The sequence below is a fragment of the Sminthopsis crassicaudata genome, chromosome 3, assembly GCF_048593235.1.
Source record: "Sminthopsis crassicaudata isolate SCR6 chromosome 3, ASM4859323v1, whole genome shotgun sequence".
NCBI classification, from domain to species: Eukaryota; Metazoa; Chordata; class Mammalia; order Dasyuromorphia; family Dasyuridae; genus Sminthopsis; species Sminthopsis crassicaudata.
Window position 1 is genome coordinate 578,967,826 of NC_133619.1, and position 62,825 is coordinate 579,030,650.

At 35.4% G+C, this 62,825-nt stretch overlaps 1 protein-coding gene across 2 annotated transcripts; it reads left to right on the top strand.

Annotated features, from left to right (window-relative positions):
• The first annotated feature begins 11,715 nt into the window (after positions 1–11,715).
• On the top strand, positions 11,716–47,365 carry LOC141563592 (ecto-ADP-ribosyltransferase 5-like). 2 transcript variants are annotated; one of them, XM_074304911.1, is made up of 5 exons: positions 11,716–11,883; positions 16,629–16,735; positions 26,947–27,073; positions 43,111–43,810; positions 46,794–47,352. In XM_074304911.1, exons 3-5 carry the CDS (start codon positions 27,011–27,013, stop codon positions 46,898–46,900), a joined length of 870 nt encoding a protein of 289 aa, XP_074161012.1. In that variant the 5' UTR covers positions 11,716–11,883; positions 16,629–16,735; positions 26,947–27,010; the 3' UTR covers positions 46,901–47,352. The 2 variants fall into 2 exon arrangements, with proteins under 2 accessions (XP_074161012.1, XP_074161013.1); XM_074304912.1 differs by lacking the exon at positions 16,629–16,735 and having other exon boundaries at positions 46,794–47,365.
• Positions 47,366–62,825: the final 15,460 nt, after the last annotated feature.

Below are 62,825 nucleotides of genomic sequence, written 5' to 3' on the forward strand. Positions count from 1 at the left end.
TTGGGTTTGCCTCGGAAAGATCAGACTGGAGGTTATAACATGTGTGCTGCCATATTGTTGGTCTTGGATCAAAGATAATTATGTTTCAATTTCCACTTCCAGCACTTAGTAGTTTTCTAAGCAAGAGTTGAATTAGAGAGTCAAGGTTGAACTGAATAGTCACTAGAGTCCCTTCCAAACTGATTCCATTTGAGAAAGAAAATAAGGAGAAAGAAGAGAAAAAGGAGGAGGACACATAGGTGGTAAGTAGAAGAGCCAGGACTGAAATCCAGCACTTCTGGGCTCCAATCCAGTGGTCTTGGTACTACAACACTCTGGACTATGGTGAGATAGTCCCAACAAGTAAACCATGTGAGGACTGGGACATTCAGAACTTCTGCTAACTAAAAATTAGTCTCTGAACCTGTTGCTAGAAGCAATTATTCTTGGAGCCCAGCCAGTGATATTGGTCCAGGAAGATATTCTTATAGACTTGAGTGTGAAGAAGGGAAGGAGACTGGGTAGCCTCCATTCCTAGGAATCTCTTTAGAAAAACACAGACCATTTCTGTCTAGAAGACATGGGTATGATCCAGTCTGGAGATACAAAGACTTGAGGAAACATTTAGTCATATCCTCCAATCAAATAGACTTGCTCAGGAAAAAATTATCCCCATGATTCCAGATCTTAAGTTGGTGGTTGTTATCTGTTCTTGAAGAGGACATCACTATGTCAGAGTCAAGTTTACAATGCGTCCAACTGTGGCTGATCAGACCAATGTGACTTTGAAATGCTCTGCCACAGCTCAGAATCAAATGGTCCCTATGAACATTTCAGGTGGCTTCACCTACTATGCACATGTTGTGCTTCTTCTAAACTACTTCAGTTCTGCTTTGTTCATAGAGCAGAGCACCTTTCTATTGAGGGCAATCCATGCTGGGTGGTCCTATGCCAGTGTCTCCCAGGTCACAGGACAATTCTAAAGTTCTTAAGAGAGACCTTGAGAGTGTCCTTGTGTCACTTTTTCTGACTACTTTGTGAACAATTGTCCTGTGTGAATTTTCCACAAAGTAGTCTTTTTAGCATTTGGCATTTGAATAGGGTGGCCAGTCCACCAGAACTGTGCTTTATGCAGTAGAATTTGAATACTTGGCAGTCTAGTTTGAGAAAGAATCTGTGTCTGATATCTTATCCTGCTGGATGATCTTCAGAATTTTCCTATGGCAACTTAAACTCAAGAGATCCAGTTTCCTGTCATGGCATTGGTATACCCTCCAGGCTTCACAAACATAAAAAAAAAAAAAAAAAAGAAGAAGAATATGTAGTTTGGGATTTTTCTGTGTATTGGGTACTTTAAAAGCAAAATGATTCGTATAATATTCAACTTATTCAAGATTCAACATCTACTTGGGTATGTAAGATTTGTGTGAATTTTCTGGGATAAATTTCTTACTATTTCTGATATAAGATCATGGTAAATAACTGTTTGGGATTTATCTGAAACTTTGAGGGTAAAATCTCTTGTACTTATAATTAATACTATTTGGGAGTTTTAAAGCACCACTCTCTGATGTGCTGAAGGCTGAGTTTTAACCGCTTATGTCATGTTATAGTTATGTTCTTGCATTTTTTTCTTCCTGTGACTGATTTCTATGATTAGAACAATAGTTAATAAGAACTGTTAGTGCAATTCAAATATGTCATACCTTGTTGTATCCAATCTTTATATTCTAAATACTTAGGCAAACAAGTATTTAGCCTGGTCATCTATCTGTTACTAGATATTTGCGATTTGTTTTTTAAAGGTTTCTAAATGATATTTGTTTTGATTGTATCTTACATCTATTTGTGTATAGATATTGATATCTGTTCATATAGTATATTTGTCAGGTCATCTTGAATAAATATTAAAATATAAATTTACAAATATTAAAGTATACAGAGTATAAATATGTCTTGAATATATCTTATATCTATCTAAATATCTATGTACATATGTACATAAACTGGAAAGCATTCCAACTCTTTTGCAGAAAGCACAACTCCATTGGGCTGGCCACATTTTTTAAATGCCAAATATATACTTTCCAAAAAGATTATTTTATGGAGAATTCACACAAGACAAGTGCTCACAAGGTAGTCAGAAAAAGCAATACAAAGACATTTTCAAGGTCTCTCTTTAAAACTTTAGAATTAACTTGTGACGTGGGAGACACTGGTCCAGAAATACTTAGAATGGTGTCCCCTCATCAGAGAAAGTACACTATGAGCAAAGAAGAATAAAATTGGCTCAAAAGAAACGTGATATGCACAAAAGTTAGAGAAGCCATCCCAACTATTAATGGGACTATTTGTGTTTGACCTATAGTAAAGTATTTCATGTTCATATTGGTTTGATCAGCCACAGTCAGACACACAGACACTCAACTCTAACACAGTAATGTCATTTTTGTCCTCTTCGAGAACAGAGGACAAGCAATCAGGCAACTAGTATCTATTTATCTACTGTGTGACCTTGAACATAATCATTTAACCTTTCTTTGCCTCAATTTGTAAAATGATATAGCAATAGTACCTATTTTCCACAATGGTGGTGAAGATCAAATGAGATTTGATTTGTTTGTAAAGTACTTTACAAATCTTAAAGTGCTGTATCAATGGTATTGACGATAATGATGATGAAGATTATTCCAATGTGGGAAGGACTCATACTAAGCTGATAGGTTTGGGCACAAGCATTGACTTTGCATATTTAAATCATTTGACAAACATTTCCTGAAAGTAACTGTGGGCCTAGCAAAGTAAAGCATATCTATATCCCAGAAAGCTACAAGACTCATTAGGCAAAAATTACAAAGTCACAGACTCTTGGACTATTTGAAGGAATAAGGCATCTACCACATTCTGTGGAAACTGATTCTGTGTTTGGAAAGCCTTTGACCCTTAAGAAATGCCTCCCGAAACTAAGTTGAAAAATGTTTCTTTATAAGTTGCTCCCTGGTGCTAGGAGTCATAAAGAAATGTGATGATCTGATGATGTCATTGTCCAGTCCTTGTAACAGCAATCATGACTATACAAACATCAGCCTATATACAAAATAATAATAGATCATATTTCTATGTTCTTTTTGCCTTGTAAAGTTTTTTTTTCTTCTGTGCATTATCCTACTTAGTCACATAAAAACAATGCCAAGCAATATGTCAGAGCAAGCAGTGAATTGTTGTTCACTCTGGGCAATCACAAAATAGTAGGCCTAAAGACATCCTTCAGCAGAGAAATAAGAAAGGAGACTGATTGAAACAATCTTTTAGTCCAGGAAACTTGTAGGAACTGCAGGAAGGGTCCCTTTCACTCAAGGAATAGACAGGGGCTCAACCCAAGAGAGGAAAGTGTAGAGGTCCAGAACTCTCAAATACAGAGAGAACTAAGCCAAATGTAAAAGGATCAAGCTATACCTCATTAGATAAATGGTCAAAGAATATGAACAAGCAATTTTCAGATGAAGAAATAAAAGCTATCTATACACATATGAAGAAGTGCTCTAAATTACTTTTGATTAGAGAAATGCACATTAAAATGACTTTGAGATATTAATTAATAGCTATCAGACTGACCAATATGACCAATAAAAAAAAGGAAAGTAGAAGTACTGAAGAGAATGTGGTAAAATTGGGATATTAATGCATTGTTGGTAGAGTTGTGAACTGATCCAGCCATTCTAAAGAGCAAACTATAGATCCTTTGATTCAGCAATACTACTGCCCAGGTCTATATCCCAAAGAAATCATAAAAAAGAGAAAAGGACCTTTATGTATAAAAATATTTATAGCAGTCCTTTTCATGGTAGCAAAATATTGGAAATTGAGGGGATGCTTATCAATTTGGGAATGGTGGAACAAGCTGTGATATGTGAATATAATTGAATACTATCATGCAATAAGAAATGATGAATAAAGCAGATTTCAGAAAAATCTGAAAATACTTGTACAAACTGATGAAAAGCAACATGAACAGAACAAGGAAAACAAGGTAGCAGCAAAAGTGTGTGATGATCAACTATCATTGACTCAACTCTTCTCAGCAACATTGATCCAAGCCAAGTACAAAAGACTCAAGAAGGAAAGCGCCCACCATAACTTAAAAAAACTGATGGACTTTGAATGAAGATCAGAGCATATTTTTTTTCACTAACTTTATTCTTTCTTAAAGTTTTTTTTTCCATTTCATCTGTTTATTCATTCACAAATATGATTAATATGAAAATGTGTTTTACATGATAGCACATATATAACCTAAATCAAACTTTCTACCTTCTTTGGAAGATAAGAGGGAAGAGAGGCAAGGAGGAAGGAAACTTTGAAACTTAAAATCTTATAAAAATGAATGCTATCTATCATAAAAAAGAGGCAAGAAAAAGCTTTTACCAGGGAGGGAAAGAGCTAAAAGAAAGGGAGACTTGTGAACCTTACTCTCATCAGAACTGACTAAAAGAATAAATAACATGCAATGTATGGGAAGGGTGATAAAAGAGAGACATTGAGGTAGGAAGTGGTCAGTAGCAAAACACTTTTGAGGAAGTTCAGGGTAAAAGAAGAGAGAGAATAAATGAGGAGAAACAGAAAGCAATAGTAATTGTAAAAATAATTTTGAAACAAGTTTCTCTAATAGGGCCTCATTTCTCAAACATAGAATGGTGACAAATTGATTTTAAACAATGATCAAAAGATATGATCTGTGCTCCAAAGGCTATAAATTCATGCATATCCTTAGGGCTAACAAAACCACTACTAGGCATGAATACCAAAAGAGATTTATTTTTTTTGCTAAGGCAGTTAGGGTTAAGTGACTTGTCCAGAGTCACAGAGATAGGAAATATTAAGTGTCTGAGGCCAGATTTGAGAAAATACTCTGCCACAGTCAATATGAACATTTAGCTACGATGATCAATGACCTGATTTGAAGAACTTATGATGAAAATCCTATCCACAGCCAGAGAAGTAATGGAATGTGTCTAAATACATGTTGAAGTATTCTCTCTTTCTCTCTCTTTCTCTCTCTTTCTCTCTCTCTTTTTGCTTAAATTTGTTTCCTGAGGCAATTGGGGTTAAGTGACTTGTCTAGGATCACACTATTAGGAAGTATTAAGTGTCTAAGATCATATTTGAACTCAGGTCTTCCTGACTTCAGGGCAAGTGCTCTATCCATTATACCAACTAGCTGCCCCTTAATTTAATTTTTTCAGGGTTTTTATTTTCATTAGGATGGGAGTCCTATATTTTCTTTCACAACATGACTTTTATGGAAATGTTTTGCATAACTTCATATATGGTTTCTTAATTGCGGGTGGGAATAAGATAGATAGCTCCCCCCATCGCTCACCACCCTTATCCAATTAGTTGATAAGTCCTGTGGATTTTGCTTTCTGATACAATAATGACAATAACAATAATAATGAATGACATGGTATCTACTATGTACTATGTACCAGTCACTGTGCTAAGTGCTTTATATTTGACCTTTACAACCACTGTAGGAGGTAGGTGCTTTTATTATTCTCAGTTAACATTTGAGAAAGCTGAGGCAGAGGTTAAAAGTCACAAGAATAGTAAGTGTCTGAAGCCAGATTTGCAATCAGGAGCTCCTGATTCCAGACTTGGCACAAGATCCATTGGACCACCTACCTGCCACCTACAACCTTTTACTTCCTCTAACACTGACAGAGCAAATCCTCCTCATTTCATGCCTTGATTACTTCATGAAGCTTCTTGTGGGTCTTCCTGCTTCAAGTCTCTCCCCACTCCAGTCCATCTTCCACTCTTCTACCAAACTATTCTTCCTAAAATGCAAATCTGACTAGACCTTCCATCCTGACTGTTAGTCACTTCAGCAGTTTCCTATAATTTCCAGGATAAAATAGAAAAATCTGTTTGGTCTTTAAAGCTCTTCATAAGCAGGCTTCTTTTTTTACCTTTGCTGTTTTATTACACCTTAGTGTCCATTGTGTATTCCATGACCTAATGAACTATCCTCCATGCTGTCCCTTTTCCAAAAACATTCCATCTCCCAGCTCCCTGAATTTTCATTGACTGTGCTTCCTGTATGCAATGGTGTCTTCCTTCATCTTCATTTCCTGGATTTCTTTAAGTCCAAGCTAAACTTCATCTCTTACAACCTTGTCCAGATCCCCTTAATATTCAATCATTCAGCTAAGTAGTGACTGACAGGTTTTCTTGGCAAAAATACTGAAGTGGTTTGCCACTTCTGTCTCCAGTATGTCCTCATTTTACAGATAAGGAACTGAAGCAAATGGGGGTTAAGTGACTTGCACAGGGTCACCAGGATTTGAACTCAGGTCTTTCTGACTTCAGTCCCATACTTTAACCACTGCACCACTTAACTGCCCTACAGTGCCTTTCCTCTACTGATTATTTCCAACATATGAAAAGTCCAAAAGACATAGTTTCTGAGTAATTAGTAATTGTATTAATTGTGGCTAGCACATAGTTAATAAAAATAGCCATTTGACTTTCTTTCTTAAAGGAAAGACTCTTCCTGGAAAATATTGAATATTTAAAAAGCCTTTGAAAAAGAACATCTCCCTGAGGATGGAAATCAACTCCGATTGTTTAACAATTAATGGATGAGGGGAGAGAGGAGAGAGATATTAATGAGGAGGTAGAAAAAATATCTTCAGTCCTCCTGTAGAGAACAGGATCTAACCATGAGATTCAGCTACCTCCAGCAACCTGAGCATTCACCTCTACCCAGCCTCTCCAGTTGGTTTTCCTCTTCATAAACTGTCATCCTAAATTCTAATGAAAAGCTCCAATAGCAAACAGGCTTATTTCCTATAGGCAAGTAGAGAGAATTCCCAGAAAGCTAGAAACTTCAGTAACCAGGATGTTTCTCTCCTCCTAAGATTAATCAAGAGTGGATTTAACCTTGAAATCATGAGAAAACATAAGGTCCTGGAACAATTACTGGAGCAGTGTGAATTTTATATAAGATTAAATCCCCAGAAACTTAACAACAAGCTTCAAAGAGTTATATCGTGAAAAACAGAAACAAAGGATGGTCATAGAACAAAGCTTTCATAACATATGGTTTTAATCATATAAACAGGATAATTTCTCTTGATAAATAGCTCTGTGGAATTATCAGAAACACCATCTCCTTATTTTCAAACATCACTAGTTATTTCTATTGTGCTGTTCACAACTGACAAGATTTCATTTAAACTGGATTCTGTTTGTAAGGCCTCCTAATTGAGTGCAGTCCCACCCAAGAATGAAAGGCAGGTACCTCAAAAGTTTGGGCAATCTCAACTTTTAGAGATTGCTGAATAATCTACAGGGATTTATTTCTGATCAAGGAAATAGAAAGGGAAAACCTTAATCTCCCTCAATAATCAGTTATTAATATTAGAGAAATAATCATTTCTCTCACAATGTATCCTATATTTTTCATTTGTACATAGTTGTTTGCATGTTGTTTTCCATTGCAAGCTTCTTGTGAGCAAGGGCTGGGTTTTTTGCCATAATTTGTATGTTCTGAGAATTTAGTAGACACTTGAATGCTTGTTGACTTATGTGCAACTTATAGAGAAGTGACTCACTCAAAGATAAGACTTAAACCCAGATTATCCTGACTTGAAGAATGGTTCTATGCAATGCTGCCTCTCTTACTTGAGTAAAAATGTGATATAATAAATAGACCACACTTATTGTCAGGAAGATTTCTGTTAAAACAATTGTTTGCTGTGTGATCCTGGGCAACTTATTTAATTTCTCAATACTCCAGTTTCTTCAACTGTAAAATGAGGAAGTTGGACTCCAAATCCCTATCCAGCTCTAATTCTATGGCCCTATAATAACTGTCCATAGTAAAATATATAAATGAAAGTCACCTCAAAGTGTTTCATAATTTAGTCTCATTCCTTGTCATGCCCTCTCTGAATGTTTCTCTTATTCAAAGAACCTCTTTACCGTGTTCCTAAGAGAAGGGTTTGTGCTTTGGATGACCATTTGATCATCAGATGCCATAGCAAAAATACAGGGAAGTAGGTTCTAGGTTCATTCCTCCAAAGCTTACTAGCACTGGCTAGTCAAATCCCCAAAGCATGACTGACAAGTGCTTCTCCCGAGTATTTTAGGGGCCTCTAAGGGAGTTTGGGGTGCCTTTTTATTAATATAGCTAGTCACCATAGTCACCATTTAGTATCTCCCAACATCAATTTGAACATTTGCTTTCTCAATACAATTCACATGAACTAGCTTTTAAAGAGGGATATTTACTAAGAAAATATCACCATACACCACAATTTGTTCAATCATTCCCCAGTTGATGGGAATTTTCAGGTTTTTGACACCATAAAGGGAACTGCTATAAACATCCCATTTGCATTCAGAATTATAATTACAATTTGTAAATTTCCCTCCATCTTATTTTCTTTCTTGGACTCTCTTTTTAGCCTATCCCTTTTACCTACTTTCTCCCTCCATCCTCCCACTTCACCCATCCCTCCAAGAATTTTCCCATCCCTTTTCTCCCCCTCCCGCAATCTCAATCTACACATCTGTCCCAAAGTCTCCTCATCCTCTCACTTCCCCAAACCCGGATCTACAAACCCTTCTAAAAGTCCCTCCCCTCCATTCCCCAGTTTTCTTACTTCTCTACATGTTCAGAAGGCATGTTCTACACCCTTCCAAATGTACACATTATTTCCTCTTCATCCCAGATGAGAATAAAAATACAATACCAGCCCTCCCCCCCTAATCTGCTTCCTCTGATTTAATTCTTCATGTCCCATTTTTATACTATAATTAATCACTTCCTTGTACCTTTTCCCATTCAGTTTTTTTTTTAGAATCATTGTATCATATACAATATTGCTGACATTTCTTTCAAGCTAGCAAAGTTAAGTATTATCCCAAATATTACCTGCTTTTGCCCACTTTGCTTCTTTCTCTCATAATTTTACAATGCCTCTGGAAACCACTTCCTCTGAGACTATATTTGCTTGGTTTTTTTCACTCTTTCAGTATAGTACTATTCACCCTGACCTCATGATCTAATGGAACGAATTAGCCCAAATAAGCCTGGAGGGAAGGAAAAAGGAAGCATATTATTTATGAAGTCAGTCATAGAATCATAGACAAAGCTGCAAGGACCTCAAAGGTCAAGTGGCTAAATTTCCTTTTCTTACACATGAAGAATTTAGCGATGGGGAGTGATTTACCCAAGTTTGGACATAGAGCCAAGTTGCGACCCCAGGTGATCTGATTTCAAACTCAAAAGTTCTGTCCAAAGTATCATGCTGCTTCCTAGCAGAGTCCTTGACTTTGCTAAGGCCAAAAGGCAGACAAATCAGATAACTCCTTCTTAGTCCTTATTCCTTGTTTCTCCAATCACTACATCTCTGAAATATCTTTAAAATTTTAAATATATCCTAGCTAACTGGTGACTCACTATACCTATAATACTTAATGCCCTTTGCACGTTGGGGGAAACAACCAAAATGGTTCATATATGTAAGGAGCAGTAAGGTATATATGTATGTGTATGAGCAAGTACATGAGCACATGTGAACAGATGTAAATACAAACATATCTGCACACTTCTTTTTTTAATTATCAGAAACATTAAGAGTTAAAAGTATCCTGGTTAAAGCTGAAATTTCCTTTTTCTCCTCAGCTGAAATTTACATTTAAGAAAAGTTACAGGAGCCATGAATAGAATGCTTTCTATGACAAATATATGAGATGTGAAAAGGACATGATGAAGAGGGCAAAAGAACTCTTGGCTGACGAGAGGAAAGTATACCTCCAGTTAAGTGATGTGTGGGAGAAACAAAGAGGAGATGGAAGAGCCAGCCTCTGAATCTCAGTGAGTCTTTTGGTATCACTGCCATTGCCTACACTTACTCTAAGATTCCCTCTTGCATGAAATTTAATGATATGGTCAGAATATGCTGTACCTCCAGAGAATACTACATGAAAAAATTTCCTCTTCAAAGTCTTCCATTTTTGTTTGACATGAGCCATCCAACTTCTTAAAGGAGTATATATCCCTGTTTTCAGAGGCATACAACTAAAATTCTATATTAGTAAGACAAGAAAAATGCACTTTGGTCAATTTACCTCATCATCTTATTAAATAACAGTAGCCAGAAATTATGCAAAGGTCTCTCTATGCTTTCACCACTTGCCCTTGGGGCTCCCATTTATCATTTTTCATAAAAATGAATTATGATGAATAACTCATTTGAATTTACTTATGATATATTTATGATATATGTGTTACATATGATAAATGGATATATAATTATGATATATATTATGATATGTTTATGATATAGGATGAATTAGAAAAGGAAGTGTTGAACCCATCGTATCAAGTCTTCAGTGTCTCCACTTTCAAATCGACTTTCTTTGGCTTCAACTCTCTAAGACTAAAATATAAAACTACCAATTGAAACTTTAATTGTGTATATCTGGAAGGTAAATTTACCTGGCAAAAGGTATAAGTAGTTTGGACTCTGCAGAGTCCAAGTTGGAAGTCATAGTGATTAGGCTGGCATTAAAGAGATACATTAAATGGATAAAACTACTGGTCTCTGTAAGATGAATGTAAGACCATGTCCAAGATATCTACATAGGTTGTTTAAACCTATTGACCTTTGGCTCTTAGATGGGTTGAGGGAAGGGAATGTAATGATATGATATGAGGTGTGGAACAACCTCTTAAGAGGAGAGCCCAAGACAGTGCCAACAACAACCAGCCACTGGGGAAGGAGAAACGAGCAGGAAGGGACAGAAAGGTTCTAGAAGCCCCATGAGGCCAGGTACTCCTTTCTCCAGTCTCCAATGAAGTGATTCTGGGCTAAAATTAAACCTGTCTCTACCCTAAATATTGTTGGTTTAGGGATTTTAATAGATTCAAAAAAGAAAAAAAAAAGCATCAGTGCATTGTGTGCTTACATTTGACAGTGAGACCTCTATTCACCAGATGCTAGATAACCAAAATCCCTTCACAAATAGCAATAGAAACAAAATCCACTTATCCAAGCACAATAACAAGCAGAAATTAAGAAGGTATACAGATGAAAGCATCTCAGAACATACATAAGAGTGAATAAGTTCTTTAGATGGGAATAAGATGAGATCTCTGTTCCATCAGGAGGAAGGCTTCAATCTCACTCTAGGGAAAGGTTTTTTCATTTCCTTTTTTTCTTCAATTTTATTTTTATTTTCCCATTCAAATCCCTTCCCTCCCCAACCTATAGAAAAGGCAACAAATTAAGGGGAAGCTAGAAATCAGGGACGTGTTGAGGAGTTGGATTTCCCTACATGTCTGCAGCCTTCCAAAATAATCATTCTCATTCTCATTCTTATTCTCTCTCTCTCTATCTTTTCACTTTAATACTTATTCTTTCATTTTTTCACTACTATTGTGTTCAACAACTCCAATCAAAAATCATCTTTCTTCAATTAGAATTCATCAACTTCTCCCAAAAACTTCCTCTTATTTTCTTTTAGGACAAAAGGTGCAGAGTTTTCTGCAGAGTAAATAGTCAAAAAATTTTAAGTGTAGAAAACAAGCATGACCTAAGGACAAAAGGTAAAAAGGGAACCTTTTACTTTTTTTTACTGATTGGGAGACCCACATATTTCCTCTCTTTTTAAAGCTCTCATAACTTCATCAACATTCATTCTGAAACTAAAAGTAGATGCTTAGTTTCAATTAAAAGAATTCAAAGTCTGCCGCTCTCCTCACTCAATGTGGGATACAGGGTCAGTCTAATCTCACTTTCTTCTGGCTCCTTTTTAAAAACTGATTCCTTTCTTTGTAGTGCCCTGATCACTTCCCAATAGAAGTCTAGAGGACCTTTCCATAAAAAACAGGTAAGCTGAACCACATAATATAAATAATGTTTCCCACTGGCAGCATATGCTTACAATAGCTTTTGTTTTTTAATAGAAATGAAGAAGTATGTTTTAACCTCAAAGGTATAGAGAAAACAAGAGGCATTGCTTTTTAGAAATTTTTTTAAATCTAAAAAAATGTTCCGCTTTGCTTTGATTTTCTTAACAGCATGACTTTTTATACATGGTTTATACATGGTCTTTTGATTTACCCCATATTTGGATTGCTAACACATTTAGAATGTATAATGGTATATTTTATAAGATATTGATCCATGTTTGATTCCACCTGAACTGCTTTCCATGCTTCCAAGCAGCTTTTTTCAAAAAAAGGAGTCACTAGCTGAGGATTCTCTCTGCTTGAGTTTTCAAAAAAGAGGGATATATTTCTTTTCTTCTTGCTCACTTTGACTATCTCACTAATCAACTTTTCCATTTTTTTAAACAGAAAATTTTAACTACTACTTTGTAACATAACAGATCCTCTTCAATCTCATTACTTTATTTGATTTGCTTTTTTTTATTGTGGATTTAGTAATTGGCAAAGAAAGCATTGCAAAGTAAAAAAGACCAAGAGTCTTATATAAGAAACTATAAACTTATGCACAACTTGCTTTTATAAATGTACAAATATATATAAGCATATATATATATATTAAATTAAAGAACAAGGTAGCAACTGTCCTGTTCGATTTGAATGTGTCTATGTGTCTCCACTGCTTTGTTTTCTGTATATTTTTTAAATGTTTATTGGTGTTTCTTCTGATATTTATTAGTTCCCAGTAATTCACTAACCTGCCAACCCTATCACCACCCAGTCCAAGTAGAAATCATCATCTGTTGCAATAAGTGTTCATAATTCAGCAAAACAAATCAAAACATTAGCCATGTCTAAGAATGTAAATCTCATTCTGCATTTCTAATATATGTCAGCCAAAAAGTGAGAGGTATATTTTATTATCAGTCTTTTGAAGTCACTCTTATCTGATGATTTGAATCAATTCCTTTTAATCTTGAAGGTGAACCCTTCATTGGAGAAACTTGATAGATACCCCTCACCCAATTAACTGTTTGTACAAAATTCTTCTAAAAAATTTTATGTAATGAAAATTGTCCATTTAATCTTCTCTGAGCCTCTTTATTGATTGTTTAGCCATCAACTCTTGTTCTATACATAGATATGAAAGGAAATTTCTTCCTTGTTCTTTTGTTTATGATGAGATTTTCATGTCTAGGTTATATATCTTTTTGAAACTTATCTTGGCATATGGTTCAAAGTGTAGGTGAAAACCTAATTTCTATCAAACTACTGTCCAGTTTTCCTATTAGTTTTTCTCAAATAGTGAGTCCTTCCCTCTGGGTTTATACTTTCACAGTTTTTATTGCATATGAACATTGTATTTTGTGAAAAATTTTCTCCACATCAATATAATGATATGTTTTTGTTGCTTTCTTGATTTATGTGATTCTCTGTCTTAATTGTTTTCCTAAAGTTAAACTATCCTTATATTTTTATATAAATCTAATTTTGGCAAATTGATTTTTTAATATATTAGGATCTTCAGAATCCCATCCCAAGAGGAAAAACTAAGGAAATTCCTCAAGGTGTCTCTTCCACAATTACAAAATCTGATTGACTATCAAACAAATTAGTAAAAACTCTCACCCCACCCTTGTCCAGATAAGGCAGGTATATATTTCCAGATCTCCTTCAGTGTTCAGTGTCCTTCTTCCCATTTAAAAGAACTTCCTATAAGACTAATTCCAATAAAGTTAACAGATAAAGAAAATATTGGATTTAACATATATTTTAACATTTTAAATATATATTGAATTGCTTGCCATTTAGGAGAGAGGATGAGGAGAAAGAGAAGAAAATTTGAAACATAAGGCTATGCAACAGGCAAGGATGTCAAATTACCTGTGCATATGTTTTGAAAATAAAAGGCTTTATTTGAAAAAATAAAACACAGCATATAGTAGAGGGGGGGAAATGTAGTATAATACAGAGGACATTGAATTTGGAGTTTCAGAACCTAGGCTACATTCCACTTCTGCCCTACCCACCATTCCCAAAGCCTTCATCTGAAAAGTGAGATGGTTGTTTTAGACACTTGCATTCTAGACATTTATCAATTTAACTTTCAAAGACTTATTTCTTAGAGCTAGAAAAATCATAACAAAATAAATCTTGGAGAACAAATGGTCAAGGAAATCAAGGGAATCGATCAAAAAAATGTGGAGGAAGGTACTCTAAGCATACTAGATCTCAAACAGTATTATAAAGCAGTAATTTTCAAAAACAATCTGGAATTAGCTAAAAAGAAAAAGAGGGGTGGATTATTAGAAAAAAATAAATACAAATTACATAATAGTAAATTATCATAGTAATCTAACATATGATGAACCTAAAGATCCAAGTTTTTGGAACAACAAAAACTCAATAAATTGGAAACCAATATGACAGAAACTAGGTATAGACCAATATTTCATACTCTTTACCAAGATAAAGTCAAAATTGGCCTATGACTTATATATAAAAAAATAATATTATAAGCAGATTTGGAAAGCATGGAACAATTTCTATTGTCTATGAACAAGGGAAGAATATAGAACTAAAGAAAATATAGAGAGCATTGCAAAATTCAAGTTTCCTTTTTTTAATCTATCCATGAATCTATTAAATTCTATCCACTATCCACTCTCCAATCAATTGAGTTACTACAAATAAAAGGACTCTTGACCTCTTTTGTGTCATGAATCCCAGGGGGGAAATGTTTTTAAATGGAAATAAAACATGGAAGATTACAAAGGAAACCAATATTTTGAAATATCATAAAAAAAATTTAAAACAAGTTCAAGGCCCCAGATTAAGAAACTTATCTCTATAATAATATCTCCACTTCAGTAGGCTCCCCTTGAGTGACCTCTCCTTGTGTTTTTCATGAGTCTCAGATTAAATGAAGTTTTTAAAGAAGAAATGCTTGTTCATCAATTTTGCTCATTCCAGTTATAAGTGCATTTCTTGGTAACACTTCTTCCTCCAGGGAAGCAGGCAACAAACATTTGGCAAGCACTTATTATGGTCAGACTCTGTGCTTAGTGCTTGGGAATATAAATAAAAGTAAAAAAGAAAGACAGTCCCTGCCTTCAAGGAGCTTCCCTTCTAATAGGTAAACCCATCTTCCCATTCCATTGCTAGGATGTCCTTCATCTATGATATTCTGTTTTTAAAAGTATGGATTCAATTGCTCTCCACTCTTCTCTTTCCCTTCTCTTGTTATGTCCTGAATAAAAAAAAAATTATTATAACCACCATCACCTTCTACCATGTCATTAGGACTGAGAGAATTGAGTCAGGAAAATCCTTGAAGCTCAGACCATCTTCACATACCATAGGGACACAATGAAGGATAGAAAAGAAAAACAATATCTAGGTGCCTGCCACTCTGACTCCATCCTTGTCCAAAACTATCCTGGAAATAGAATTATGTTATGTTATCCAAAAACCTAAGTTATAAATCCTACCTATCCAAGAATGGTCCTCCTCCCTTGTCTGACAGTAATAAGGTCAAAAAGAAAAGAGATAGTTCAAGATAAAAAGAATTAACAGGAAAATTCTTATCTTGGGAGAGGTTAAAAGGAGATAATTTGAGATACAAATGATTGGGAGAAATTCCTGTCTTATTTACAAATATCTTCAGAACCACTTGGATAACATCTCTGTGCAAATGTTGTTTTATGACCCTAATTATGTATAAAAGGAAGTTCTAAAAATGGAATCCTTGTACTTGGTTTACACCTGCCTTATACCCACCAACTGGCATCCCCTTTGCCAGGCAATTTGGCCTTTCTGGAGGCCAAATGCCTGTCTATCCCTTTACTATCAATAAAGACTTTGTTTTGATACAGTATTGAGCAGTGAATTCATTAGCTACCGAACCTGCCCTTGGGTTACTTTGGGAAAAGAGAGAGAGATTAATCAGACCACGAGGAGAAGAGCTGATCCATCTTGGCTTAGAGCCCCAATTTACTCCTCATCAACAAGGCCTGAGCCAAATTCATAAGCTGTAAATACCAAGTTAACTTCTCTCTCCCTGCTTTCTGTTTGAAATAAAGATATCAAAAGCTGCAAAATGTTAGACTAATTGCATTCTTAGATTCTGTTTCCTGCTTGCAAACCCTAATTAGCTAAAAATTGACCTTAAATGTCTTCTACTTGTTCTTTCAATGGCCATCAGTTAAAGTATGAATTCTTAGTAAGTAAATATCTTTAAAAGACCTACACACATGTAAACAATGATTTGGTTTTTTTATTGATGTTTGAATCTGTTTAATTTCTTAAGCTTAATTTTTTTAAGTGAAATTCTATATCAAAGTCTTGACCATGTCACCCCACTCCCTCTCAATAAAGTCCAGTGGCTCCTAATCACCACCACAATCAAATATAAAATTCAAAATCCTTTAGAACCTGTGCTGCACCCCACCCCAACCTGTTCTGACCTTTTCAGTCTTTTTACACCTTAAATTCCCTCCTACTCTTCTGACCACAGCCCCACATATGCACCTTATGCACAAAAGATACTGGTCTACATGCTATCTCTCATCTCCTGACTTGAGGCATTTGCACTGACTATGCCTCATGCCTCATGGTTTTCTAGCCTCCTTCAAGTCTTAGATGCAATTATACCCTTTACAAGTTTTCTCATCTTTTCTCATTCTAGAGCCTTCTCTCTGTTGACTATCTCCAACTTAGCCTGTATATAACGTGTTTGTACATAGTTAATTGTACATTGTCTTCCCTGTGAAGCTGTGAACTCCACAAGAGCAGGTAGTGTCTTTTGCCTTCCTTTGTATCCTCATCACTTACTTAGCATAGTGACTAGTATAGAATAAGTGGCTTAATAAATTTTGATTTAAGTGGTTATTTTCATTGACCAAGAAGAGATTGGGGGCTGGGGACTGGGATGGAGATTGGGGAATAGCTCTGGGAGCAGGGGCTGTTGTAATGACCCAGGACTAAATTTCGGCTACTGAAGAATTGACAAGCTAAAATTCAACAGAAGTTTCTTGTGGAAATAAAATATGATTTCATCAGGATATAATGGATAGAAAAGGAAAACATACAGTGTGAGGGAAGAGCTGTGAAACTGCTATCTAGTGGTCATGAATTTATTGTAAAAAGGGAGCATCCTTTAACATCAAAAACAATGAAAAGCTATTTTAACTGGCCCAGGTTAGTTTGTTGAAAATGAAACTAAAGAGGCTAATTTTCAAATATCCTTTGATGCCTCCCCAAATATAATAAGGCTTTTACTTAACTGAATATTTAACTTGTTAAATGTTACTTTGAATTTAGGATTATGAAAGACAAATAAAAACTTCAGGATGAGTATCTCTTTCCTAAATGTGGAATCAAGAAAATTAAGGTTGAATTTTAGCTTCCGACTTTTCAAATACCACAGAATTGATTTTACAAATATAAATTTAAAGGAGCTGAAGAACTAAATGAAAAACCAGTTCAGTGGCTTTGCCAAGAAAATCCCAAATGGCGTCCCAAGGATCTGACACAACTATGTGAGACATAGTTTCTGAGTAATGAATCATTGTGTTAATCATGGTAGCAAATAATTAGTAAAATGGGTCAGTGCCACTCTCAAATGCCAAAAACTCTTCATGCAACCCATTCAATGCTTGTATGCCCTTGGAAGTGTTGGTATTTCTGAAGGTGGAAACCAACTCTAATTGGTTAATCTTCAAAGAATGAAGATTATAATGAGAAATGGACCTATTTAATGGGGGGGGGTGATTCTAATTATATGATTTATTTCCAGACCACTCCCAATCTTGGTCAATAAATGCAAAGGTTTCACGCCAACCCAAGCCTGAGGAAAAAATACGAAGACAGGAAATTACATTAAATTAAATTCTTAGATTAAATTATTTGTAAATTTCTCTGCTTAGGTGGGGACATAATTGCACTTGTACAAAATGGTCTAAGTGGAGTAAATTTGGGGGCAAGGACAAAGAATTCCTAATCCTAGCTATCCACAATAATTGATTATTTAATAATCATTTCTCTAAAGTGAAATGGCTCAACAACCACAAATTTAAATGCTGGTGACAATATTTTTTGAAAAAATAATTTACCAACAAACTTAAACATTTTATTCTTAACCTTGATTTAAAGTAGTTAAATTGGTTTATTAATAATTCCTTTAGGTAAACTCTGGTGCATAAATAGTACCAAAATATTTACTAGTGTTTGCTGATCAAATACAGGGGTTTTTGATGATAGCAAAAATAACAATTATGTACAGATATGATAATCTTATACAAGATGGTAGCAGAAACTACATTTCTAATGGGATCTGTCCTATTAGGTTAACTTTAACTCATGTCTGCATTTGAAATACTAAAATTGATGCAGTTTAATATAGCTAAAATTCAGAATAGAAGAGATTATATATTGCAAAAGTGGTACTGAATGAAAAGGGAGAAAATGTTAGCTAAAAAATTAAATATTTTATATTATATTTAGTCTGGCCTCATTTTTAAAATCATTAAATTCCTCAGTTTGTGGTTTTCATTCTCACATCAGAGATTTTCAGTCACATTCTTGTAATACCTGGAACAATTAGATAGTTCTTTATTGATTTAATTTAAAAGATTTTAATAATTTATATCACATTCAAATGTATAATTGTTTCTTAAATTGATATTAGCAAGATTCTGAAAATCTATATAAAACCCCATTCTAGTCCCTTTTCTATGTATAGCATTTACAATACCTAGGATTCTATTATATATAAAATCATTTAACAAAAGTTTATTGACTATGAAATTAAATATCAAATATCCTACTTATCTTTTTTCTTTTCTTTTTTTTTTCTTTCTGAGGCTGGGGTTAAGTGACTTGCCCACACAGCTAGGAAGTGTTAAGTGTCTGAGACCAGATTTGAGCTCTGGTCCTCCTGAATTCAAGGCTGGTGCTCTATCCACTATACCACCTAGCTGCCCTTATCTTTTTTTCTTGAAAAGACACTTTACCCCTTTTGCTGAAAGTCCATATTTTTTAATTAATGGTCAAGTTGAATTTTGCTGGACTATTTAGTCAATCATTCAATCAACAAATATTTATTAAATGACTACAGTGTTACAGGCACTGGGAATATAAAGACAAAACTAAAGTGGTGACAACTAAGAGAGAGGCAGAGTCAGAGAAATAGACAGAGACAGACAGAGACAGAAAGATAGACAAAGAATGACAAAGACAGAGACAGGGGGAGAGAGAGAGAGAGAGAGAGAGAGAGAGAGAGAGAGAGAGAGAGAGAGAGAGAGAGAGAGAGAGAGAGAGAGAGAGAGAGAGAGAGAGGGAGAGAGAGAGGGAGGGAGGGAGGGAGGGAGGGAGGGAGAGAGAGAGAGAGAGAGAGAGAGAGAGAGAGAGAGAGAGAGAGAGAGAGAGAGAGAGAGAGAGAGAGAGAGAATATTTGGAGATGAGAGCATCTACAATATATTTTTGAGAGAAAGAGCAGGAACCATTTCACTTAGAAGGTAGTACTTACCCTGAGTCTATTTTTTTTTTATTAAAGCTTTTTATTTATAAGCATATGCATGGGTAATTTTTCCCACATTGACCCTTGCAAAATCTTTTATTCCAAAATGTCCCCTCCTCCCCCCCTTCCCCAAGCTGGCAGGCAGGTCAATACATTTTAAATATGTTGAACTATATGTTAGACCCAATATATGTATACATATTTATAAAGTTATCTTGTTGCACAAGAAAAATCAGATCAAGAAGAAAGAAAAAAGAAAAACTGAGGAAAAAAAAACAAAATGCAAGCAAATAATAACAGAATGAGTGAGAATGTTATGTTGCATTCCACACTCAGTTCCCACAGTCCTCTCTCTGGTACAGATGGCTCTCTTCATCACTAAACAAGTGGAACTGGTTTGAATCATCTCATTGTTGAAGAGAGCCCTGTCCATCAGAATTGATCTGATCATCGTATAGTCTTGTTGTTGCTGTGAATAATGATCTCCTGGTTCTGCTGATTTCACTTAGCATCAGTCCATGTAATCTCTCCAAGCCTTTCTCAAATCATCCTGCTGGTTGTTTCTTACAGAACAATAGCATTTATATATCATAATTTATTCAGCCATTCTCCAATTGATGGGCATCCACTCAGTTTCCAATTTCTTCCCACTATGAAAAGGGCTGCCACAAACATTTTTGCCCATGTGGGTCCTTTTCCCTCCTTTAAGGTCTCTTTGGGATATAATCCCAGTAGGAATATTGCTAGATCAAAAGGTATGCACAGTTTAATAACTTTTTGAGCATAGTTCCAAATTGCTCTCCAAAATGGTCAGATCCATTCACCAACAACAACGTACCAGTGTCCCAGTTTTCCCACATCCCCTCCAACATTTGTCATTATCTTTTCCTCTCATCTTAGCCAATCTGACAGGTATGTAGTAGTATCTCAAAATTGTCTTAATTTGCATTTCCCTGATCGATAGTTATCTGGAGCACCTTTTCATGTGGCTATAAATAGTTTCAGTTTCTTCATCTGAAAATTATTCATATCCTTTGACCATTTATCAATTGGAGAATGGCTTGAACTATTATAAATTTGAGTCAATTCTCTATATATTTTAGAAATGAAGCCTTTATCAGATCCTTTGGGTATAAGAATGTATTCCCAGTTTATTGTTTCCCTTCTAATCTTGTCTGCATTAATTTTGTTTCTACAAAAACTTTTTAACTTAATATATTCAAAATTATCTTATGATCAATAATGATCTCTAGTTCTTTTTTGGTCACAAATTCCTTCCTCCTCCACAAATCTGAGAGATAAACTATCCAACGTTCTTCTAATTTGTTTGTAATATCATTCTTTATGTCTAGCAGGGGTTCTAAAACTACAGCCCACGGGCCAGATGTGGCCCACTGAGGACATTTATGTGGCCCGCTGGGTTATGGCAAATGGAAGGAAGGGCAGAGACAGAATGTGAGTTTTTGTTTTTACTATAGTCCGGCCCTCCAACAGTCTGAGGGACAGTGAACTGGCCCTCTATTTAAAAAGTTTGAGGACCACTGGAGCATAAATCCATTTTGGCCTTATCTGATATACAGTGTCAGGTGTGGGTCTGTGACTACTTTCTGCCATACTAGTTTCCAATTTTCCCAGCAGTTTTTTTTTTAATAGTGAATTCTTATCACAAAATATGGAGCTTTTGGGTTTATCAAATACTAGGTTGTTATAGTTATTGACCATTTTGTTCTATGAACCTAACCTATTCCATTGATCAACTTCTCTTTCTTAGCCAGTACCAAATGGTATTTTGATGATCACTGGTTTATAATATAGTTTTAGATCTGGTACAGGTAGGCCACCTTCATTTTCTTTTCTCTTCATTAATTCCTTTGAAATTCTTGCCTTTTTGTTCTTCCAGACGAATTTTGTTGTTATTTTTTCTAGTTCAGTAAAATAGTTTCTTGGGAGTTTGACTGGTATTGCACTAAATAAATAGATTAGTTTATGGAGTATTGTCATCTTTATTATATTTGCTTGGCCTATCCAAGAGTATTTGATATTTTTTCCAATTGCTTAGATCTGACTTTATTTGCGTCCAAAGTGTTTTGTAGTTTTGTTTATATCATTCCGACTTTCCTTTGGCAGATAAATTCCCAAATACTTTATGTTATCAACAGTTATTTTAAATGGAATTTATCTTTGTATCTCTTGCTGTTCGATTTTGTTAGTGATGTGTAAGAATACTGATGATTTATGTGCATTTATTTTGTATCCTACAACTTTACTAAAGTTATGGATTCTTTCTAATAGCTTTTTGGTTGATTATCTGAGATTCTCTAAGTGTATCATCATATCATCTGCAAAGACTGAAAATTAGTTTTTCTCATTACCTTCTCTAATTACTTTAATCTCTTTTTCTTCTTCTACTGCCAAAGCTAACATTTCTAATACAATATTGAATAGTGATGGTGATAGTGGACAACATTGTTTCACTCCTGAACTTGGGAATAGTTCTAGTTTATCCCCATTACATAAAATGCTTGCTAATGGTTTTAAATAGTTGCTACTGTTTTAAGGAAAAGTCCATTTATTCTCTCTGGGCAGTGGTCCTCAAACTTCTTAAATAGGGGGCCAGTTCACTGTCCCTCAGACTTTTGGAGGGCCAGACTATAGTAAAAACAAAAGCTTACATTCTGTCTCCGCCCCTCAGCCCATTTGCCATAACCCCGGCAGGCCGCATAAATGTCCTCAGCTGGCTGCATCTGGCTCATGGGCCGTAGTTTGAGAACCCCTACCTAGTGTTTTTATTAGAAATGGACATTGGATTTTATCAAATGTTTTTTCTGCATCTATCTATTAAGATAATTATATGGTTTTTGTTAATTTGGTTATTGATATAGTCAATTATGCTAATAGTTTTCTTAATGTTGAACCAGCTCTTCATTCTTGGTATAAATTCTACTTAGTCGAGATGTATTATCCTGGGAATGATTTTCTGTAATCTCTTTGTTAATATTTTATTTAAGATTTTTGCATCAATATTCATTAGGGAGATTGGTCTATAATTTTCTTTCTCTGTTTTCATACCACCTGGTTTAGGTATCAGTACACATGTCTATGTCATAAAAGGAATTGGGTAGGACTCCTTCATTACCTATTTTTTCAAATAGTTGATATAATATTGGAATTAATTCTTATTTTAATGTTTGGTAGAATTCACATGTAAATCCATCTGATACTGGGAATTTTTTCTTAGGGAGTTGATTAATAGCTTGTTCTATTTCTTTTTCTAAAATGGGACTATTATTGGTCCACCTGCAAGCTGGGGGATAGGGTGAGGGGAAAGAGGAGAAAAATTGGGACAAAAGGTTTGGCAATTGTCAATGCTGAAAAAAAATTACCCATGCATATATCTTGTAAATAGAAAGCTATATAAATAAACTTTTAAAAATAAAAAATAAAATGGAAGTACTTAATTTATTTCTTCCTCTGTTAATCTAAGCAATCTATATTTTGTAGTAATTCCTCTATTTTACTTAGGTTATCAAGTTTATTGCCATAAAGTTGGGCAAAGTAACTCCTAATAATTGCTCTACTTTCCTCTTCATTGGTGGAAAGTTCTCCCTTTTCATTTTTGAGACTAAAAATTTGATTTTCCTCTTTCTTTTTTCTAACCAAATTAACTAAAGGTTTATTTATTTTGTTAGCTTTTTCATAAAACCAACTTTTAGTTTTACTTATTAATTCAACAGTTTTTTAAGTTTCAATTTTATTGATCTCTCCCTTTAATTTTAGAATTTCAAGTTTGATATTTGATTGGGGGGTTTTAATTTGTTCTTTTTCTAGCTTTTTTAGTTGCAAGCCCAATTTATGGATCTTCTCTTTTTCTATTTTAAGCAAGTAAGCATCTAAATATATAAAAGTTCCCCTTATTACTGCTTTGGGTGCATCCCACAAATTTTGTTATGTTGTCTCATTATTGTCATTCTCTTGGATGAAATTATTAATTGTGTCTATGATTTGCTGTTTCACGCATTCATTCTTTAGGATGAGATTATTTCATTTCCAATGTATTTTTGGTCTCTTTTCCCCTCGCCCTTTATTGAATGTAATTTTTATTGCATTGTGACCTGAAAAGAATGCATTTACTATTTCTGTCTTTTTGCATTTGATTTTGAAGTCTTTATGCCCTAATATATGATCAATTTTTTAATAGTTTCTATTAACTGCTGAGAAGAAAGTGTACTTTTTCTGTCTTCATTCAATTTTCTCTAAAGATCTATCATATCTAGTTTTTCTAGTATTATATTTACCTCTTTAACTTCTTTCTTATTTATTTTGTGGTTTGATTTATCTAGTTCTGGGTGAGCAAGGTTGAGATCTCCAACTATCATAGTTTTGTTGCCTATTTCTTCTTGCAACTCTCTTAACTTCTCCTTTAGGAATTTAGATGCTGGGGGGCAGCTAGGTGGCGCAGTGAATAGAGTACCAGCCTTGAATTCAGGAGGACCCGAGTTCAAATCTGGTCTCAGACATTTAACACTTCCTCGCTGTGGGACCCTGGGCAAGTCACTTAACCCCAGCCTCAAAAAAAAGAAAAAAATGCTACACCACTTGGTACATATATGTTTAATATTGATATTGCTTCATTATCTATGGTACCCTTTAACAAGTTGCAGTTTCCTCTTATCTCTTTTAATTAGATCAATTTTTGCTTTTGCTTGATCTGCAATGGCTTTTTTTTTTTACTTCATCTGAAACAGATGATTCTGCTCCAGTCTTTTACCTTTACTCTGTATATATCAAACTTCTTTAAATGTTTTTCTTGTAAACATGTTGTAGGATACTGGCTTTTAAGCTAGTCTGCTATCTGCTTATGGTTTATGGGATAATTCACCCCATTCACATTTACAGTTAAAACTACTAATTCTGTATCTCCTGCCATCTTATTAACCCCAAATTATACTTTTCTCTTTCCTTTCCCCTTTCCCTCCTTCCCAGTATTTTACTTATGAGCACTACTTGCCTTAAGTAGTCCTCCCCATTTAAAGTCCCTCCCCCTTTCTTATACCTTTCCCCTACTATTTCTGTTTTCCCTTTTATTTAGCCTACCCCTTCCCTTTGGCCTTTGGCCTCCTTTTCAATAAGGTAAGAGAAGTTTTTCTATAAGCCAAATATATCTAATATTTTCTCTTTCAGTCAAATCTGATGAGAATAAGATTCACACAATGTTCATCCCCCTCCCTTCTTTTCCCTCAAATGTAATAGGTTTCCTTTGCCTCTTCCTGAAAATGTAATTTTCCTCATTTTACCCCTACTTTCCCTTTTTTTCTGTTACAATCCCCTTTCCATCTCTAGTCTCTTTTTTATAATATAACAGTAAAATTAGATGATGCATGTACTCTCTATGTATACCCAAAACAGAAATACAGTTCTCAAGAGGTTTTTTTTAATATATTTCTACTGTTTATGCTTGTTTCATATTTAAGAGATCAAAAAATTTGAGGTCAAAATTTTGTTTAGCTCTGGTCTTTTTATCAAAAGTAAATGTTTCATTGAATGTCCATCTTCTTCTCTGAAAGAAAATGCTTGGTTTAGCAGGGTAATTTATTCTTGGCTGCATTCTAAGTTCCTTTACCTTTCAGAATATCAGATTCCAGGCCCTTTGATCCTTTAATGGGAAGCTTCTATATCCTGAGTAATCTTTATTGTGGCTCCTCAGTATTTGGATTGTTTCTTCCTAGCTGCTTGTAATATTATTTCCTTGGTCTGATAGTTCTGAAATTTAGCCACAATATTCCTTGGGGTTTTAATTTTGAGGTCTCTTTCAGGTGTTTGGTGAATTCTTTCAATGGCTATTTTTTCATCTGATTCTATGACATCAGGGCAGTTCTCTTTGATGATTTCCTGAAAGATAGTGTCTAGGCTCTTTTTTTCATCATGTTTTTCAGGGAGTTCAATAATCCCTTCATTATCTCTCCTGGATCTATTTTTCAGGTTGGTTATTTTCCCAATTAGGTATTTTACATTTTTTCTTTTTTTTCTTTTTTTCTTTTTTTGTTTTGTTTTGCTTGACTGAATCTTGCTGTCTCATTAAGTTATTCATTTCTATTTGTTCAGTTCTGAGTTTTAGTGAATTACTTTCTTCACTTTCTTTTTTTACTTCTTTTTGTATTTGTCCAATTTGAATTTTTATATGAGTTGTTTTGTTCTGTGGTATTTTTCCATTTCACAACTTCTGGGTTTTTTTAAGGAGTTATTTTCTTTTTCCATTTCAAAAATTCTGTTTTTTTAAGGAATTATTCTCTTTTTCTGTTTCAAAACTTCTGTTTTTCTGGGAGTTGCTTTCTTTCTCCATTTTATCAAAGATATCTTTTAATGAGTTACATGCCTTTTCCAAACCCTGTGGCAAAGTTTTCATTTCCTGTAAAAGACAAAATGGAATGTGGTCACTTGCACAAAGGTTAATTTTATTTGTCAAGGAGAAGGATCATTTCTTTATCTGGGAGGAGAAAAAAGAAGTGACAAAAGGTATCGGAGTGGCAGGAGGTGAGGAGAGGAAAAGAGGATGCTTACATCAAATGTCCTCAATTTCTTGGGTAAAATATGAGGCAAAGTTCTCAACTGAGAGGGTGGAGAAAGTGGGAGCCTTGAGAGATTTGAGGAAGGATGAAAAGGTTTAGAAGAACCACTATATGAAATGGAATAGTGAGTTGATGAGGATAGCATAGTAGGATTGTTCTTCAGCAATAAGGGTCCAATTGAGGCTCTGTAACATAAAGTTGTAGTGGACACAATCAAAATGGTTTCACAATTTTCTTCATCTTTATCTAGCAATGAGTGTATAAGAGAGAAGACAAAGTAATGGTATGAGTGATCCAAGGCTAAAGATTGCCAAGGTATGAGTGATGATTTGATAATAGGAAAAGATACTCAAGAGAAAAGGACAGTGTAGAATTTTACTAGTTCGCCAACAGGTCAAGTTGAGATAAGGAGGAAGGTGTGGCTAATGCAGAGATTTCTACATGGTTGCTTAAAGTGAAGCTATATATGGACATTATTCAAGACCTAACTTCCATAGCACCAGGACATCCATGATACTCTATATAGTCCCTGTCCCTCAAGAAACCTCTATTCCTGTGGAAAGTGGAAAATAAAGCAAGCAATATTATAGACAATATATTCAAAGCATTTTAAAGGTGGCATAAACAACTTGAGTCAGAAAAAATGTTTCACTCATGAGCAGGAACTTGAAACTCTCTAAGGATTTCAAGAAATCAAGTTCATTTCAAGTATGAGACACAGCCTGCAACACAATGTAGGAAATACATCAAGTAAGTCTTTTTTGTCTAGAAGGTAAAATAATGAAAATGAGTCATGTGAAATCAGTACCAAAAGATAAGTTGGAATCAGATAGAGTAGCATTGTAAATAGAAAAGATGTATATATACCAGAAAGATAAAACAGGGGTATTTTTTCAATTTCTCTTTTTTTAATTTCAAAGGTGATATCAAGATTGAAGAAGAAACAACCAGCAATAAGATCTTGGACAGGAACCAAATACCCACATGAAGTACACAATGGTCATCTCCATTGTAGCTGTCCTGATGTTTCAGCTTATTGCATCCCGAGTGAGTAGTCCATGTTACCCACATATACTATGCATCCTTAAAGCCCAGGAGAACAAAATTGGGTGATCCTAGGGTTCAGACACAAAGAAGCCAGGATATTAATATAAGGGACAGAAAATAACACTCATAAGGGGAGGGATAAAGAATCTAGAATGCATCCATCTGGGATTGCCAAGGTTGTTTGGTAAATGAACAGAACAGATCAAGCACCTTTATGTACCTTTTTTAAAGTATCTCAGTGACAAAAAAGGGGGGGAGGGGATGAAGAGTCTCAGTTATTCTTCCTATTCCAAGGATGTGACTGATATGAACCAATTCATAGACATCTGTTAAGTACCTGCTAAGTGTCTTGCACTATGCTAGGCATCAGGATGAAAAGATTTTTTAAAAATGAAAGTAGACTCACTCAAAGTTAATATCTATGGAGGAGATCACAGGTATAGGATTAATTGAAACAAGAAAAATTTAGGTTAGAGGGAAACAAAAATTCAAAGCAGTGAGAATGATTGGATGATAATGCAATTAACCAATGGGAACAAGAGAGTTTCACGACTCACACTTTGCATTTTGTTTGTTGTTTTCTTTTAGTCATGTCAAATTCTTTGAGACCTCCATTTGGGGTTTTCTTGGTAAAGATAATAGTTTGCCATATCTTCCTTTAATTCATTTTATAAAGGAAGAAATTAAAATTAAATAGAATGGCAAATAAGTGATTTGCTCAAGGACATATAGCTAACAAAATATCTGAGGTCAAATTTGAATTCCTGGCTCCAGGTCATCACTCCATTCACCCTACCACCTGGGTGCCTGGTCTTTGCATGGGTCCTAACATAATGTCTCTTTGCTGGAACCAGGGGCAGGATTTTGTTGAATTGCCTATATTTGAATCTGGATCATTTGGATTTGGATTGAAGTCCTGAGTCTTAGTGCTAGTGAAAGAAGCAATGACAGCAGATCTTACAGCTATGAGGGAACAAGGACCCTGGTTAAAGTTCTAGGGTCAAAAAGAGTGCTTGTGGTTACTTACAAACCACTGCACAGTACAGGAGCATAATAAACACATCTCTCTTTAGATCATATCTCTTTAGAAGGGCCAAAAACTTAAAGGTCCCCTGAATTACCTCAAAAACCATGATAAAAAAAAAGTCTAGACACTATTTTTAAGGAAATCATCAAAGAGAACTGCCCTGATGTCATAGAATCAAAAGGTAAAATAGCCATTGAAAGAATTCATCAAACACCTCCTAAAAGAGACCCCAAAATTAAAACTCTAAGGAATATCATGGCTAAATTTCAGATCTATCACACTAAGAAAAAAAATTATAAGCAGCTAGGCAAAAAAAAAAAAAAAAAATTCAAATACTGAGGAGTCACAATAAGGATTACCCAGGATGTGGCAGTTTCCACCTTAAAGAATGGAAGGAGCTGGAATTTGATATTCTGAAAGGCAAAGGAACTTGGAATGTAGTCAAGAATAAAATACCCTACCCTACTGAGCATTTTCTTCCAGTGAAGAAGATAGGCATTAAATGAAACAGGGGAATTCTATTTATTTCTGATGAAAAGCCCAGAGCTAAACAAAAAAATATGACCTCCAAATATAGGATTCAAAAGAAGCATAAAAAGGTAAAAAGACCTCTTGAGCACTGTATTTCTTTTATGGGTATACCTAGAGAGTACATGTATAATTTGATTTTACTGTTATAGTATAAAAAAGGAACTAGAGGTAGAAAGGGGATTGTGCCCGAAAAGGGAAATGTGGAGGTAAAATGAGGGAAATTACACCTCATGAAGAGGGAAAGGAAACCTATTACATTTGAGGGAAAGAAGGGAGGGGGATGAACATTGTGTGAATCTTACTCTCATCAGATTTGGCTAAAAGAGAAAATGTTAGATACATTTGGTTTACAAAGAAACTTCTCTCACCTTAATGAAAAAAAAGGAGGGGAAAGGCCAAAGGAAAGGGGTAGGCTAAACAAAAGGGAAAACAGAAATAGTAGGGGAAAGGTGTAAGAAAGGGAGACGGACTCTAAATGGGGAGGGATTCAAAAGGGGGAGGGCTACTTGAGACAAGTGGTGATCATAAGCTAAATATTGGGAAGGAGGGAAAAAGAAAAAGAAAAGTATAATCCGAGGATAATAAGATCTAACGAAATACAGAATTGGTAATTTTAACTGTAAATGTGAATGGGGTAAATTCTCCCATAAAGCAGAAGCAGATAGCAGACTGGATTAAAAGCCAGAATCTGACAATATGTTGTTGAACAATAAACACATTTACACTCTTTGCAGATGATATAATGGTATACTTAGAGAACCCCAGATATTCTAATAAAAAGTTATTAGAAATAATTCACAACTTTAGCAAAGTTGCTGGATACAAAATAAATCCACATAAATCCTCAGCATTTTTATACATCACCAACAAAATGCAACAGCAAGAGATAAAAAGAGAAATTCCATTCAAAACAAGTGTCAAGAGTATAAAATATTTGTGAATCCATCTACCAAAGAAAAGTCAGGAATTATATGAGCAAAATTACAAAACACTTGCCACAAAAATAAAGTCAGATTTAAATAATTGGAAAGACATTTAGTGCTTGTGGATAGGCTAAATGAATATAATAAAAATGACAATACTCCCCAAACTAATCTATTTCTTTAGTGCTATACCAATCAGACTCCCAAGAAACTATTTTAATGGCCTAGGAAAAAATAACAACAAAATTCATATGGAAGAATAAAAGGTTGAGAATTTCAATGGAACTAATGAAAAAAAAGTCAGAGGAAGGTGGTCTAGGTGTACCTGATCTAAAGCTATATTATAAAGCAGCAGTCACCAAAACCATTTGGTGTTGGCTAAGAAATAGACCAGTGAATCAGTGGAACAGATGAGGTACAAAGGACAAAAAATGGTACAACTATACCAATCTAGTGTTTGACAAACCCAAAGATACCAACATTTGGGATAAAAATTCATTATTTGAAAAAAACTGTTGGGAAAACTGGAAATTAGTATGGCAGAAATTAGATATGGATCCACACTTAACACCATATACCAAAATAAGCTCAAAATGGGTCCATGAATTAGGCATAAAGAATGAGACCATAAATAGATTAGAGGAACAGAGGAGAGTCTACTTCTCAGATCTGTGGAGGAGGAAGGAATTTATGACTAGAGGAGAACTAGAGATCATTATTGATCACAAAATAGAAGATTTTGATTACATCAAACTAAAAAGTTTCTGTACAAACAAAACTAATGCAAACAAGATTAGAAGGGAAGTAACAAATTGGGAAAATATTTTCACAGTTAAAGGTTCTGATAAACACCTCATTTCCAAAATATATAGAGAACTGACCCTAATTTATAAGAAATCAAACCATTCTCCAATTGATAAATGGTCAAAAGATATGAACAGACAATTCTCAGATGATGAAATTGAAACTATATCCACTCATATGAAAGAGTGTTCCAAATCACTACTGATCAGAGAAATGCAAATTAAGACAACTCTGAGATACCACTACACACCTGTCAGATTGGCTAAGATGACAGGAACAAATAATGATGAATGTTGGAGGGGATGTGGGAAAACTGGGACACTAATGCATTGTTAGTGGAGTTGTGAAAGAATCCGGCCATTCTGGAGAGCAATTTGGAACTATGCCCAAAAAGTTATCAAACTGTTCAAACTCTTTGACCCAGAAGTGCTACTACTGGGCTTATATCCCAAAGAAATACTAAAGAAGGGAAAGGGACCTGTATGTGCCAAAATGTTTGTGGCAGCTCTTTTTGTAGTGGCTAGAAACTGGAAGATGAATGGATGTCCATCAATTGGAGAATGGTTGAGTAAATTATGGTATATGAAGGTTATGGAATATTATTGCTCTGTAAGAAATAACCAGCAGAATGAATACAGAGAGGTTTGGAGAGATTTACATGAACTGATGTTGAGTGAAATGAGCAGAACCAGAAGATCACTATACACTTCAACAACAATACTGTATGAAGATATATTCTGATGGAAGTGGATATCTTCAACATAAAGAAGATCCAACTCACTTCCAGTTGATCAATGATGGACAGAAACAACTACACCCAGAGAAGGAACACTGGGAATTGAATGTAAACTGTTAACACTACTGTCTTTCTACCCAGGTTACTTATACCTTCGGAATCCAATTCTTAACGTGCAACAAGAAAATTGGATTCACACACATATATTGTATCTAGGTTATACTGTAATACATGTAATATGTATGGGATTGCCTGTCATCTAGGGGAAGGAGTAGAGGGAGGGAGGGGAAAATTTGGAAAAATGAATACAAGGGATAATGTTATAAAAAAATTACTCATGCATATGTACTGTCAAAAAAAATTTATAATTATAAAATTAATTTTAAAAAAGACAATAAACACATTTAAAGCACAGTGATACATACAGAGTAAAGGTAAAAGGTTGGAGAAGAATCTATTATGTTTCAGGTGATGTTAAAAAAAAAAAAAGCAGGGGTAGCCATTCTGATCTCACATCAACCAAAAGCAAAAATCGATCTAATTCTAAAGGGTACCATAGAAGATATATCAATACTAAATATATATTCATCAAGTGGTATAGCATGGAAATTCCTAAAGGAGAAGTTAAGAGAGCTGCAAGAAGAAATAGCAAAACTATAATAGTTGGAGATCTTAACCTTGCTAGATAAATCAAACCATAAAATAAATAAGAAAGAAGTTAAAGAGATAAATAAAATTCTAGAAAAGTTAAGTATGATAGATCTTTGGAGAAAATTGAATAGAGACAAAATGGAGACTTTCTTCTTAGTAGTTCATGGAACCTATACAAAAATTGACCATATATTAGGACATAAAGACCTCAAAATCAAATGCAGAAAGGCAGAAATAGTAAATACATTTTTTCAGATCACAATGCAATAAAAATTACATTCAATAAATGACTAGAAGAAAAGAGACCAAAAATAAATTGGAAACTAAATAATCTCATCCTAAAGAATGAATGGGTGAAACAGTAAATCATAGACATAATCGATAATTTCATCCAAGAGAATGATAATAATGAGGCAATATACCAAAATTTGTGGGATGCACCCAAAGCAGTAATAATGGAAAATTTTATCTCTCTAGATGCTTACTTGCATAAAATAGAGAAAGAGAAGATAAGTAAATTGGGCTTGCAACTAAAAAAGCTAAAAAAAAAAAAGAGCAAATAAAAAACCCCCAATCAAATACCAAACTTGAAATTCTAAAAATAAAAGGAGAGATAAATAAAATTGAAAGTAAAAAAAACTATTGAATTAATAACTAAAACTAAGGCTTGGTTTTATGAAAAAAACAACAAAATAGGTAAACCTTTAATTAATTTGATTAGAAAAAGGAAAGAGAAAAATCAAATTGTTAGTCTTAAAAATGAAAAGGGACAATTTTCTACCAATGAAGAGGAAATTAGAGCAATAATTAGGAGTTACTTTGCCCAACTTAATGTCAATAAATTTGATAACCTAATTGAAATGGAGGAATACCAACAAAAAGATAGATTGCCCAGATTAACAGAGAAGGAAATAAATTACTTAAATAGTCCCATTTTAGGGGGGAAAAAATAGAACAAACTATTAATCAACTCCCTAAGAAAAACACAGACATGTATACTGATACCTAAACCAGAGAAAGAAAAGTATAGACCAATTCTCCCTAATGAATATTGATGCAAAAATCTTAAATAAAATATTAGCAAAGAGATTAAACATAATCATCCCCAGGATAATATACCCTAACCAAGTAGGATTTATACCAAGAATGCAGGGCTAATTCAATTATTAGGAAAACTATTACCATAATTGACTATATCAATAAACAAATTAACAAATCATATGATTATCTCAATATATGCAGAAAAAGCATTTCATAAAATACAAAAAATGGAGGACCATTCCCAATCAGATCGGGGTGAAACAAGGTTGCCCACTATCACCATTACTATTCAATATTGTATTAGAAATGCTAGCTTTGGCAATAAGAGATGGAAAAGAGATTAAAGGGATTAGAGTAGGTAGTGAGGAAAAGGAATTATCACTCTTTGCAGATATTATGATTGTATAGTTAGAGAACCCCAGAAAATCAACTAAAAAGCCATTAGAAATAATCCACAACTTTAGCAAAGTTGCAGGACACAAAATAAATCCACATAAATCATCAGCATTTTTTATAAAATCACTAACAAAATTCAACAGCAAGAGATACAAGAGAAATTCCATTTAAAATAACCATCACTAGTATAAAATATTTGAGAATCTATCTGCCAAGGGAAAGCCAGGAATTATATGAGCAAAACTACAAAACACTTTCCATACAATAAAGTCAAATCTAAACAATTGGAAAAATATCAGATACTCTTAGATAGGTCGAGCAAATATAATAAAGATGACAATACTATCTAATCTATTTATTTAGTGCAATACCAATGAAACTCCCAAGAAACTATTTTACTGACCTAGAAAAATAACAACAAAATTCATCTGGAAAAACAAAAGGCCAAGAATTTCAAGGGAACTAATAAAAAAAATCAAATGAAGGTGGCTGAGCTATACCAGATCTAAAACTACATTATAAAGCAGAGGTCATCAAAACCATTTGGTACTGGCTAAAAAATACACTAGTTGATCAGTGGAATAGGTTAGATCCACAGGACAAAATAGTAACTATAGCAATCTAGTGTCTGACAAACCCAAAGACCCCAGATTTTAGGATAATAATTTACTATTCAACAAAAACTGCTGGGAAAATTGGGAATTAGTATAGCAGAAACTAGGCATGGACCCACATTTAATACTATATACCAAAATAAGATCAAAATGGGCTCATAATCTAGACATAAAGAATGATATTATAAGTAAATTAGAAGAGCATTGGATAGTTTACCTCTCAGACCTGTGGAGGAGGAAGGAATTTGTGACCAAAGAAGAACTAGAAATCATTGTTGAGCACAAAATAGATAATTTTGATTATATTAAGTTTAAAAGTTTTTGTACAAACATTTCCAAAATATATAGAGAATTGACTCAAATTTATAAGAAATCAAGCCATTCTCCAATTGATAAATAAATGGCCAAAAGATATAAACAGACAATTTTCAGATGAAGAAATTGAAACTACTTGTAGTCATATGAAAAGGTGCTCCAAATCACTATTGATCAGAGAAATGCAAATTAAGACAACTCCAAAATATCACTACATACCTCTCAAATTGGCTAAGATGACAGGAAAAGATAATGATGAAAGTAAAAGGGGATGTGGAAAAACTGCACTGATACATTGTTGGTGGAACTGTGAACAAATCCAACCATTCTGGAGAGTAATTTGGAACTATGCTCAAAAAGTTATCAAAGTGTGCATAGCCTTTGACTCAGCAGTGTTATCCCAAAGAGCTCTTAAAGGAGGGAAAGGGACCCACTTGTGCAAAAATAGTGGCTAGAAACTGAAAATTGAATGGATGCCCATTAATTGGAGAATGGCTGAATAAATTTTGGTATATAAATGTTATGGAATATTATTGTTCTGTAAGAAATGACCAACAGGATGATTTCAGAGAAGCCTGGAGAAACTTACATGAACTTTTGCTAAGTGAAATGAGCAAAACCAGGAAATCATTATACATGGAAACAAGACTATATAATGATCAATTCTGATGGATGTGGCTCTCTTCAACAATGAATTGATTCAGATCAGTTCCAAATGTTCAGTAATTAAGAGAGCCATTGACATCCAGGGAGAGAACTGTGGGAACTGAGTGTAGACCATAACATAACATTTTCACACTTTCACATTTTTGTTATTTGCCTGCTTTTTTGTTTTTCTTCTCAGGTTTTTTTTCTTTCTAGATCCAATTTTTCTCGTGTAGCAAGATAACTGTATGGCTATGTATACATATATTGGAATACCTGCCATCTAAAGGAAGGAGTAGAGGAAAGGAGGGGAAAATTTGGAACAGAAGGTTTTGCAAGGGCCAGTGTTGAAAAATTACCCATGCATATGCTTTGTAAATAAAAAGCTATAATTTAAAAAGAAAAGAAAATGAACAGAAAAAATTATCACCATAAAAAAATTATTACAGGGACAAGGAAGATCAAAACACACACTCAGCAAAGGACAGCAAAGTCAAAACTCCTAGTATCAGTGGAAAATATGAATTAGTCTTAGGCCATGGAAAGGCTCAAAAAGAATTTTGAAAATCAAACAAAAAAGTAAAGGAAAAATTACTAAGAGATGCAAGAAAATCATAGAGTAAAAAAAAAAAAGAAGAAGAATCAATACCATGGTAAATGAAGCACAAAAAAATCTAAAGAAAATAATGCCTTAAAAACAGAATAAGTCAAATTGTAAAAGACACACAAAAACCCAATGAAGAAAAGAATTTAAGAATTATTATTATTCACCTGAAAGCCTTAAACAAAATAAACGAGTCTACACATCATCTTTAAAGAAATTATTAAGTAAAACTTACCTGAGATTCTAGAATCAAAGATTAAATATAGGATAAAATTGAAATTGAAAGAATCCACCCATCACCTCCTCAAAGACATCCCTAAAAGAAAACCCCCATGAATATTAATTTTCCAAATTCCAGACCTCCCAGATCAAGGGAAAAATACTGCAAGCAGTCAAAAAGAAACAATGCAAATATTGTAGAGCCACAGTCAGGATTACACAGGATTTAGTAGTTTCAACATTTAATAATTGGAAGGCTTGAAATATGAAACTCAGTAGGGCAAAAGAGCTAAGATTACAACCAAGAGTTTCCTACTGAGTATAATTCTTCTGAAGAAAAAAATAACTTTTCAATGTAGAGGAATTTCAAGCCTTCCTAATGAAAAGCCTAGAGCTGAATAGAAATTTTGATTTTCAAATATAAGTTGCAAAAGAAGTATAAAAAGGTAAAAAGTAAAGAGAAATCATAAGGGATTCAATACAGTTAAATTGTTTATATTCCTATATAAGAAAATGATATTTATAACTCCTAAAACACTTTCTCATTATTAAAGCACTTAAGAGTATACATAGAAAGCATAGGTGTGAGTTAATTGTAATGATAGGATTATCTTTTTTTTTTAATTAAAATTAAGGTGAAAAAAAGGATTATGCCCTAGGAGAAGTGGAAAGGGAGAGATAGAATGTGATAAATTATCTGACAAAAAAAGGAGGGACCTAAAAGAGATTTTATAGAGGAGATGTAAATGAGGGAAAGAAAAAGGGAAGCATTTGCATCTTATTCTCCTAGGAATTGACTGAAAGAAGGAATAATAACACACTATATTAGATTATCATATAGGAAGTCAGTTGGGAGGAGAGGATAATAGAAAAGAGAGAGCTGATAGAAGGGAAGTCAGTTTGGGGGCCATAAAAGTCAGAAGCAAAACATTTTTGAGAATGGACAGGGTAAAAGAAGAGAGAAAAAGAGGAAAATAAACAGTAGGAAAATAGGAGAGAGGAAAATATATAATTGGTAATCAATACCATAAAAAAAATTTCTTGTGAGTTTTGCTGATAGACTTTATAACTCAAATATACAGAAAACTGCATCAAATTTATAAAAATAAGAGCCATTGTTCAATTGATAAATGATCAAATATTTTTTCAGACAAAGTAATTGCTATCTATTGCAATATAAAAATGCTCTAAATTGTTATTGATTATAAAATTTCAAATTAAAACAACTCTGAGCTACTACCTCACATCTGTCAAATTAGCTAATATGACAGAAAAGGAAAATGACAAATGTTGAAGGGCATATTGGAAAACTAAAACACTAATGTACTATTGCTAAAGTTGTAAACTGATTCAACCTTTCTGAAGAGTATATGGAACTATGCCCCAAAAATGTAAAAGCCATGTATACCCCTTAGCCAAACAATACCACTACTAGTTCTATATCCCAAAAAGATAAAAAGAAAAAAAAAGAAGAAAAAGGACCTATGTGTATACCAGCTTTTTAGTGGTGTCAAAGAATTACAAATTAAGGGGATGTCTATCAATTGGTAAATGGAATGAGCTGTTGTACATGATTGTGATGGAATACTATTGGGCTTTAAGTAATGATGATCAGGATGCTCTCAGAAAAACTTGGAGAGACTTACATGAATTGATACAAAGTGAAAATAGCAAAACTAGGAGAAGATTGTAGACACTAATAGCAATCTACTATGAATAATTTAACTTCTCTTATTCAATGATCTAAGACAATTATGTAGGACTTATGATGAAAAGCATTATCTATCTCTAGAGAAAGAATTGTAGAGTCTGAATGCAGATCAAAGATCTTTTTCTTTCCTTTCTTATTTTTCTTAGGAGTTTTTTTGTATGTATTTTCTCTCACAGAATGGAGAGATAAATATGTTGTATATGACTATACATGTATAACCCATGTCAAATTGCTTTCCTCAAAGAAGGAGAGATACAAATTGTAACTCAAAATTTGAAGGAAAAAAAAGAATATCAAAATTGCTTTTGACATGCAATTGGGGAAAAAAGAAAATATTAAATAAGAAAAAAAGAGTAAGAGAACTTGAGGGGCAATATTAAAAAAGAAGAAGAAAAATGATACACCCGTGGAAACCCCTGGCTTCACTATACAGGCTGTTATTCTGTACAACACCTGGAATTCCAGAATAGATCAATGGTAGAAGAAAGGTCTCAGAACTGTTTGTCTCAATTGGCCATTTAAACGTAATAGTTAAAGACTAGTTAAGGATTATAATACATCACAAAAGTTTCAGAAGGAGAGGAATGTTTTTGTAGATATTAACTTAGTGATAGTTTTAAGTTACCAGTTTTTAAAATCAGTCATTTTTAAATGAAAATATCTTGACCAAAAATCTGTCACCAAATTTTGAGATCATTAAAATAGTCTAATACAGGAGAGAGGAGAACAATGAATAACCTTCATTGTACTATAGTGTTTCCCAATGTACACTTGTACTTATTGTCCTCAGCATTATAGAAGAAAAAAAATTAAGCAAAATAATTGCTAGATAAACCCAAATAGTCTTATTTCAACAAAGGTAAAATTGCTCTGAATAGTGTTCCAATTCTCCAAGTCAAAGTTTTATATTTTTATAGGTTTAAAGAGTAAATGAAATAAGCAATAGTGGGAAAATATCAAGAATGTTATTTTGTTTTGTACTTTCCATGTAATTATGTGATTATCTAAGTTTTATATTCTTAAGCAAGTTGCTTCTTAAAGAATGTATTGATTTCTTAAAAATATGACTGCCATATCAATCCTAATTATCAAGGTTTCTTCAAGATAAAGTTTATCTTGTTCTCTGCAGTGAGAGAAAATTTTGTGTCCAGCCTAGGACTCCTAGTCCTAAATTATTCCTGGGAAGATAGAAAGATCACAGCTCCTCACAGAATCATAAAATTCCAAAGTTGGAATTTGTCTCAGAGATCCATTCCCAGCAAACTCAATATTCCCACCAAGACTAAATGCTGACTTGCATTTAGAAGACCTATGGTGATGAGGAACTCACTGCTTTCAAGGCTCCTGATACTCTGAAAAATACAATTGTTCATCTAGATTAGATAGATGATCTTAGATAGATCAAAATCTTCTGAGACATTCATAGCTAGTTCTTCTATATATCTAGCTTGTGCCATACTATTTTGTACATTAAATATGGACATTGCAAGAAAGATTGATGAAACTATAAGTGAAACCAACAAAGTGATACAGCTGATACATCTCTTTTTTTTCTAATAGGTCTAAGATCTGTTTCCTTCTTTTCTATTAAGGTATTGAACATATGATCAGTCTTAGAACAATACCATTTCTCACTTTTGACAGAAAGCATTGCTACATCAGCTCTAGTGACCACAAATACAGTCTGATTTTCAATTTCAATGTCAAATTCCAACAAGTAACATTGTAAAAATCAAATGTTTCTTTGGTAACTGTTACAAAGTCTCCTCACATATTTCCCTCCCACATAGGATTTGGTATAGAATTGATATTCAATTCTCATGCCATTTGTCCAAGAACCAGAGCCCAAGATATTTTTCCATGTGCCAAACTGCCGGACCAATTCTTGAATGACAAGAATGTGTCCCATGGAGGTTTGTACGTTAAAGGGGCCAACCTGAAGACCCCTTTATGTAGACACACCATTACAATCTTCCCACGTGAATGAGAGTGTCATTATGACAGGGTGTCCCCTGAATGCCTAGTATATATGTCACATGATACTTTGTCCTGTTAGCACTACAAACAGTATGTTTTTCCCCCATGAGACAATCCTAGGCCATAGTGGGCCCATAATGATAGCCCACCCTTTGGCCTCTGTGGCCAATCTTGATTGTGTATAACACACACCCTCACGAGGGTCCCCTCTTATCCCTCAGGACCCTTTTTCATTATACATGGTCTCATTCTTAGGGGGCCTTCTTAATGAAGATGGGATATTTTCTTTGAGAGATTGTCTAGTTTTACTATAGAATTTCATATTCTATTTCAATATTTCGTAGCTGGGTTTAAGTCATTCAATTCAAATTTTAAATAATTTATTGTGTACACTGTTTTATCTATATCTTTCTGAGTGACTCTACTTCCATCTCCTTTTTGTTTTTTGATCAATCTGTTGAAGATCTGATTATTCCTTTTACAATGGCCTGTCCTGTGATGTTGTAAGGAATCCCAAAAATAGCATGTAATTGCTGTAAGAACGGTTTTAATATTTTTGAAGTATAGGAGGGCCCATTATCATAGTCTTGATAGTATGTGGGATACTCATAGAGGCAAAACAGTGAAATAAGTGACTTATTACTTGTGAAGCAGCTTCCCCTTGTTGAGAGGATGTAGCTACAAAGCCTAAATAAGTGTCAACTGTATCATGAATCATGAATGCATGTTTTTCCCATATGTGTAAAATCCATTTGCCATATCTCATTTGGCCTGTCACCTCTGGGGTTAGTCCTCATCCCTACGTGTCTTTGAGAATAGGGTACACATCTTTTTTTCTATGTTTTCTTCATCTTGCCGGGACATCCCCAATAATCTCCGGAGAAATCCTGGCAGACAGATGCCAATGTTCATGTGCTCTTGTTGCTTGTTCTAAAGGGCAAAGAAGGATACCTTATGTAAGCAGACTATCCACTATTTTATCCTTCAAATATAGGTCCCAGCCCATCCATATGACAACAAATGTCCTGTATGTAAAAAAGTATGTAAAATTACCTCTTGTACTTCCTAAAACAATGAGAAGATTGGTTCAGTTTGAGCCTTTATATATGCTGTCTATTCTCTGGACCACTCCAACTGCATGGTGGCTATCTGAAATGATATTGCTATGTTATATAATGGCATACAGCTCATTTTTCTGTGTAGAGGTGTATGGTGCAGTCAGTACATTAGATATGCCCAATTCTGAGGAATATATGGCTGCTTTATTTTATTTACTGGCATCATTGAGCACATTAGAGACTTTAAGTGGATGTGTTTTTGTTTTTGTGGAATTTATATCCATTGCCCCTGTTAGAATGGCAACTGGGTCAGAATTTTTCCTGCTCTTACCTTTCCTAACCCTAACAAAATGGTCCAGGTTTCCTGAGTAGCTATTAAGCAATCCAATCTATTATTGTCTGTTAACCCACATAATTCCAGTTGCTCTTACTAATTGGATAATTCTGAGCAATGTTTGCCTTGCTATTTCAGCTGTCATGTCCAAGTATGGTTCTAGTGAGCTTTTTGTCTTTGAAATATATATATATATCCATTCACAAATATCATTGTTTTGGTGTATAACTTCTGTGGGTTGGACAGGAAGTAAAATAACAGAACCTTGCAACCTTTTTGTGGAAATACTGTCTGAGTGCTTGCTTTTGCTTTTATTTATATTATCTGCTTTATGCTGACAAAAGCTTCAGGAATCCATGTGGTGCTAGAATATAACTAAGGATCGCCCTCAAGCATTTTATACAAAGGAAACATCAGTTGGGTATACAAGCTTGGGGTTTAAGCTATTGAATGTCCCCAATCAATTTTTAGACCAGCTTTAATGTATGTACTTGGTAAGTCTGGAATTCAGACGGTTTCTGATGTACACACCCTGGCTGAAGAGTAAACCTAAATAACTAAAAGGGGGTGTCTTTGAATTTTTTCTGATGATACATACTATTAAACATAACTGTTTTAATTATCTTTCTGTCATTTATAACATTTCCCCAAAATCCTCAGGCTGTGGATGACCATCCACGTAATGGAGGATGACTGCATTGGAATAGTGTTTTCTTATCTTGCTAAAGGCTTTATCAAGATACCATTGACATATGGTAGGGCAGTTTGTCATACCTTGTGGCAATACCTTCCACTGAAATCTCTTCACAGGTCCTTGAAAATTATATGTTGGTGCTGAGAAAGCAAAATTATCCCTGTCCTCAGGGTGAAGAGGGATAGAGTAAAAGCAATCCTTAATATCTGTTATCCATAAAGACCATTCTCTGTGGTTCATGTTTGGGAATAGCAAACCTGCCTGTAAAGAGCCCATATCTTCCAGGACTAAGTTTACTTGTCTCAAATATGTTAACATTCTCCATTTACCAGATTTTTTCTTTGTAACAAATATAGGGGAGTTCCATGGATTGTTAGTTTCCTCAATGTGTCCTAATTCTAATTGTTCTTATACTAATTGATATAGAGCAGCTGGTTTTTTCTTTCATCAGGGGTCATTGCTTTACTCATACTGATATGTTGTAGTCCAAGTCATTTTTTGGAGTGGTGGAAGCCACAGTAACAATGATCCCTCCCAGAAATCTGTGGTAATTTTCATCATTAATTGGTGAAATATGTCTCTACCCCATAAGTTAATATGTAAGACATCTATTATTAAGGAGGGAAATGGTACCTGTCTTTCCATCTTTTTACCAATTTATCAGGATTTGCACAGGCATGGTATCTGCCAATAGGAGGAGACCCAATCCAGTCATGTCAGCAATCAATCCTAGGTGAGAGGCCCTATCGTGGCATCTCTGCTTATGCACAACTGTACTGCGACCCTCAGGCCAACCCCTTTCCCAGTCACACATCACTGATTCTTGCTCAACAAGGGCTTTTCTGCAACTTGGCAGAGAACTTATTGTGCACCAAAGGACAAGGTGGCCTCTATACTCCCTTTCGGCAGGGAACCATGCCTTTCACTGTATTTCTGATATGAGAAGCCAGATATAGTGAGGCATGCCTATAATCCCTGTTACTATGGAGGCTGAGATTGGTGTATTGTCATGTTTGCCTGGAGGTCCTCCAGAAGGGCCTTGGTCTCAGCAGGATAGATACCATGAGAATGAGCAAGAATAGAGTCCAAAGTCTTTATTGCCTCTTACACAGTCTGTCAGTCATAGTCTGACCCAATCTCCTTCTGACTCAGTCTCCTCCAGCAGTCTCACAGTCAGTCAGTCTCAACTAGTCTCCCCCTGAGTCTGACTTTGTACCCAGTTTAAATACCCTATTACAATTACATCATTACAGTATACTGAGTAAGTGTGAACTAGAGAGCCATTACATCACCATAGTAAATACTAAGTATATATGTTAATTACAGAACAATCATCTCATCAATTCTACTGAGTTTACACCTTGTTTCAAGTATACTTCTCCAAAGCTCCATCCTCTACAGTGGATCACTTGAGGTTTAGAGTTCTGAGCTACACTTGTTCTGAAGCCAAAGAGGTGTCTAAAATAAGTACAGCACCAATGTGGTGATCTCATGGGGGAAGCAGGCAGTATCAGACTGCTAAGCTTCAGTGCCAATCAGTAATGAAGTAGTTCCCAATGCATTGCCAGCCTGTATAAGATAGGGAAATCAACTCAAAAAACGAGGGCATTCATCTAGGTCTACTTTGACTGTCATCACCAAGTAGTTCATGTCTCTGATTACTTATTCCATCAGCCATTGTTGTTGTTGAAATGATTTTAAAAATGTAGAAAGTGATAATACTCCGAATGCAATAAAGATTTATTTCTCCTTTACAGGAAACAATGGAATTGCAAAAATTTCCAATGAGCTTTGAACATAATTCTTTTGATGACCAATATATGGGCTGCGAGGAGACCATGAATATAAGGGCAATAGAGCTCTTAAATAAAGAGCGAGCAATAAACCCAAATTTCAACAAAGTTTGGGAAAAAGCAGAAAATCATTGGAAAAATATGTCTCCTGACAAAAAAAGAATGGAGAAGATGTTTGAAATTGCTGTCATTGCTTATACGATGGAAGAATATAAGATGTATCAAACCTTTAATCAAGCAGTGAAAGGATGCTGTGACTCCCTGGAGTCTTATGTGAAAAACTTTACTTTCAAAGCTTTCCATTTCTATCTCACCAGGGCTATTCAAACCCTGAAAGGATCCTGCAGAAATGTTTACAGAGGGATCTCTGTAAAAGTGTACCCTGATGGGACAGGAAAGATGCGCTTTGGCCAATTTGCTTCAACCTCTCTGTACCTAAATGTAGCCAAAGGTTTCTCAGGTAACTTAGGAACCATCTACTATGTGCACACATGTGAGGGAGTTTCCATTGAACATTTATCCAATTATCCTATACAAAAGGAAGTGCTGATCCCCCCATATGAAGAGTTTGATGTCTCCAAGTTTTCTGAAAATTCCAAAGGCATTACAACAGTTCATCTAACTCACAAAAGAAAATCTAGCAAGTATAACTGTGCCTTAATAGGTGAGTTGGGGTCTCGTACAATGTAAAACTTGGGTTGGGCTCTGGAGTAATCAGATTGGAGGTTATAATATAGGTTCTGCCATTTACTACACTGGGGGTCTTGGATCAAAGATAATTAGGTTTCGATTTCTACTCCCAGGACTTATGAGCTTTCTAAGCAGAGGTTGAACAGAATACTCACAGGAGTCAATTCCAAACTAATTCCATTTGAGGAGGAAAAGAAGGAGAAAGAAGAGAAAAAGGAGGAGGACACACAGGTTATAAATAGAAGAACCAGGACTGAAATCCAGCACCTCTGGGCTCCAAATCCAGTGGTCTTGGTACTACAGCACTCTGGACTATGGTGAGATAGTCCCAACAAGTATACCATGTGAGGACTGGGACATTCAGAACTTCTGTTAACTAAAAATTAGTCTCTGGACCTGTTCCTAGAACCAGTTATTCTTGGAGCCTAGCTAGTGATGTTGGTCCAGGAAGATATTCCTATGGACTTGAGTACAAAGAAATGAAGGAGATTGGGCAGTCTCCATTACTAGGAATCATTTTAGAAAAACACAGACCATTTTTGTCTAGAAGGCATGGGTATGATCTAACCTGGAGAGACAAAATCATATCCTCCAATCAAATAGGAAGAAATTATCCCCATGATTCCAGATCTTAAGTTGGTGGTTGTTATCTGTTCTTGAAGAGGACTAAATTGACATCACTATGTTAGAGTCAAGTTTACAGTGAGTCCAACTGTGGCTGATCAGACCAATGTGACTTTGGAATGCTCTGCCACAGGTCAGGCACAAATGGTCCTTACAAACATTTCAGGTGGCTTCACTGACTATGCACATGTTGTGTTTCTTCTAAACTACTTCAATTCAGTTTTGCTCATAGAGCATAGCACTTTTCTAATGAGGGCAATCCATGCTGGGTGGTCCTATGCCAGTGTCTCCCATGTCATAGGTCGATTCTGAAATTCTTTTTTTTTTTGCCTGAGGCAATTGGGATAAAGTGACTTCTTCAGGGTCATACAGCTAGGAAGTATTAAGTGTCTCAGACAAGATTTGAACTTGGGTTCTCCTGACTTCAGGGCAAGTTCTCTATTCACTGTGACACCCTAACTGCCCCTGATTCTAAAATTCTTAAGAGAGACCTTGAGCGTGTCCTTGTGTCACTTTTGCTGACTATTTTGTGAACAATTGTCCTGTGTGAATTTTCCACAAAGTAGTCTTTTTTAGCATTTGGCATTTGAACAGGGTAGCCAGTCCACCAGAACTGTGCTTTCATGCAGTAGAATTTGGATACTTGGCAGTCTAGTTTGAGAAAGAATCTGTGTCTGATATCTTATCCTGCTGGGAGATCTTCAGAATTTTCCTATGGCAACTTAAACGTAAGAGATCCAGTTTCCTGTCATGGCATTGGTATACCCTCCAGGCTTCACAAAAATAAAACAATGAGGTCAGCACAATGCTCTGTCGACCTTCAGTTTGGAAGTCAGTCTAATACCTCTCCTCTCCCACACTTTCCTTTGGAGCCCTCAAACACAGAGCTAGCTCCGGCAATGCATGTGCCAACCTCATTATCAGTGTGTACATTCCTGGAGAGTATTCTGCCAAGGTAAGTGGACTAATCCACAGCATTCAAAACTTCACCATTTGCTCCAACTGATGGCTTTACATATGGATGTTGTGGTGCTGGCTAATGGAGTACCTGTGTTTTTTTAATGTTAATTGTTAGGCCAAAATCAGCACAAGCAGCAGAGAATCAATGCATGTCTTGTGGCATCTCAGCTTTAAAGGCTGCATTGATTGCATAATCAAGTGCAATTGATTGTGATTAAGCAGAGGATAACTGACCACCCTTAGAAGATATTGCTGAGAGAATTCTTAAAAAGAGACAGGACTCAATGCTTCCTGAAGTCCTTCCCAACTCGAAAGTTTTATGGATAAAATAAGTGATATATGGTTACTCTATGACCTAGATGGTCAAGAGGCAGTGCTATCTGGGGAAAACAGTAATATATTAAGAGTCAAAGAAATCTGGGTTCAAATGGAAGCTATGCTATTTCCCACCAGTGTGGTAAGCTATTGTTTCATTTCCCTGGGCCCCCATTTCTTCATCTTTAAAATAAGAGAATTGGATAATCATTTCTAAGATCCCTTCCAGCTCTGAATATGAACCTATAACTTAGATTCTAGTATTCTCATGGACTTCACCTCTGCCTTTATCCTCTCTGCAGACACTTTCATGGCGGTGGAGGGAGATTAAGGGTGATAGGCCACCAGCTATTTTCATGAACAGAAGACACAAGCCCAGTTCTACCAAAAGAGCAATACAGAGTAGACTGGGATGGCCCTGGGATATTGGAACCAATGGGGCATAGAACACAGAATAAGGAGCCTGGCCTTACCCTGTTTGACCAACTCCTTCCTAAAGCTGTGATAGAGCCAGCTACAAAGGCTGGGCTGAGCTGAGCTGAGCTGAGCTGTATTGAGCGTGGGGCTGTCTAAAGCCCAGCTCTAAGAAATTGAAAGAATTTATTTCTGTTTCAGAGGAAGAAAGTAATTAATTTGCTACAATTCCCTGATGAGAATTCTCTCCTTTCTTCTCCATCCTTCTATGGGCCCCATCCATTGGACCTTCAGGGACCCTGTCCCAGTATCCCCAGAAGCACAACAATCCCTCTTCACTCTCCATTATGAACAGAATTGGAGACAAGTTGTCTGCTCAAGAAGCTATGAGAATCACATATAAGCCACACCAGAATAGAATAGGTTTCAATGAGACTACAGATCCTATGAACCAGTGCTCAGCCTAGAATGTCCTCCAAAATAGCCATAACTGTCTGTGGTACACTCTGGTGAGAGGAGATCAGGGATGAGGAAAAGGAAGAAAAGGACAGACCCTGCAATCATCCAGCAATGATAGGAAGGGGACAATGGGAACAAACCTCCAAGGAAAACTAACTCTTGCTCCTATATTCTTTCCTTTACAGCTTCTGCTAATAAGGCAACTGTCCCTGGACAACTTACAACCATCTTATTCTCTGGAGTCTTCATCCTAGTCTTCCAAGCTCATTCCCAGATCTTGACAGGATTCTAGCTACCCTGGGGCCCCATATAGACAATGATATGCCAGTAAATGTCTACTAATTAGCTCTTCCCCATCCCTACCCCATCTGCAAAAAGGAATGTACCCATGGCACACTTTTAAGCATAATCTGTAACATGATTTTTTTCTACCACTTTCCCAAGTCTAGCCTAGCAATAAAAAAATAGTTGATGTACTATTTGCCAATTTCTAAGTGTAAATACTCACACTGAAAATGTAATAATTAGCTTCCTAAGATAGGTTGGAGCTAGTTCTAGACACACATGCATATTAGTCTCTCTCAGCATCATGTCTGCTTATCAATAGGTCAACTAGGACAAGTTAGAGAGCAGGGTAGCTTGAATCTAGTCTTGTCTTTCCCCACAACAATCCATAGACAGTGTTAACATGGAAATATTTTAAAGGCTTCACTTAATCATAAATTGTAAGATCATCAAGTTGAAATAAAAGATAAATGATTTCTAATCATTAGTTGTCTTTTATTATTAAATCCCACTTATTTTCCCACACATATCCACCTATTCAGCTTTCCCTTGTGACAGAGGAAAGCAATCCAAAACACACAGGAAACTCCAAAAGCCCACAGGTTTGACTATGGCTGAGCTTGAGAATAAATTTATTCTAATTTTGCTATGTTCAGTAAGCTATGTGAGAGCAGGATGCTAAGTCTGAATTTGGAGATGCCAAGGCCTTTGCAGTGAAGACCAGAAAAATAGTTTTGGTGCTCATGAGTGGGATACAGAGCAGAGATTTCATTTTTTAGTATTTGGAAACAAATCCCTCAATGCATATCCATACAGTTAAGGAAGGAAAATCCCAAAGGAATTATGACCAAAAATGATAGTTCTTTGTTATTTTGAGTTCAGTAAGTCTCTAGCAGGAGATGAGGGGGATTTTGACTTTCAGACTTTTGGATCATGGTCCATTATTGTACTGATCAGAATTCTAAGTCTTTCAAAGTTGTTTTTATCTACAGTTTTGTTATCATTGCCTAAACTTTCTCCTCTTCTTCTGCTCACTTTTAGTTTCATCAGTTCTTAAAGGTATAAAACCAGTTTCTCTCAAATTATCCACTTCAACATATTTTATTGGACAATAATGTTGTATGACAATTATATGCCACAATTTGTTAGCTATTTCCCAACAGGGTAACACCTTTCCCATTGGAAACTACTATAAAAGAGATATCAACAATATTTTATGTACATTTCGATCTTTTTCCTCTTTCTCTTTGATTTCTTGGGGTTCTAGACCTGATAGAAATATAGCTAGATCTAAGTGTTTGCTAATCCTATTCTGCACATCAAAATCTCTATACATATTCTCATGTCTTTTTACTCAGTAAAAATTTATTAAGCACCCACAATGTGCCAGACATTATGTAAATGCTGGGGATACAAAAAAAGCAAAAGATAATTCCTTTCCTGAAGGAGTTTTATAGCCAATCCTCATTTGCTTCAGTCTCTAACAAAAAAAAAAAAAAAAGGCATCCAAAGATGCAGAAAGTCAAGTAGAATGAAGAGAGAAAAAAACACGGAATTATCTGTTAGGCAATTGCTGGTAAGCTTAATGAGAATAGTTTGATTGAGTGGGGTGATTGGCAGCTGAATTATGAGAAATTGAGAAGTAAATTGGTAGGTGGTATAAAAATGGATATTGGAGAATGACATTGAAAAAGAGAAAAGATATGATGATATCTTGAGACAAACAGGGTTAAATGATTTGCTCAGTGTCAGAGAACTAGTCATTGTTTGAGACTGGATTTGAACTTAGGAAGATGAATCATCCTGATTTCAAATCCATTGCTCTATCCATTATGTCATTTATATGTCTCTATATAAGGGGAAACAAATAGATATAATTCTAGTTGCTATCCTTTCTCTAAGGAGAGCAGTAGCCAGCCTCTGGCACTAATCTCCTGCTTCCCCATGTAGCAGAAGTCAAACTTTTCCTTGCAGAAAGAGGAATGAAAGCAAACTGTAGAGAGTTTCCCATGTTCCTGTGAGCTATATCTAAAAGATCATGTGGGCACACCTCATCTATATGACCAACAACATGACACAATACACCCTTTCAATAATATGATAATAATAATTACAACTATGATTTACACTTTAAGTTTTTCAAATCTCTTAACAAACATCATTATATTAGAACTCAAAACAACTTCCTAAGATGAGTAATACAGGACTAGAGATTATCTGTTTCAGTCATGAAATTTTAAAGATGAATAAAAGGAAGACCAGAGAAGAACAAGGACCAATCCATGTTTGCATGGTTCCTAAGAGATCAACTCCAGATCTTCTGGCTCCAACCTAATTATACATCTCTCCAACACACACATGACACACAACACAAGTTATGGGTACCATATATAAAGTTTAGACAGCAAGCAAGAGGAAGAAGTGTTCTGAACAAAAGGAGAACATTGAGCCTCAAAGATCTAATTTGTTCTCATAAAATCCAGGACTTGCCTGTGGTTCTGCATTGACATAATTTATTTCAAAGAAATAAGATGGGCTGAAGAGGTGGTAGGTAGGATGAGGAAAACTATAAATTGGAAAGATGTACTCATGAGTGTACCATGCTCTCCTGGCAGTTACAATTACTTGTCTGTTCTAGACCCACCAGAGTACCTTTGACCACTGCGCTTAGCAGTGTGAATTCTACCCGGCTCGCCTCCTCTGAGGTCTTCAAAGGTCTCTGGCCACAATCTCTTGAATCTATAGCTTAATAACCAGTAGCGCACTCAAGAACAGCCACTTGTAATCTTAAAAGCCTTTATTATACATACTCACATAATGCCCTGACTTGTTGGTTCCCGAGTGAACACCTGGTCAGAAGACCCACGTGTTCACTACCAAAATCCTTACCTCTTTCGGCTACCCATCTTGGCTTGGCCACCCAGGCTAGGAAGCCAGGGTGAAGAGCGCCAGGTTAAAGAGAGCAACTGCTGCCTGCAGTGGGCTTATATAGGGCCTGTGAGGTCACACACACAGCCAATCAGCGAGAGAGTCACCCATTACAAAGCTATCTCATCATGGACAGGATCCCACCTACAAGGCAGTCCTAATATCCACAGAAATTACTTCTGGACCACTCAATCTCCCGATGCACTGTGGCGCCCATTTAAAGGGCTCTTACAATTCCCTTTCTCTTGTTTTGCGGGAACCGCACATCTCACCAAGCTAAACTTTTAGCACCAGCTATAATTCACTTGATCCATGAGATGACAGAGTGTTATGCCCAAGGAGGAACAAAGCAGCAGATCAGTAAACAGAAGTATGGCAATGAGAACCAGGCTCAACAGTGGCCCAAGTGTTCAACCCATTCATCAAAGTCATACTCGAGATAATAAGCCAAAGAGGTTGGATGCCAATGAGGTAGGATGTCAACACTGAGGTGGGAAGTCAACAAGTTAAAACATCACAATTCTAGTTAACAATTAAACATCAGTGAGGTAGGTTGTCACAATTCTAGACCAATTCTAGTTTCTTACAATTTTCTGTTGCACTTGTCACAATCCTAGAACAATTCTAGCTTATCACAATTCTCACATGAGAGGAGAGGACATCTGGGAATCAGAGTGAGGAAGAAAAGCAAGCATTTTGGTGATGGCTAATGGGAAGAGAAAGAAGATATTTTGCCATTGGATTACACTACATATCAGCTGATCAAAAAGAGAAAATAGATTCAGAGACTGGGAAATGGATAATAAATCTGACAGAGAGATGTGCCAAAGTAGTACTGGGAGAACTTCAGTCACCCAGGTCTCTCCCATTCCCTCTCACTCTTCTCAGTCTCTGTCTCTTGTTTCTCTGTGTGTATGTATGTCTGCCTATCTGTCTCTTTCTCTCTGTCTCTGTTTGTCTGTCTCTCCCAAAACAGTGGATGTGCCTTAGCCACATTGGAATTCTATTTTGGATCTTATTCTCACTAACAAAAAGGAACTCACATAGAAACTTTGGCAACTCAGGGAATCTTATCACAGGAAGATTCAGTAATAACTGGGAATCTCTTTATCTTGCCTCCTTGCATTAAGACCTTTTCTTCCTCTTGCTTGTTGCCTAAACTTTGGATATGGCACCCACATCCTGGGTATCCAGATTCTGAGAGTTGGAAGCACAGCTGATAAGTGTTGAGGAAAAAGTGGCAGGACAACTGGAGAGATTCCTTCCTAGGTTCTGGTATCCAGATTGAATGGCTGAATGAGGAAAATCCCAGTTCTGAAAGACAAAAGTGATAAATCCTTCCTAGAGTTTTTGATAGAGAAGCTATTCAGTCCAATATACACATCTGATTTGGGTTTAGCAGATTTCAAGACATTGAGAAAAAGGATAACTTGCATCCCATAGATTAATGTTCCCTGAAAAAGGTAGATCAGATGCAATAGGAAATGGTCAAAAGGAAGTACTAAAGCCAACAAGAGGGAAAATGTGCCAGTGAGAAGGAAACATGAAATTTGTTTCAGTAGACCACTAATGGATGTATATCAAACAAATTAGATTTTTTAAAAGAAATGTATAAAAGATGGCTTGATGGCCAGGTAATAGAAGATGAACATGAGAGTATGGGAAATAGTGACAGATATATATAATGTTCAAAAGGAATTAAGGAAGTTCAGAGAAACTAAAGGCAACAACATGGGGATAGGGGATGCAAAAAAGGAGTTGAGGTATATTGGGAGTGGAAAGGAGGCTCCAAAAACAAATTGGACCATTAATTGTGGCATATAGAAAGATGATAGCTGGCAATTGAGAAAATATAGAGTTTCAAAATTATTATTTGCTTCTGTTTTCTCGGACACGGAGAATGACCTTTGTACTAGAAATTTCAGAGGAAAAAGAAGTAGAACTTGGACATCCTTGGAAAATTAAAATAATTTGGCCCAGATAAACTTCATCCTCATTTATTGGTAGGCTCCAGTTTTTTCCAGGCCATCATCAGTAAAGTTAAAAGATTGTGGGAAGCATGTCAAGATTGGAGAAAAATAAGTGTTATTCCAATTTTGAAAAATGGAATGGAACAGAATCTGCATACTACACAACAGGGAATTTCATCCTTCAACTTCTGGAAAAATTTTAAGATAGATCATTAAAGAAAGTGTGTGACATTTAGAAAGGAAAGCTATTGTTGTTGTTGTTTATCCTTCATTCTAAAAGAAGTCCATGACTTCAGTGATGTAATACCATTATATTCGAGTGAACTGGATTTAACTGAAAGAAGGCTGTACAAAATCATCAGCCTCATTTTTTCTTCCAAAGCCATCTGAGTCCAACAGCAAGCTATAGATCAACTTGACCAGAGATGGCCCTGTAGACACTGGAAGGCTTTGACCTTTTTAAGCTATAGTCTTTAACAGGTCTCAATTAGACTAAAACATAACCCATTAAATGACCAAGGCTAGATAAGAAATGAGACAAAGAATGGATCCTTTTATCCAGGCCAAAAAAAAAAAAAAAGACAGGTTTTGATAATCAAAATTTACATTCCTTGGAACAGAACACCCACAGGTAAGGATGTGATACCCTGTATGGACACAAGGAAGGAAAAAGAAAAGAAAAAGAAAAGAAAAAAGGAAAGGAAAGGAAAAAAAGGAAAGGAAAGGAAAGGAAAGGAAAAGGAAAGGAAAGGAAAGGAAAGGAAAAGAAAGGAAAGGAAAGGAAAGGAAAGGAAAGGAAAAGGAAAGGAAAGGAAAGGTAAGGAAAGGAAAGGAATAGGAAAGGAAAGGAAAAGGAAAGGAGGAAAGGAAAGGAAAGGGAAAGGAAAGGAAAGAGAAAGGAAAGGAAAGGAAAGGAAAGGAAAGGAAAGGAAAGGAAAGGAAAGGAAAGGAAGGAGGAAAGGAAAGGAAAGGAAAGGAAAGGAAAGGAAAAGGAAAGAAAGGAAAGGAAAGAAAGGAAAGGAAAAGGAAAGGAAAGGAAAAGGAAAGGAAAGGAAAGGAAAGGAAAGGAAAGGAAAGGAAAGGAAAGGAAAGGAAAGGAAAGGAAAGGAAAAGGAAAGGAAAGGAAAGGAAAGGAAAGGAAAGGAAAGGAAAGGAAAGGAAAGGAAAGGAAAGGAAAGGAAAGGAAAGGAAAGGAAAGGAAAGGAAAGGGGAAAGGAAAGGAAAGGAAAGGGAAAAGAACTGTGTTTCCCTAAATGGACAGTTCCAGTTGAGTCCTCAATGAGGCAGCTCCTCTTGTTGATGTTGCTCTTTGTTTATCTTACTTCTGGAAGAGGATCATGACTTGAGAGGTGGTGGTGCCATGACATGCAAATGAATTGGATTTAAGTGAGGAAGGGTTGTACAAAGTCACCAGCCTCATTTTCTCCTCTGGAGTCTTCTGAGCCCAATCAGAAAGGAAAGCAGTGATTACCAAAAAAAACTGTTTAAGTTTCACTTAACTTACAATATTCCTAAATTAATAGATAAGATGAATGCTATCAGTATAATTTTCCTAGATTTTAACATAGCTTTTTAAATACCTCATACTTTTTTCATGGAGAAGATGAAAAGATGTGAAATAGATGATAATATAATTAGACTCAGATTTGGTTGGATGGCTAAATCCAATGACTCATTGACAGTGGAGCAATATCAATATGGCATGATGAGAAAACTCTACAGACCACTGCCCTAGAGTACCTGGTTTTCTGCATAGGCAAAATATGTGGCAGATATTCCTAGTCATATGAAAAAAAAGCTCTAAAAAACTATTATTTAGATAAATACAAATTAAGACAACTCTGAGAAAACATTTCACACATCTCAGATTGACAAGGAAGACAGGAAAAGATAAATGTTGGAGGAGATATGAGAAAACTGGGACACTAATATATTGTTGGTGGAATTGTGAACTGATTCAAACCATCCTGGAAAGCGATTTGAAACTATACCCAAAGGCTATCAACCTGTGCATATCCTTTGGTCCAGTAGTATCTCTACTTGGTCTGTAGCCCAAAGAGATCATAAAAAAGGAGAAAGGAGCTACATATACAAAAATGTTTGCAGCAGTATTTTTGTAGTGGCAAGAGTTTGGAAACTAAGTGGATGCCCATCAGTTGGACAATAGCTAAATAAATTTTTGTATAAAAATATTATGAAATATTATTATTCTATAAGAAATGGTCAGCATAATAATTTCAGAATGTCCTGGAGATACTTAGACTAACTGATGCTAAGTGAAGTGAGTAGAACCAAGAGAACATTGTACACAGCAACAAGAAGATTATATGATGGCCATTTCTGATATACTATTCTGATATACTGTTTCAACAGTGAGGTGATTCAGACCAGTTCCAATGGTCTTATGATGGAGAGTCATCTGCACCCAAAGAGAGGACTCTGGAAACTGAATGTGGATTACAACATAGCATTCTCACTTTTTGTTATTGTTTGCTTACATTTTGTTTTCTTACTTACCTTCCTTTTTGATCTGATTTTTCTTGTGCAGCAAGAGAATTGTATAAATATGTTTACACATATTGGATTTGACATATATTTTAAAATGTATAACATATATAAGATTGCTTGCCATCTAGGGGAGGCAGGGAGGGGAAGGAAGGGAAAATCTGAAATACAAATCTATGTAAAGGTCAAAGTTGAAAAATTAGTCGTGCATATGTTTTGAAAATAAAAAGCTTTAAAAAATAAAAATAAATAAAAACAAATAAAAAAGAACTTTGATCTATGCCATGATCAACTATAATTTTACAGTAAGGCTAAATAATTCTATACTGAACTCTTGCTTAATCTTTGGGTACATGCACAAATGGCCTGGAAAGAAAGAGTCACCTGAAAATATCTTCCTACTTAGACATGAGGACAAAACTTATGTAGCATAAAATTCTTTCCCTTATAATATGTGTACCAATCAATTATCCTTACCCATAGAAGTTATTCCTCCATATAAAAACTGTGCACTATTAATAAGTGGCTACACAACACTGCCTGATGCCTTGGTGTGATAACAAACTATTTTTGCATTATATCCTCTGTTTGCCTCATTGACCAAAGAAAGGACCAACCAAAATTTCTTTTGACATAATGATTCTCCACCATTAGAGTATTATCACCTTGACAGCATGAACTATCTTTTGCCTTTCTTCATACCCCCAGCACTTACCACAGTGCTTGGTACACAGTAGGTTCTTAATATATGTTTATTAACCAATTGACAATTCAAGAGCTTGGACATAATCAAATAACCACTCAATGTTCCAAACAACTCTAAGACTAAGTTGCGGAGAAAATATCAACCTGAATTGGTGAAGGGAGCTTCTTCATTCATGAGTTCCCTAAAGCAATGAAATGATACTCTGTCCCAATCCCAGAGTGTAGTAAACTTGGAGAAAGTAATGGGTTTGGAGTAAGAAGCCCTGGATTCAAATTTAGTTGTGCCACTTTGTGAACTATAGGGAACCTCAACTTAAGTTGAGTCATCCCTAAAATAAAGAAATTAGTCTACATGAGTTCTAATGTCCACCAAAATCCAAGATCTCATGATCCCAATCATGAACTGTATCTGTCAAAATATTAACTATTCCTTGAACTCAGCAGTATGTCTCTTCAAACAAATTAGATCTATTATTATTAGCATATAAGCTCTTTGAAAACCAGGATTCTCTTGCTTTTCTATTTGAATCTATAGCACTGAGCACAATGCTTTTTATACAGTAAGCACTTGGGTAGTGCCTATTTTTTCATCCATCAATTTCCAGTGGCACCTTATATTCAACATCTCCAACTATCAAATCATCTTCCCCCAATCAGAATTCATCATCTTTCCCCAGAAAGCTGCTCCTCCTATTTTCTCTCTTTCTATTCTCCAGGTCACATAGGATTTTATGACTGCTTAAGTTTACAGTGACAAAAGAGGATGGAGAATCCAAGGGGATGCTAAGGCTTTCAATCTGGCTTCCTAGCAGGAGGAAGGCTATAAGGAAACTCTGAACCTGGGACTCAGAATAACAATAATGCTGTTAAGAGTAAGGGAGAACTAGAGTATAGGGAGGATTGTATTTCTATATAAAAAATGTGAAATGTCCAGGGACCAAGGGGTGCACATTGTGAAGAAGTTATAACATGTGAAGCCAGGGCAGAAGGTAGAGTTTTCTACACAAGTAGGAGGACAAAATCTATTAAATGTAGAAGGTAAACCTAATTTAGAGACAGAGGGGTGAAATAAGAAGGGAACCCTTTACTGTCTCTCTACTGATTATTATCTCCCAATTGGTCTGATCAGCCACAGTCGAACACATTGTAACTTAACTCTAACACAGTAATGTTATTGTGTTCCTCTTCCAATGTAAAGGACAATAACCAATTAGCCAAGTGATTCTGAAACCTAAATATTTCCTCTATTTCCCAAAGTTCTCCTAACCTCATCTTACATTCATTCTGAAACTAAAGCCAAAAGCTTAGTTTCATTAAAAAGATACAGAGCCTGCCTTTCTCCTCACTCAGGGTGAGATAAAGGCCAGTTCTAAGCTCCCTTCTTGCTTCCTTTTTAAAACTAATTAATTTATTTGTGGAACCTTGATCAATTCCCAATATACAAGAGGCCTGGAGGACCTTTCCATAGAAAACAGGTAAGCAAAGCCATAGAATAGAAGTGATATCATAAGGGACTTAATAAGATTTTTCTGTTTACAATTCTCTGGAGAAAGAAGGTATTTGTAACTCATTAGGACTTTCTCAATATTATGGCAGTTAGAAGGCATACACATAGACAGAGGGTATAGGTGTGAGTTGAATATGAAGGGTTACTATCTTTTTTTAAAATGATGGAATTAGGGGGTGAGAGTGTTGTGTGGTGTCTGGACTAGCTCTCTGGAGGATCTTGGGACCAACCTTGGTCTTAGTAGAGGAGTGAAGGAGGAGAGTCACCAGGATGGTCAAAGATGGAGTTTCCTTAGTTCAAGTCCTCTCAGCCTTTAAATACCAGACTATGATTATATCATTACAGCACACTAAATATGTGCCAACTAGAGAACCATTATATCATCACATCCTATTGAGCAAGTGCTAGCTAGAGTAGCATTACATAGTGATAACTATAAGCACCCTGCTATTGATATGTAAATGCATCTATATACTTTAAGTATCCCTTGCTTCAAGTAGAACACAGGTGGTCATGCTCTCCTTGACTTGTCAGGAAGAATGAGAACACCAAAGGGAGGTGGGGAGACAAACCAGACCTTGTCAGCAGGTTCCTCTGAGTTGAAGGGTCTTATACCTTACCCAGAGTTCCTGCACTATCTGCAGCCCTCTACATTTTTGCAAGCTATCTACCATAAAAAAGAGGCAAGAAAAAGCTTTTACAGAGGAGGAAAAGAGATGAAAGAAAAGGAGATATGTGAAACTTACTCTCATCAGAACTGGCTCAAAGAGTGAAGTACCCAGGCGAGAGAAAAACAGGGCAGCCAAAATAATGAAGTTTTAAGAGTGTTTATTACTGGCCAGGACTGATCCCCCAACACCAAGACTGGAGAGGTCACTAATGAGTGGCCTCAGGGCCATATATTTATAGAGAGAAGAGAGAGAGAGACATCAAAAGGTTTCTTGATACATTTTTCATAATAAAGGAATTTCTATTCTAAACAGGAGGCAAAAAGTTATCACACTAAGGGGGTCATTCCCAGACAGCAATAAGCAGTATTTCTTTAAGCTTATCAGGTTGTCAAGGTCTCAAGTTTTTCAGCACAGCACATCTGAGGGTGTAAAAATACCATCTGAATTAGGAAGTGAAGAACTAGTAATAAACTTCTAACTACAAAGATTCAAGATTATGTTTCTCACGGTCCCATTTGGGGTGCTTTTCCACTTCAAGAGTATTTAACCTTGATTGCTTCAGCCAAAAAAAAAAAAAGAAAAGAAACGACCAGCAGGAGGATTTCAGAGAGGCCTGGAGACACTTACATGAACTGATGCTGAGTGAGATGAGCAGAACCAGGAAATCATTGTACATGTCAACAACAAGATTATACAAGGATCAGTTCTGATGGATGTGGCTCCCTTTAACAATGAGGTGATTCAGAGCAGTTTCATTGGTCTTGTAATGAAGAGGGCCATCTGCACCCAGAGAGAGGACTATGGAAACTGGACCACAACATAGTATTTCCATGACTTTTGTTGTATCCTTGATTTGGTTTTGTTTTCCAAGTTTGTTTCCTTTTTCTTCTGATTTTTCTTATGTAGCACAATATTTATGGAAATATGTATAGAGAAATTGCACATGTTTAACATATATTGGATCACTTGCCAACTGAACTAGGGGTAAGGGGAAGGGAGGGAAAAATTTTAGGACATGGTTTTGTAGGGGCCAATGTCAAAAATTATCTATATATATTATTTTGTAAATAAAAAGCTTTTTAAAAAGACATTAGAAAAGAGTAAATAACATGCAATGTGGAGGAGAATAATAAAAGAGAGGCATATTGGGGGAGGAAGTGGTCAGTAGCAAAACACTTTTGAGGAGGTTCAGGGTGAAAAGAAAGAAAGAATTAATGAGGGGAAACAGAAAGCAAAATAATTGTAAAAATAATTTTGAAGCAAGTTTCTCTGATAAGGTCTCATTTCATAAACATAGAGAGAATGTCATCCCAACAGACAGGTTGAAACAATCTTTTAGCCCAGGAAACTTGTAGGAATGGCCATAAGGGTCCCTTTCACTCAAGGAACAGATAGGGGCTCAATCCAAGAGAGGAAAGTTCCCAGCAAACCAGTAGCACAGCCTACTTCAACAAATCAGCCAGATGTTCTGAGTCCCAGGATGGTAGAACAAACAAATGTCAAGACTTTCCAAGTGCTTTGACAAAATCACGGGAGCCTGCTAGACACCAAATCTGGGGACCACCACATTCCCTAGGTAGGCCTAGCAATTAGACATCCTCCAGCACCTAGACCACCACATACCTCAGCATATCCCTGAGAGATTGAGAATCCATCAGTGGCCAGATTGGTGGTAGCACCTGGGAATTACAGAAGTAGCTCACCTAGCCTCAGTACATAGCAAATACCATCACTAGAATCCCAATTCAACAACGGGTAAGCTGCCAGACCCCAATACACTTCAGTAACAGCAGCCACACTTTACCCATCCCCCTCAGCCAGCCCCAGAGAAGAGGGTTTCCCCATAGGTTTTAAAACAACATCAATATAGCACTAGGTAAATATCCCAGCTTGTAGCTACTAAAACAAGAAGTCTGAGATAGTACTCCTTCTACCCTGGAAGCAGAGCTCAAACTTAAAAGAAAGGAAAAGGGGAGAGGCAGAGACAGAAACAGAGAGGATAGACAGACAGATAGACAAAGGAAAGGAGAGGAGAGAAGAGGAAAGGAGAGGAGAGGAAAGGAGAGGAGAGGAGATAGAAAAGCAAAAAATAAAAAATAATTTCACCATAAAAAGTCATTAAGGTGACAGAGAAGACCAAGGCACAAATTCAAACAAGGACAACAATGTCAAAACATCTATTGGCAAATGGGAATAAATGGGAAATGGTCCCAAGCCCAGAAATAACTCATGGGAGAGTTCAAACAGGAGCTTAAATATCATGTGAGAGAAGTAGAAGCAAGATTGGGAAAAGAAATGAGGGTGATGCAAGAGAATTATGAAAAAAAGAGTCAACAACTTAGAAAATTACTTTAAAATAGAATTACCAAATAAAAAAGGAGATACAAAAATCCACTGAAGAAAAGAACTCCTTAAAATGGAAAAGAAAATAAAAAAGATAATTGACGAAAACTACCATAAAAACTAAAATTGGGCACATGGAAGATCAAGACTCTATGAGACCTCAAGAATCAATCAAAAACATTTTTTTAATGAGAAAATGAAGGAAAATGTAAAATACCTCATGGGAAAAATAACAGGCCTGGAATATCTTCCAGGATCTGTTGATCCTATGAGAGGGAATATCATAATAACTGAACTATTTGAAATCCATAATCAAAAGGAGGATCTGGATAGAATTTTCCAATATCTTCCAAATTATCAAGGAAAACTGCCCTTCTATCCAGGACCAAAGGGCAAAATAAACATTGAAAGAATCCACCAATCTCCTCAGAGAAAGAGATTGCAAAAGAAAGATTCCAAGGAACATGTGCCAAATTTCAGAACACTGACCCAGTGAAATGATGCATAATACTTCAAGGGGGAAATGGTCATTCACTGAAATAGAAGGATTTCAAGCTTTGATAAGGAGATTAGAACTAAATGAACTATGATTTCTTTCACAACTTGACTTTTATGTAAATGTTTTGCCTAACTTCATATTTCATTTCTTAATTATGGGTCAGGATAAAGGAGAGAACCTAGAACTTAAAAATTTTAAACACATGTAAAAGAAATTGTTTTGAATGTAACTGGGGGTAAATTAAATAAATTGTCACACACTGGATGTGTTTCAGAGGTGAGCTGGGGGAATAAACTTTATGCCAATGATTTGAAGAAAGAAAAAAAATTACATCAAAAAATTGACTTCCAATATCAAAACTCAAGAGAAGCACAAGTAAAACAAAAGCAAAACAAAACAAAACAAAACAAAACAAAACAAAACAAAACAAAACAAAACAAAAAAAAAAAAAAAAAAAGGAAACCATAAGGTATTCAATAGAACTAAAAGCTTACACCCCTACACAGGAAAATGATACTTACAATTCTTAGTAATAGTACAACCAGAGAGGATATAGGTAAAAAGTGAATTTGAAGGAATTATAAAAACTAAATTATGAGAATGAAGAGTACACTTGGTACAGAAGGAAGGAAAGGATAGAATGGTATAATTATTTCACATGAAGAGGCATGAAAAACCTAATATAGTGGGAGAGTGAGTGATCACTTTAAACTTACTATCATTTATATTGGTTCAAAAAGGGAATAATAAACACAATCAGTTGAATATGGAAATATCTCTTACCTGACAGGGAAGTAGGAGAGGAGGAGATTAAATAAAAAAGGGCAGGGGGGAGGGGAGAACTGATAGAAGGGAAGCAGATCAGGGCAAATAGTAGAATGGGACAAAACACTGATGAAGAGCACAGAGATAAAAGGAGAAAGAGGACAAAACTAATCTAGTATTTGATAAACCTCAGAACTCTAGCTCTTAGCATAAAAATTCATTTTTTGACAAAAACTGCTAAAGAAACTAGAAAACAATAGGACATAAACTAGGTATAGACCAATATTTCACACCATATACCAAGACAAGATCTAAATGGGTTCATGATTTAGACATAAAGGGAAACATCATAAGCAAAATTGAACAATAGTCTACCTGTCAGACCTATGGGAAAGGGATAAAAGAATTCTTGATAAAAGAAGTAATAGAAGGCATTCAAAATGCAAAATATATAATTTAGATTATGTTAAATCAAAAAGCTTTTGTACAAACAAAACCGATGCAACCAAGATTAGAAGAAAAGCAGAAAGCTGGGAAACAATCTTTACAGCCAAGTGTCTCTGGTAAAAAAAAAAAAAAAAAAAAAAAAAAAAAAAAAAAACTCATTTCTCAAATATAGAGAGAACTGAGCCAAATATAAAAGAGAGATAAATGATCAAAGGATATGAGCAAGAAGTTTTCAGATGAAGAAATAAAAGCTATCTATACACATATGAAGAAGTGCTCTTAATTACTTTTGATTAGAGAAATGCAAATTAAAATGACTTTGAGATAATATCTCATAGCTATCAGACTGACCAATATGACCAAAAAAAAAAAGGAAAATTGTAAGTGCTGGATAGGATGTGGTGAAATTGGGATACTAACGCACTGTTGGTATACTTGTGAACTGATCCAGCCATTCTGGAGAGCAATTTGGAACTATTCAAAGGACAATCAAACTGCAGATCCTTTGACTCAGCAGTACCACTGACCAGGTCTTTATCCCAAAGAGATCATAAAAAAAGAAAAGGACCTTTATGTATAAAAATATTTAGAGCAGTCCTTTTCATGGTAACAAAATATTGGAAATTGAGGGGATGCTTATCAATTTGGGAATGGTTGAATAAGAGCTGTGATATGTGAATATAATAGAATACTATCATGCAATAAGAAATGATGAATAAAGCAGATTTCAGAAAAACCTGGAAACACTTGTACAAACTGATGAAAAGCAACATGAATAGGACCAGGAAAACATAGTATCAGCAAAATTGTCTGATGATCAACTATCATTAACTCAATTCTTCTCAGCGACACTGATCCAAGCCAAGTACAAAGGACTCAAGAAGGAAAGTGCCAACCATAACTAAATAAAAAACTGATGGACTTTGAATGAAGATCAGAGCATATTTTTTCACTAACTTTATTCTTTCTTATAGTTTTTTTCTCCATTTCCTTATTGGTCAAATGGTAAAATTTATTTTAAGTAGGGGATGGGAATGATCCAAGGTTCAGAAAAATCTCCCTGTTATTTGAGTATAGGATAGAACAAAATGGGGAGAAATTTTAAGCTGGGGGACGAACCACAAGACTTTTTCAATAGTCCAGAAATGAGATGATGATATTCTGAAGTAGGTGGCTGAATAAATAAAGAAGGGGACACACACACACACACACACACACACACACACATGCAATATATATATCCCTAAGTATGTGCCTATATGTACATTATATATTTATTCATATTTTTATTTATTGGTATAATTTTTCTAAATAATTTTTATTTTTGTCAATTATATGCAAAAACAATTTTTATCATTTTATTTTTTGATGCAATACCATGATAAGAAAAATTTTAGCATTCATTTTTATAAGATTTTAAGTTCCTCAGAAATAACACTGTCTTTATATTGACTTTCTTCCGTACCTTCTAAAGCTGGCCTTGCCAGTCCTCCAAACTGTTAGAATCTTTTTTCTAAGATTAACTTGCATTTACACTCTACAGAGCATATTATTTACAAGCTGTATTTTTTAATTAGAAAATCAGCTCTTGG

Excerpts from the sequence above, each read along its gene's own strand:
- LOC141563592 (XM_074304912.1), top strand. The coding sequence starts at position 27,011 with ATGAAGTACACAATGGTCATCTCCATTGTAGCTGTCCTGATGTTTCAG. Across the intron at positions 27,074-43,110 it reads TTCAGCTTATTGCATCCCGA|GAAACAATGGAATTGCAAAA; the intron begins GTGAGTAGTCCA and ends TCTCCTTTACAG. Across the intron at positions 43,811-46,793 it reads GTATAACTGTGCCTTAATAG|CTTCTGCTAATAAGGCAACT; the intron begins GTGAGTTGGGGT and ends TTTCCTTTACAG.